Source organism: Amblyomma maculatum, chromosome 10 (genome assembly GCF_055883805.1).
Source record: "Amblyomma maculatum isolate TAMU_Amacu chromosome 10, ASM5588380v1, whole genome shotgun sequence".
In the NCBI taxonomy this organism is placed as follows: domain Eukaryota; kingdom Metazoa; phylum Arthropoda; class Arachnida; order Ixodida; family Ixodidae; genus Amblyomma; species Amblyomma maculatum.
In genome coordinates this window covers 29,036,211-29,108,299 of record NC_139353.1, presented here as the reverse complement: position 1 = coordinate 29,108,299, position 72,089 = coordinate 29,036,211, and the positions used below count along the sequence as shown (strand labels likewise).

At 44.9% G+C, this 72,089-nt stretch overlaps 2 protein-coding genes and 1 pseudogene across 2 annotated transcripts in view; 2 read left to right on the top strand and 1 right to left on the bottom strand.

Moving 5' to 3' along the window:
* Positions 1-13,691, top strand: part of LOC146176004 (uncharacterized) — a 24,675-nt gene extending 10,984 nt beyond the window's left edge. Inside the window, exons 2-4 of the mRNA XM_084581236.1 lie at positions 6,409-6,620; positions 11,337-11,494; positions 13,595-13,691. Coding sequence (XP_084437362.1) covers positions 6,501-6,620; positions 11,337-11,494; positions 13,595-13,691 — 375 coding nt within the window. The 5' untranslated portion in view covers positions 6,409-6,500. The remainder of the gene's footprint in view (positions 1-6,408; positions 6,621-11,336; positions 11,495-13,594) is intronic.
* A 6,394-nt stretch (positions 13,692-20,085) lies between these two features.
* LOC146176002 (uncharacterized) lies at positions 20,086-45,420 on the top strand. Its single transcript, XM_084582353.1, has 4 exons — positions 20,086-20,189; positions 30,127-30,162; positions 34,230-34,310; positions 45,063-45,420. Exons 1-4 carry the CDS (start codon positions 20,105-20,107, stop codon positions 45,272-45,274), a joined length of 414 nt encoding a protein of 137 aa, XP_084438479.1. The 5' UTR covers positions 20,086-20,104; the 3' UTR covers positions 45,275-45,420.
* Positions 23,467-26,098, bottom strand: LOC146176003 (rab GDP dissociation inhibitor alpha pseudogene; annotated as a pseudogene).
* Positions 45,421-72,089: the final 26,669 nt, after the last annotated feature.

Genomic DNA, 72,089 nt, shown 5'->3' with positions numbered 1-72,089 from the left:
AAATGAAGGTGCGAGCGCGAATCTGAGTCGAGTCACATGATGTCATCTCGCCCCTTTACCCAAGCCTGTACGCGCAGATTCAGTGGCTGATATCGCTCATCCGATTGTCGTGACGTTCGCTGATGGGAGAGAAGGTGATGCAAAGGCTTTGTTAGAATCTCGGTGGTGTCGACTGACCCCACGTTTTTCTTTTTTTACCACCTGTTCGTATAAGATCCTCAGTTGTCATGTGAAAGTTATTGACAGTGTTTCTGTCATGTACATAAACATTTATTTGCTCCAGCGTGGTCACTGCACAAGTAAGTTGGGTCAAATGCTGTCCAGGGCAGAGGGAATTTCGATGGTGGCGGAATGAAAACAATCGCATGTGCAGCGCGGAAGTCAATTCACAAGCGCACAAAATTATTTCAGGGCCCTCCACTACGGCGCCTGCCAATTCTCATGAGAGATGATATTGTTCTCATTTTCGTTGCTCTCGCTGCGAAAGCAGTGAATGGCCCCGACTTGTGCGTGCTCATTTCAGGAACCACGTTTGCACATTCAAGGGGCTCATCTCATCGTCCTCATCACAACTCCATTCAGCTCCTTCTGGTTATGTCGTCCTCCAGGTTGGCAACAATAGCCGGGCCTTGGTCAACAACATCGTCGATGATGTGGTCCAGTTTTCGCACCACATCTTCCTCACTGACAACATGGTTCACATAATTCTTCCATTTCTCAGCTGTCACTTGCCTGATACCTTGCCAAACCAGAGGCTCCACGTCTTGGAGCTTAAACGTCTTGTTTAGACTGGCCACGAAGCCCTTGACGTTGCTCTAAACAAGCTCTATCGGGTTCAGTTCGCAGTGGTAGGGCAGCAAGCGCACTGCGAGATCGCTAGCAGCTTTAGTGATGCGGTATACACGGTCTCGGTCCCCAACTGTGTTCACGTTGTTGACATGCTGCATGTGCTCTGCCTTCACCATGTCGCTGCTCCACATGACACCTTTTCCGGACAGCCTAGCCTGCATCTCTTTTTTGAGGCTACTCATCCGCGCCACCTTATCCTATTTAGTGAAGCAGCGCAACGGCACAAGGCCAGAGGAAAAAAGGGACAGACACAGTCTCTGAACTGACAACAAATGTTTATTCCGGATGCTATTAGCATAATATACTTTAGCAAATGAAAAAAAAAACGTAAGAAACAGAGGAGTGGAAAGATTCAACCCAGTCACTATGCGCATGCAACCGCTTCGCGTGTACAATGATTATACGATATCAAACAGTTATGCTCTTTCAACGCGATGGCTATGGAAGGGGTGCTGATACAATTATCACCCAGCTTCATGATTTCAGATGCTTTGATAATCTCTCGTGTAAGTTTATTCTTGTGCTTGGTAACTACTTGGCTGTTTTTGAAAACTGGCAAACATGAACAATCACGACAGTGAATACCTATGTGGCGGGCCGCGTTCTTAACGTTGTTTCCAGGCTCCCTAAGTCTATCATTTACACAACGGCCAGTTTGGCCAATGTATGAACCGCCACACGCCAACGCGACTGAATACACCACGTTTTCTTGGCATGACACATAATTCATCTTGTGGTTTTTCTTGCAATCATGACCAGATTCTGATCTTTTATCTGGGCCATTTACCCTCGCACACAAGCCACTCAGTCTGACAGGTGCCGAAAAAACAACATCAACTCTAGCCTGTTGCTAGCCGGAGGTAACTTTAGCAAGGATACTGGTAAGGGGCGGCGGTCCGATGTTGTTACTGTAACTAGCAGTGGAAATTGAAACTACCTTGCTCAGGTTTCTCTGTCGCCATTTTGACGGGGACGGTTAACTAGCGGTTAGGTCTATCGAGGTCGCATTCTCGCGGAGAAAGAGATGCAGACGATAATATCGCAATAGAATTCCCTTCAGAAGGAAAGAGGTGGCGATTGTAATGTATCCAAGCATCGTTACTAGGGCTAGGGCCGTGTGCATACCACGCGGTGTGTAATCATGAACTCCGACCTTGCGTAAGTGGGGACCTTCCTACGGGGTTATCACTTTTCAGTGTCGTTGTAAGCCGTCCGATAAGGATGGAGTGATCCTCACTTTTGTCGGTTAACGCTCTGTCCTCTTGCGTTTTGACGTGAACAGGGTTGAGAAAAATATTCGTCCTTTACCAGAGCCTCCCGGCGTCAGTGATAGCAATGGCGGCTTGTAATGATTAGTTCCTGAGGCGGCTGAAGCTGTTCGGTGATTTGGCGTCGTTTGAAGATGAAGCAGAGCTATTTGGGTGGCAGCGGAAGCTTTTCGGTAAATATTCTAGCTGTTACAGTATATAGTTTCCTCGAAAAAGACTCATGGACCCACGTCGAGCAGGGTCATAGCGAGGCACTGAGCGTAAAGAGGTATGTCACGAAGATGATCCCGACTGGCGGCGTGGAAAAGATGGTGTAGTAGTGTTGGTGCAAATGTGGTGACCAATATACCCCGCGGCGGTGTTGGACAGGTTCTAGACGAAGACGCTAAAGGCCTGATTGTCTTGTTCGGCGCATAAGGTGCACACTTTCTGTGATCTGCGTGATGGCACGGACTCGTCATTTTTTCGATACTACAGGGCAAAGTTTTGATTCCGAAGTTGGAATCGTGGGTTCAGAACACACCTTGCGCTGTCCTTTATGTCGCTGCCGGCCCAAGTACTGAAGATATGACCTCGGAATGCCTGCCAGGGGGAACGTGTGGCATCATAATTCTCAAAGATTGTCCTTGCAGGGTCCTCAACGCTGATGTACACGTTCCGCATTCACGCAGCATAGTCTTTGCGGCTGAAAATCCACACAAACCGTCCGTCATCCTCACCCTGAAAGATATCACCGTGAAAGGGCATATCAGTACAAAGAGTCGCACAGGTGAGGCAAGCGCGAGCGGTGGAAGAAATACTCGCTGTATAGGCAAGTCGTGTCACTGCCATCAATTCTGGGATGGTTTTCAGAGTAGTTCGGTGAAGTAGGAAGACCTCAGAGTGGAAATCCTCTGAATCTATGGCTTTCACGATGGACAGGGATGGTGACAAGAGGCAGCCTCAGACAGGTGGTTGTGTTGTCCAAGGAAGAAGAAAACATTGCCCGTAGCACTACCCATTTCTCGTTCTTAGGTGCAGTGCAGGTTGACGTAGGATCCTGTAGACATGCAGAGCTCTCATGAATGCGAACGTTGGTCTTTGAACAAGGTTTACCCCGAGCGCTGCTCACACGTCATCAGCCCCTTCGTTGTCCTTGTGGTTCAGCGCGTGATGGTAGGCATTCGGCATCATGGAAAGTCGAGATATTATGAAAAACATGGTCTACTTGTAGTAGCACTCGATAATGCATGATTAGCCTCATAGAACCATAAATGTCACAGACTCTTTCCTCGGCACCTGGTTGATTATTCCTCGATGATCATAAATCCGGTTATTGCGATAAAGCCGTTTGTAGTTACTCTCGAAGCATTTTACCTCCTTACAGCCAAGTAGAGCGGCCTAGGGGATATCTTGTACAAATTAAACCACCAATAGGTAGTCAGTCTCGCTGATTATCACACGACATACTTCTTCTGTTACCACTTGTTTTGATATTGCTGAACGGGCCAGGAACATACACGGAGGGAGAAGTCGATTCAGACTACTTCTTCACGCAACAGTGTTAAACACATTCTGCAGAACATCAGACTTCGGTTTATCAGCGTTATGAGAAAAAGATGAGCGAGGCTCTACCAGGATGTACACGCCCGTCACCTGGCTGATCACTAACCTGTCGCTGGATTTAATCGTTAGAGATACCTCATGCTGTCACAAAGTAGAGATGAACTGGCAACTCCATTTAGTTATTTCAGATCGCAGGATGAGGTTGTAATCAGCTTTCTAACGCTCGAAGCCATGCAGGCACGTCCGCTCGTCTTGGCTAAAGCGTTGTTTTATATCTACGTGAGGTGGTCGCTTACAATCGGGAGATGGAAACGACGTAGCTTCGTACTCACTGCTGATAAAAAAAAGTGTGGGTATTAAAGGCAGTTAAATATCGCTTGCAATAAGGCGAGCAAATCCTACGTGTACGTGAAAGTGTAATCACAAATTAAACCGTAGACGGGAGTCATTACCACCATCTTGTCCTACCTTTAACGATGGAGCTTAGTTGTGTTGTCCATAATTCCCTTGCTTCTAATGCAGTGTACACTTCGTGCTTGTTAGTCTGAATCAAGAATTCTTTTTTAATGTGTCTATTGTGCCGATGTAAAGTGTAAAATACAGGTAACTAATATTACAAGCCAGCATTGTGAATCATGCGATTATGAATGTGCCAGGAAGAGTCTCCATGCGTTTTGCGCCTCTTGTATCCACTTTTGCTGCTAAGCGACTCATTCGCGTCTTTAAATTTGCTGTCACCAAGAGTTTATTTTATTGCGGACGTTTGAGACTTTTGCAATTATCTCGCTTGATGCTGTGTGGAAGCCTGTGGATAGTAGTCGTTTGCTTGTGCGTAGCGGATGGGCATCTACGTCCGTAGTCTGGATAGTGTCCGGAAAATGTGGGCTTCACACGTAAGCGCCAAAGCAAGTAACAAAACCGACGCAGGACATTTTGCGATGAAAAGTTTCCTATTGCGGACGCAGAAAAAAATCCGAAAATTGCCTGCCATATTGCCGATGCTTAATGCCAGTGCTTGCGATAGATTAAAGGCACATGTATCTTCACATGCATGTATGCGTGTTCAGCACTAAAGGCCCAGTTCGAAATTTGGGCGTCCTCGCTGGTGGCATCGGTGTTGTGAGCAGAAAATAATGACATTAACTATAGCAGGTAATAGGTGTCAACTGACATGGAGTTGATATGAACGGGCAGCGGCTCGGTGTGCGGTTGTACAATATCACAATGACACAACATGACACGGCCAAATTTGTAGAACCAGCTAACTCGGGCTTACCCTTGGATATGAGATGGTGAGGGAAATCGAATATTGAAGAATGCCTGCGTTCAGAGTCTGACGTGCTACCCCGAAGCATTGGCTAAGCGAGGCTTTATAACATTGCTTGGCAGTCCTCCACATACTGCGGTAGCATAGCTTTTATGCTAAAAGGTGTATGTGGGAAAGTTGAGACAGAAGTTGAGAGACATGGTGATTTAGCCACCTGCAAACTGGAGTCATTAACGCCCCCTAACAGAGTTATTGATGCCCCTCCGGGGTGGCGCAGTGGTTACGGCGCTCGACTACTGTTCCCAAGGAAGCGGGATCGCATCCCGGCCTCGGCGGCCGCTTTTCGATGGAGGCGCAAAGCAAGGCGTCCGTGTGCTGTGCGATGTCAGTGCACTTTAAATAGCCCTAGGTGGTCGAAATTTTCGAAGTCCTTCACTACGGCGTCTCTTATAGTCTGATTCGATTTGGGGCGTTAAACCCCACAAACCAAACCAACCAGAGTTAGTGCGGAGCCTAAATGCCCCTCGCATTTTTAATACTTCCGCGAACCACTGAAATGTTTGTTGTTTGCAACTGGCGCGAGCATGCAGTCTTATCACTGTGATTGTAGGGAAATGAACAATCTTGAGCTTTCTTTTGTTCATACTCGCTATCGCGAAACGCGGCTTTATCACTTTTTTTTTTGTAGCGCACAGATGCACCAAGATTTTTGCCAAGTCATTGCGGCGCAGCAATACCTTTTCCGCATCGTTCCAATCTTTCCGGTTTCTTTTGGCCGGTTTAACTATATGTTTTTCGCTGACTTTAAATCGAGCGCTGCTTAATGCAGTGGGTATTCGCCAATCATGCTTGGTGTAACCGCCGCCGCTGAAGTTCATTTAGTGTCGTACCACTCTACTGGCTGCTTTCGGCATTGTCACCACCATATCCCAATACTGTTTAACGCTCGAACGTCAAATAGGTCAGAAGTATGTTTCATTTGAATTGCGATTGCAGTGAGCAAACAATGTCTTCTAGATTCTTTTATATTTTCTTTTTTTTTGATATAACACACAGTTGTCACAATATTTATGTTTATCTGTATGGGCACAAGCAGTAACCGCACCCTTTATAACGGCGTTTGCACAACGCTTGTCGGACGCATCTTAACGAGATTTCAGAAATAAGGTCGTACGCCATTCTAGTTCAGCGTACAAGGCTCATCAAAATGACGCCTTAGAATAACGTCCTTCGTGTATTTATATCCTGTGCATCGTACTGCTTCCTACAATCAAAATATATAGGTCATATTATACTTTTCTGTCGGCCACGCTGCGGGTACTGCTGAGAACCTCAAGTATTTTGTATTTTAGTGAGTGCGTACAATCTATGTAAGCATTTCAAATTTCTATGTCCTCTGTTGTGTCTCAGTGAATTCCATGTCTTAGAGAAGAGCTTTGCGCTATTTTTTTATATTAAGCTTACAACAAAATTTTTCAGGGTCCACACACCACTGGAGCGGTATTATCCTCTTTGGTGACCAAAGCTTATACTTCGTACGGATAGTGAGTGCCGTATCAAGGAGTGAAGTCATGGCTTTTATTCAAAGAATTAGTCTGGTCATTGATGTCCTACTAGCAGCAATCATACAGTCACACGCTCAAAGCGACGCGCTCAGTTTGGAACAGCAGAAATCCGTTGACATCGCAGAGGTAAATATTATTCTGCACTTGATTCATAATTTAGGAGAACGTGTTCTCCCATATTCGTCCTCTTCAACCTTCAATTAAATAAACCTTTATAGCTGAATATGTTATGTCATAATTTGAAACGATCATTGTTTTCAAAAAATGTCACGTGCAGGATCCGTGAAACTTGTGACCTCTTCAGGCTGCTCTTTGGAGTTTGAACACTACATGAAACTAATAAAGCTCACTCTGTACAAAATGTTTCAACCACGGCTTGCAGCTTTCGGGATACAAGGAAAAGTTTTATATGCGGTGCTACTGCACCCACCTTGTGCAATTCGCAAAGGATGTGCATTGGTTTTCTAACAGTAAATGCACCTTCTCTTAGCCCTCCAAAGCGCCACGTGGGGTATTAAGAATAGGTGGCGAGATTAATAACAAATATCAGCCTTTAATTAGCATCCAGATGTGTAGTACGCAATAGCAAGTTACAAATGAGAAAAATAATTAAGTAAATAAAGACGTAAAGAAATCACGAAAAAAGCTAGAATGGAGAAGTCTGCAACATTGACATGAATGTGACTGTAGTAGCAACTGCATTCTAGACAAAACATAAAGCATAGACATTATATAACAACACGATTCAACAAAAGGACAGCTGACACATGCATCAAATGGTAAATATAGGAAAAGGAAGCGTTTCACTATAATTCTTCAGGAGTGCTAGAAATATATGCACATATTTATTGTATTGCATTAAGTCACTATGAGTTTTAGGAATTCGTTTTCTGCTGCGCTGGGGGGAGAAAAAAAAGACGACATATAGAAAAGGTTGATGACTCAAGGAATAAGGAATAAGGAAACGCGAAGTGCAGCCTTTCATGGAATGTTTCTGCATTGTGGAAAATAACGATACCTTTCTTGACTGCAATTGCGGAGATTCACGTTAGCGTTCTGGTGGTGAAGTTCGTGGGTTGTATTCATAAAACATAAAGCAAGGTGGATAAATCCTAATGCCTTTCAAAGTACTACGTATATACCTGACGGAGTTTGAGACTGCGCGGCATTTCTGTTCAGCAAGGCTGACAATTCGGAAGGAAAAGTTAGTAATATAGGATGACATAGTGGGGCCACGTAAGCTCCTCGGTCCCGCCCTTAACCTTTGTTATTAATCTCCTAAGCTTTCCTGCACTAGCGCAAGCACATTCAAGGCTTGGACACCACCGAGCACCGAAAACACTCGTGCCCGGCCCACGCTGCTGTACCTCTGGGAGTTTGCACTTAAGGCAAGCATTGACGCCAAAATGTGACCCCCCTTACCCTACTACACCTCTCTCTTGAATATGCCTTCGTGCCAGCTCCTTTTTTTATTGAGGATTACTCACTCGCTCACTAGCGCTGTAGTGTCCCTCATCTCATGCCCCTCAAAATCTGGCACCACCGTAGTGAGTCATTAATCACGGGAACGGCTCTGGCAGGTTGTAGTTGGCAAGTGGCATAGGTGTGCACTGCCTGGTCAGCGGATTGCAGGTTTTACGAGACTTCATGAGATGGTATAGATATCATGCGCTATCAATGCGGGCTTCGCCTTTGAGCTGAGCGGATTAGAACAACATTAAGCGTCTTAAGATCCTCTGGCATGTTGGTTCTAGCTACTTGATCGCCGTATTTTTAATATACTACAAAAACGTCTCCAGTTTAGTGAGAACATCAACCCTTTCTATCATTGCGTAGTATTTTGCTGCGGTTGTGTAGTTTTTCTGTAGTACGTTCCTTTACTACATATTTCTCTAGTACTTTTGCATGGTATCTACGGCTATTTCTGCAGTTGCTACAGAGTTGTCTGCTGTTACTACACCTCCGCTGTCAAAAAACTTTAAGATGTATTGTGAAAACAGAATAGTTTCCGTATATTTTTCGAGTGGGCGCAACGTAAGACTGTTAACTTGAGACAAATTATAGAAATCACTATGTGTAGATTAAAGGAGGCACAACTGAAAGATTAATCATTAGCACGGCAGCAAAATGCTCGTATGCTACCAAAGAAATGCAAGGGTAGCGGACAAACGAGAGCAAATAGCATTGCCACGTCATACCCTTAGAACAGAAAGTAAGTGTCCCGTTAATTTCTTTTCTCACAGATACTTGTAAAAACTCCGACGTATATGTAAAGCCTTCTTTATCTAAGTATGTTACGAACCTGAATGCTTGGCGTGGGAGAAGCAAGTCTGACTAGGTGCTCAAGAATCCCGATGGTTTCGAATTCCAGCTAACTCTCGCATTTATAAAGAAGACCCTGATGGGTGTTTCTGCCCCTCAGACGTTTCATAATGCCTCGTGGGTTCCGCCAGTCATTACCTTGCTTTGTTTTCAGCTAACTACCAGCTTCCACATTCATGCCCGTGTTTTTTCTCTGACGACGCCGGGCTGAAAACGCAGACGGCAGATTTTATGAAGAAGATGGTTTTTAACACTAGAGCGTTGAAGTAAAAAGTTGCTGTGGAAACGTTTCAGCTACTAATCAGTAGCGATAAATTTAGGAACGTGCGGTTTGTTGCTGTGAGTTAAGCCGCGGTGCTGGTAAAATAACACTATTGAAAAGAATGCATATGTAGCTTAAACTCTACGGGTAGACGGAGGTTCGTGCTTTCGTTGTATAGGCATAAACTCATATCTTATCTTGTCACAATGCTTAATCCTGAACAGCACGATTCTTAGACAGGACATTTTGGAGAAAGTCTTCGGAAGGAATATTTGATGTGGCTTGGGCGGTCTAGTGTTCTCAGGATGTCACCTTGTTGTTTTTTAGAAGTCTATTACATGTCTCTGCTAGCACGAATTTATATTTTCATTATCTTCCCATAAGTTAGCTAGTTCTAGGAGACGATTCTTAGAGAGATTTCGCTTAATACAAAAAACAAAATAGAGAATGTTTTTCACGAAACTTCGTTGTACATGCCACGGGAGTGATTAATTGAATACAATTAATTTGGAGCACTTACAACTTAAGCATTTAAATGAATTTTACCGAGTGAGCGACGCACAAGTAAGAGGGTCACATAACTTTAGCCCAACGAAAACGTTGGGGAGCTGAAAATAAATTTTTGCAGTCTTCTTTTCATGGTGATGACGATCACGCTGGTATAAGCTCAGCTTGTTTTGGTGAGCTGTGGTGCACTGACCGCCTTTCGTGCTGAGCTAAAAACAAAATAGAAAAAAAAGCAGTTCGTAATCTTTCCGCACGAACAGTGTGCGGATAAAGCATATATTTTCATAACAGAAAACAATTACTGTATTTCTAACTATCTGAACATATATGTTTTATTAAAATACTAGCTGGGTTAGAAAATCGAACTCCGACTTACCCAACAAGAATCAAGAGCCATAGGACGGTAGCTATCAGACTTTCTGTGGTTTACATACGATAGGAAGTAGCCTGCCACGAATACTCAACGAACGTCTAGAACCGAAAATAAGTATGAAAGCTATCGAAAAGTCAACTATTTTTGACAAGTGAGCAGTGACCCTAGATTTTTTCAACCGTTAAGCGGAGCTATTGCTGTCGCATACAAGATTTTATTTTTTTGCTCTTATCTTCTTATTTATTGTTTAGTCTTAGTTGCTAATGCGTCATTAAACCTTTTATCATTTTAAAATGCATATTCTGTGATATTGCTATTTCTTTTGTTTTGCTCACTCACTTGTCCCATAATCTAAAGATGTCAGAAACTGCCATTCCGACATACTTGATTTTTTTTTAATCTTTTCTTTCTTTTCGATGGTATACTCCTCATTTCGAAGGGCTACTGCGTGACCACTGGTGCTGCCAGTGCTCACTTTGACGTTCCTTGATGCTGCCGAAAAGCGTAGCGGGTCCAAAGCATTACTGGAAATAAATTTTTGTTAATTTTTTTTTTTCAAGCTGTCAACGGACAGCTTTTACTCCAGGCCCCTGTGCTCATGTACGACATCATGTTCGACTAAACATTATTATTATTGTTATATATTTAATATATTGGGTATGTTGCTTAGAGGGGAAATAACAAAGCAAAATCTGTAAAATAAGCTTGATCCGCCAATATTCAAATCAGAATTTCTTAACTTGTTCTGGGGCTTCCTGTTTCAGGCAACTTTTTTTTTAATGGCGACACTGCTGCTGGCATTTAGCATGCGTCATGGTTTGCAGGCACGAAGATAACATGAATTAAAAGCAGAGGTGGCAGATGCTAATCTTTTTTCCGATATGAATGGAATCCGGGGCCTTGGATCCTAGTCCGACAAGAGTTACTCCTACCCTGCATATGCAAGCAGGGCGTCTTCGTTGGAGTAGGGCTTGATGCCAACATCTCAATGTCAGTCGAAGCAGTCATGCGTACGAAACCCGAGTAGATGTAACGGCTTGGATGTATGTACCTACGTACGTTTGTGCCAGTGTGTGTTTGCATATGAGTGTCGTAATCTTCAGCACATCGCTAAACCAAAAAAACCAAAACTCAAATTTCATATCAACGATTTCAATAATCAGACACACTTGCCACCTTAAATTGCACAAAAATATTTGTTGTCTTTATTTATTTCTCAATTATTGTTTCACTAACTACCTAAGCAGCAGTTTTCTTGTCTGTGTACAGCAGTATATAATAGAAACTCGTTGCTCAATAAACTTCCCACTCCTTGACTTCATTAGTAACACAAACAGTAAGATGCCCTCTTACCGTGCATTCTTATTTCTGCTTGCAGTTCCTTAAAACGGAAGGTGAAAATCCGTTATTTGTTATCAGTTTCACCTTGGGGACAACAAATAAAGGCCCTTGCAAAGTGGACATTGTTTGGGAAACAAACGAAAATGGAACTCGATTCGACAGATACTATCGGGGATACAATATACAAGGAGGAAGGTATTGTCACTATATTTTTTGTGATAGTATCTTGCACAACGGCGATATATACCTATTCGGTATAAAGGTTGCCATATTGAAGTTTTTTCGACCCTATCTTTATATTCTTCTACATTGTTCAACCATGTGAACAGGATCAAAAGTGCTATACTTCCTGTCACGCCTTCTACCCTGCAGTGCACATGCTACTAGAAAGCCGCACTGGGAAACCAACTCATGCATCACAGATTACATTAGCGAAATCTTTCCAAAAAAAATTTAAAGATGGTTACGTCAGTTCACTTCCTAATGCGAAATTTGAGCGCAGCTCATCAGCTGTTTTACCTTTTTTATAGATTGAGGTAAATATTTCGAGCAAGACATGCATGCACAACTACGGACAATTTTTTATTTTTTCTTACCTATTCCTTGAAGAAACACTCTACTAACATTTTTTGGACTGTCATTAAGGAAGCTTTGTGGTCGTCCGAAGCCTTCCACTACCGTCACCTATTTCTCTTTTTTTGTCACTGTCACCTTTCTCCTTTTCTTTACAGCTCGCTTAAGGTGTCCGCGGAGAATTGTGACAGATACCGCCCCTTTTCTTTGATGTCAACCAATTATAAACGCCGCTGGTGCTTGCTGTACGGCGTCTGTTTCTATATGCTCAGTGGTGCGGCGTTCGAGCAAGCGCCAAATGAAGGGTGCCGCACGGTCGCCTGGATTGAACGCCCGGCGTGGTCACTTTCGTATATGTTGTTGTTGTTTTGACTGAAGGAAGAAGGAAAAGAAAATGCACAGGCCGGCTACTGGCTCTGTAGCTGAGCCACGTGACATGGTATACTTCAAAAATTTTCTTTGCAATCCATTTCTTGGCCGATCATCATCTGTGGATAGGTGCCATATGTTATTTGCGGACAGGAGAGAAAATAGAGAAGAAATAAAAAGATGAGGGAGAGAAAAATGCGAGTCGCAACAGCCGTCGTCCACCACCCAAATGATAGTGGGTGCAATGACGGCTTAGAACGGATAAAAATGGGGTGACAGGCTAGCCCCCACCGCAAGCGGGAGTGACCTACCAGTCCCAGCACCGTAGGGCCAGGAGCAACCACTCCGTTCTTCGTATATGCGTGGATGAATGGACGACAACCTTTATTGTCCACCTTAAATAGAGGCCCCTTATTCCTCACCCCCGGCACGCAAGCCTAGGGGATGGGGGCTGGAGCCTCCGCGACTAAAGGCTAACAAAGAGATTTTGTCTCTTCGCGGCCTCGGCCCCCAGGCGGACAGCTTGTTGCTGCCGAGCGAGGCTTTCGCTCCGCCGCAGGGCTTCCGAGCTCTCTCTGCTATTGATATTTTGCTTGACTCCAGGGGAGTCGGCGCATTCCCATATAATGTGGTCGAAAGTACCCCTCTCCCGCCATGCTTTATAAAGATAATTTTCCTGTTCCCCTGGTAGTATGTGAAAGGCCAATACTGGATTACCGAAATTTCCAGCTTGCAGTCGCCGCCATGCGGTCGCCTCTCTATTACTTAGTGTCATATCCGGTGGTTGCAGTAGTTTTCTGTTTAATCTATAATTCTCAACGATCCCACAATATGTTTGCGCGTGTTCGTCTTGGTTCTGGCAATCAGGTGGTTCTACGGTTATCCGGAAGTAGATAGCTCGGGCTAACTCGTGTGCCGCTTCATTGCCAGGAACAGACTCGTGCGCTGGGGTCCACATTAGGTTCACTTTGCGGGTCAACTCTTTGCCGGCCAGGATACTCGCCGCTTCCGGCGAGATTCTGCCTTTCATGAAAATTCAGATAGCAGTTTTATTATCGCTGACTACAAATTTTGCTTCTGTTCCAACGCAAGCGAGCGCTATAGCAACTTCTTCGGCCGTATCTATGTTGCGGCTGCGAATAGTGGCTACCGACTTCTAGTCCGTTGACTACTGAGGCAACCGCCGCGCCAGAGTTCTCACTAGCTGCGCGTCCACGTAGGCAACCTCTTCGGGATCCATTTTTCCGAATCGTTTTGTTAGCGCTTCGGCTCTCTTATTCCTCCTCTCGGTATTATGCTCCGGATGCATATTCCTCGGGTGTGGGGGTATCACTATTTTCTCCCTACATTTAGGGGGGATGTTATTTTTAGGGTGCAGCCCGTGGTCAGACTGCAAGCCTGCCATCTGCAAGATGGCTCTGCCAGTGGTGGTGCTGCTAAGTCTCTCTAGCTGAGACATGCGAAATGCTACTTCGTATTCTTCCCAGTTATAATGCACCCCTATAGAGAGGAGGTTCTCCGTAGAGGTGCACATCGGCAGTCCTAGGGCTCTATTGATACATCTTCGGATATGAGAGTCAATTTCCCCTTTTCATCGGCTCTAAGATTTAGGAAGGGTGTAGCGTAGCACACTCGGCTAAAGATGTAAGCCTGTACTAGCTTCAGTAGGCTTCTCTCTTTAAGGCCTCTGCCCTTAAGGGAGCCTCTCCTAAAGATGCCTAGAAATGCGACACGTAATCGTCTAGCTTTTTTCTGACGCCGTCATTGTATCCGTTTTCCTAGATAAAGAAGCCCAGGACTTTGATTTGTTCTACTTTAGGAACGGTTCGACCCTCGACTTTCAAATTTTGAGTCTGTATTTCTCCTAAGGGTCTAGGAGTGCAGACGAATAGTTCCGATTTTTTGCGGTGAGCACGAGAGGCCCCTATCGGCGGCGTAGGCACCCACCGTGTTCACTGCCTCGTGCAAACGCTCTTCTATGCTCGTGTCGTTCCCCTGGTTAATCCAGAGGTTTACGTCATCCGCGTATATTCTGAAATTCAGACCCTTAATTTTCTTGAGCGCCGTGGGGAGTTCTCTCAGGGCCACATAGAAGAGAAAAGGCGATAGGAGTGGAGCCTTGCGGCGTGCCCTTGCTCCCTATCTCCACTGTGGGGGACTCGATGTCTTGGAATTTTATACAGACGTTTCTGTCTGGCAGAAAGTCATTTACGTAATTGTACGTTTTCTTGCCTACACCTATGTCGATTAAGCCCTGAAGTATAGCCTCGTGCTTGACTGTATTGGACGCCTTTGTCAAGTCTAGCCCCGAGATCAATTTAGAATCTTTTGACAGTGCGTCCAAGATATCGTGTTGAAATCTTAACATCACGTGCTGTGTGCTCAGTACAGGTCGGACGCCGATCATTTCATGAGGCCACAAGTCATTTTGCCCCATGTACTTTGTAGCATAGCCTGCACAACTCGCTCCATGAGTTTCCCTACATATGTAGTTAGGGAGATTGGTCTCAGATTTTCAAGCTTAGGGGGCTTGCCTGGCTTTGGGATTAGTGCAACGTTCGCCTGCTTCCATTGCTGGTGTAGTTTCCCGTCGGTAAAAACTTCCTTCGTGTACTCTGCAAGAGCGATGATGGAGTCATCGCCTAAGTTCCTGAGGATCTTGTTTGTGATACCATCAGGGCCCGGGCAGATTTAGTTTTTAGACTGAAAAGTTCTGCCCTTACCTCAGCCTCCGTAATGCGAGTATCCAGTATCTCGTTAGCCGCTCCCGTGTACCCGGGAGGGCGGTGTTTCCAATGTACATTTGCTTTAATTAATCCATAAAATAGGTGTCTGTCCCTTCGTACATGTGTCTAGTTTTAGCAAACCTGATCCGCGATTGGGTTTTAAAACTTTGTTGGATCTAGTAGGTGACGTAGTAAGTCCCATGTCTTGAAAACGCTTATACCCTGTCAATTTAATCGCACCTATCATACCAATTGTCTTCGAATAATTTAATCGCGTATTTCTCGGTTTCTTCGTTGTGTCTAGCTAGCCTTCTGCGAAGGTTTCTGTTCCATTCTTGGTTTCAGCCTACGTTGCATATAGTTTTTCGCCTCCCACTTGTGGTGCAGTTTGCTGTTGGCAATTTCTGGGGCGTCGTCGCCTTCTAGCGTTTTCGTTGCCTCTCCAACGTGTCGCTTGAGAACTTCCGCCCATTCCTCGATATCCGTAATTTTTCATTCGGCCTTCTTTTTGTCTCTAATTTTTTGAAAGCTAACCCATTCCGTAACCTTTGGTTGACGGTTCCGGCGTGACTTTACGCCTTCTCTAAGGGTAGGGGCCAGGATAAAGTGATCGCTTCCGAAGTTCCGTATTTTGCCAGTTTAAATCTACTGCGTGTTTAGAGAAGGTTATGTCTGGGGAGGTGTCTACGCTGATGATATTCCTCACCCTCGACGGGCAGCTGAGGTCCGTGTGAAGGGTTAGTCCTAGCTCATGCGCGTCTTCCCATAACTGTCTGCCTTTCACGTCTTGTTTAGTGTACCCCCACTACTGGTGTGCCGCGTTAAAATCTCCTGATATTAATAGGGGGCTCATTCCAGTCGCCGTGATCGCTAGGCGAAAAAGGGCTCTCAAGCGCACCTTCCACTGCCGCATGGTGGAATATAAATTTAGGAGGAAAATGCTGAGTATCTCCTTGCTCCCGGTTAAAATTTCTGGCAAGATTACCTCTATGTCTTTAGAATTTTACATCGTATTCAATGCTGTAATATCTTTCTTAATTAGCGTAGCGACGCGGGATTTCGCTCCTCTATCACTAATGTATGACTGATACCCCGCTAGTTTAACTTCCTTGCCCGTCTCTTGAAGAGCAATGGCTATCGGTTTTTTATCTATGAGCTGAAGGTATTGCTGCACAAGAGCTCGCTTGCCATGCGTGAATCTCCTGGGGACGTCGTCACCAGCCATGACGGCATGACTGGATGTGACGTCATTATCACTTACAATTAGGTATGACCAGATGAGACATCATGATGACGTCACATCCGGCCATGACGTCGCGGCCGACGACGTCACCAGGTTACGCGGCCGACGGCGATTACGCCGCGAAAATCAGGAACGGGCGCCCAAACAGCTTTGCTTTAAAAACAGTTTCCAACGGCACATGTAAGCTTACAACCCTCAATAAACAGCGCTCTTTGGTTTTGCAGAGAAAGTTACACTAGGCGAGTAGAAGCGCACTTTGCGGAGCCAGGCAGAGGCCACTGCTGGACAAGCGCCGTTACCATGGCAGCCAGCTGCGCTGTTCCAGAGGCGTTCCGCCGCTGCACTCGTTACAACAAGGAGGAGGAGGGTAGTGACATCACAGCAGATGGGCGCGCCGGAGCGGAGAGGAGGAGGGTAGTAGCTGACCGAGTGGAGCAGGGAAGTGTCAGCGGCATCGCATACGCAGGGCAAGAAAGTGGATTCTGTCTAGAACGCCAGTGAACTTAGATCCGTTCACGAAACGCTGGTGGTACAGCAGAATTGAATCCATCTACATTTTTCTGCTAGCTGCCCGAATTAGTGCAACAGGCATGTGAAAGTTGCGTGTCGCATGTGAATCTTGGAAGTTGCGTGTGAAAGGTGATTTAAAATTCTGAGATTTCGAACCTTTACGAGGGCTTTCGAGCCACAGACGAGCAAGATACATCCCGCTTGAGTCCACGTATATTTTTAAATTTTTTTTATTGTAATGGCTGGTACTGCTAAAAGGTTTCAAGGTTTTTGGACGAATATAGTGTTCAGTGTGGTGCAGTTATTATTGGGGTGCATGAATTAGTCACAATGAAATTATAAACCAAATCGGATGCATCAATACACACAAAATCAGGCAAGCTTCAAATTTAACAAAGCGCCTATCGCTTTACGAACCGGTAACGATGGTATATGAGTGAAAGCGTATTACCCGCGTCAATGAGTGCACACATAGCCAGGTGGATTTGGCTTTCGTGTGGCATCGTGGGCCTTCTTCGAAACCAGTGTTAATGAGAAAGCGTACGTCTGTCAGAGTTAGGAAGCCAAATGCATTTGCCAAACGAGAGACCGTGCACGCTTTGCTTGCCTTGTACATTTCCAGCAGCACTTGTCCGATGTCAAAAGGAGAGAGCTGCCAATGTGTTCTGCTTTCGTTCCTTATGTCCCTGTAATAAGTAGTTGAAAGACTCTTCAACCGATAATCTATAGACCCGAGACGCGATTACGTGCTAATGCACGAGCGGATTCAATGACCGTCAAGTCGGTGGTTTATCGAGTCAATGAAAGAGCGCATAACTCTATCCAGATTTAGAATGCCTTTGATCGGGAATAACGTACGCTCGCGGACAAAAGTGGTATACTGCACGCAAATCGCAACGATTGCATTTCTTCAGTATAAAAAAATGTGCCACACAAAATTGCTTGGACTAGATGGAAAGTATATTAAGGAGGGTACCGTTATGTATATCTAAGAAATAACTGCTTTTCTGTTAGAAACGTATTGGGGTAGTTTTCTCACAGCGCGTGGGATATACCACTTTAGTCCGCGAGGGTACGTCTTCCGATGCGGAGCATTAGTATTTAAGTAACTGAAACAAATAGTACAAGGAAAAGGGCATTCTGGCTCAAAAAGTTGCACCATGTATTTTATGTTTTCGAGAAAAAGAACAAAAATTCTACTTTATTGCTACCGTCACAAAACAATATCTTGTTTTGGGAACAAGCACTAATACTCTCACATCCGCGGACCAAGAATCTCGTACGATGCTGTTTGCGCTGCTACTTTGATTGGCTAAGCTGTTCTTTCAGGCCGTGATCACGTGGCTTCGAGCAAATAATTCAAACTAAGTCGGGTATCATGTACGAAACGCGCGTCTCACCGAAGAGTCTTTCAAGTTCGTCAGCCGGTAGAGAGAGTGATAGAACCTTTGATTGAATAATGACCGATGACCGTAATTGTTGCTTTCACTTCAATAAGCAATATTTAAGAGCGCAATAAAGCAAGCCTGATTCGAACCCAGGCTCAGTAGCAGAGCGTCTTAATACTGAGGCACCCCAGCGCGTGCTTTCACACGTTATAGCCAGACATAAGACGTTTGATGCAGCGGCTTGCAGATGGCGACAGAATCCGAAGGTCTTAGTGAACACTAGCACCGAGGCTATGAAGTCGGTCTAGGAGAACACGGTTAAACCTTTCCAATTTGAAGACACGGCTCCAAGAAAGCGCCACATGCAGAATATAGCTTAACTGCTGCTTCAAGCGATTTTGCACTGAAATCGGTGTAGCAGAGATAACCGCTGCCAATGTTTTACTGTTTTTGGTTAAACTTACACGCTCATCATTAGCATGCTTCTGCAATCATTTGCAGTGGTGGTGCCAAAGTACCTTGGTGTGAGATGATGTAGTCTCTCGAAGGTGATCGAGTTTAGCATGTACCAGCGATGCAACCCTTCGGGTTCAACGTAGATGAGAATCTGTAATGTCCTCGACTCAGTAGCATTTCTAAGTTTGGTGTGTCAGGGGTTCAAATACTTCCACTGATGCTTTAAGAGCCCGCAACACTTCTCAGCCACTAACCTTAGGGCTTACCTTAAATACAAATGATGTTACAAGGAGCATGTGATACACTTCGCACAAGGCAGCCGCTGGAACTTTACATCGGGAGGAATTACCGCAGCCGGAATGGCTACCGTTTTCATCTGAAAATGTTGGAAAAAAGGCCCGTACGAAGTAATGTTTCGAACTTCAACATAAGTTATTAAATAGTTTTCTCAGAGCTTACTTATGAACTCATTTTGAAGAGAGCATATTGTCTGTAAATATTTGCTTCAGAAAAAATGACAATAATTTTGCCACGCCTCACGTATTCGTCCAAATTTGAAGCATCGGAAATCAATGTGTATGTCACCGGCCCTGCGTGTTCCTGATTTGCCATAAGATCGATATGGTTGGCTGTACTAAAGTTCGGTATTGTGTCTAGTTTGTTAGAGGCTACTCGTTTTGTATTGCCACTAAGATGGCGCTCTTCGTAGCTGACCAGGGAAGGAAGGTATATTTACAGGGACGGCTTAATGCTGTCGCATGTGGTTTGGTGACGTCGTTGCTTCTCGGCCCTAATTTAGGTCTTACAATGAAAATAGTTCATTAAACATTGTTGTACAGTACTATAAAACAAGAAAGATGTATTTTAACCAATTCTGCAATATTTACCTGCTATTGAACGGAAGATGTTCACATTGTATACCACAGAAAAAAATTTAGGTGCGGTCGATGAAGTTCACTATAATCTGAAATGCCAACGTTTGAAATCCTGTGGCAGCAGGACAGGTTGTTTCGCTTATTTCAATATGCATTTAGGTATTATTTATGTACCTTCAGTAAATAGTTTGGTTTTTTAATGCGCTGCTTATCTTTACCAACACGTTTTAAAATTATTCCAGTTATATGAGGAAGTTGCACTTATAAAGTGCAATTGATAAAATATAAATAATATCAGATTGAGACTGTCTTTGTATATGAAGTAACAAAAGCTGACTACGTTTATTACTGTAATGATGTGTTAGCGTTTCACAAATAAATCTGTTTAAAATGACTACCTGTGATCATTTGAACGTTCTGCAAAACGTAGCTAATGTTTGCTTACTTGGAACCTTACGAATATTTCAGGAACTTTGACCATGATTCCCTATAGCAAATTTTGAGCGTAATAATATATGCAGTCTGGAGCCTAAATCTCTCTTGTAACAAACGGAGCTAATTTGAGACCACAATTCAATTTTTTCAATCGAGCTTGATTTGAACGCCACCATTTCTATTCTTCTTTCACCTCTTCCAGAGGGAATCAGAAAGGATTGCAAAGTACAATGCGACGCATAAGCCTCAGAGGAGAGTTCACACACAGCTCAACACAAGCAGACAACGCCTTTGATACAATGCGTCTCTACCAAGGTACCATCGATCCATTTTCTTTAGTTTTATAATAAGAAAAGCATTTCAGGGCATTCGTGTGCCGAAATGATCAACTTCAAATAAAGCTGCGGTTACAAAAAAAAAGGTTTTCAGCCGAATCACAACACTCGAAGGAGCCCAATTGTCACGCATGTGTGTAATCACTCAAAATACATCTGGGCTCATCTGGCATTGCGAACGGAAAGAATAGTGGGGTCTCCCTGTCATTTTTTGTCCATTATGTACCGTCTTTGGCAAAAGTAACCAGGCTGCTCGTTTCCCTTCTCAGTAGGGTAGTAGATAATTGGTAGCATTTCTGAAGGTGCATATATGTGCAAAGTAATGCCGAGCTTCTATCCTGGCTTCTTAATAAATTCTTACACTGTGGGAATCCGTGTTGGCTTTATAATACAAACGAAAAGCAAAACATGCAGCCTGGTTACTTTTCGCAAAGACGGTACATGTCCAGTACACGACAGAACAGTCTGGCTGTTTTATGCACGTCTTTTTAAGCGGCGGCGATGGCATAACGTTCTAATGCAGGGGCAAGCAATGGGGGGGGGGAGGTCTATGCCCACCTCTTCCTGTTCCAGAAGCGCTTTCAACGAGGCAAAATTAAAGCCATGACAATCTATGACTCATTTTCTAAACCATTCGGCTTGGATATCAGTTTTTCTGCAAAGAATTACAAGCATGATTTTGGTAGATCGGAGGTAGATGTAAGAACCGCTCACATAGCAAAGCAATAATTAGGAGCTACTTTTAGGCTTCTCAGGCACGTTCATATGGCTTGCCTATAGCAGGACCTTTTAAGGCGCAAGCTTTTCTGACCTCATGAGTGGCTTGTACAGAAAATGTGACCAGAAAGTGCATATGCCTAGCTGGTTATAGAATAAAAATAAGAAAAGAAAATTGACGTGTATCTGCGAATCGAACTCGGGCCACTAGCGTGTGAGACTGGAGGATGCCACTTCGCCACGACACTACTCTTATTCCATTCGAAATATGTGACATGTGATAAGCATGAAATAACTCCCGCCTTGTTTGACTAAGGTAACATGACTAAACGTATTTAAATGAGATTTATCTTTCAATGTCCGAGAACCGGCAAAAATGCTGGAATCAAAAGTTCTAAAAATTTACAATACCTAACAATTTCTTCCTTAAAAAATTCTCTTACTCGCCGTGAAACAAGCTTTGCGTCTCGCGCCGCCATCCTACTTCTACATGAACTTCGCCGGCCCAACGCCATTGTAAAATCATATGACGTACTGTCCTTGTTGTCAATCTGGAAATTTCTGATATCATGAAGGTAAGCGAAAAATATTTCCTAATAGTCCTCTGGAGGACGTCCCAGAATAAAACTGCATCAGAGCAGTCTAAGAATTCATGTTCAATAGTTTCAAGCCTTTTGCAAGAAGATAGTGGACTTCCTAAGGTAATAATTAGTTGACAGAAAGAAAGGTACACTTTATTCTGTGGACACCTGAGCCGCGCAGTGATGGAAGGAAAGAAGGTGGGAGTGAAAGTGGAAAGAGAAAAAGGGAAGCCGTAGCGGCTGGCTTCGGAGTAATTTCGACCACATGGGAATCTTTGACGTGCACTGACATCACACAGCACACGGGCGCCTCTTCGTTTCGCCTCCATCGAAACGCAGCTGCTGGCGGTCGGGATCGAACTCGAGTACTCAGGCACAGTAGTCGGGCGTCTTACCACTGCACCACACCGGCGGGCAAAAGCTTTAAGGTACAAGAAGCTTTCTTTTGCAACCGCGCTTTAACGAGCAAAATCCTGCTATGTAATCGCAAAAAGAAAATCCCAAATCGACTGAAGGCTATGGCAGGGAGGCCTTAGTAAAGGGATGCGGAAATGTTGACAATCTAGAGTAAATTAACGTGAACTTTAACGTACACGGGAGTCTTTATTTTCGCCGCAGCGACCGTTGCAGCCGGGATTCGTACTCACATGAAATTTTTTAACTTGTTTTAGAAAATCTTCACCTGGACCTGCACTCTTTATGGTCCATTAAATTGTTGGAGTGGATCGTGAGTTATATATACCATTGCTAAGTTTTTCCTTTTTTCATGACAAAGACAATCCGATGAAAATTATGTTTAAAGAAAACGACAAGCATGTACAGCTTCTTTCAACTATCTACGAATAGTTTATATAATATAAAGGGAGTAACATCAAATTTAGGCACAATTCTGCCTAGTCTCCGCTCAATAACGATATGAAAAAAGGGCCAAGACGCTTCGGCCTTTGCATCTGAGTAAATGCACGTCTAGGGAAGGCAGAGTGTGTGTAAAATTGAGTTGGTGGCTGAAACCACTGTACCGAGTTTATTCAGATTTTGAGCGAAACCCGATGCACAAACGAAAGCAACAGAAGCAGCAGCAGGCCACCAAACAACAAAGCGCACAGGCACGAAACCTTTCCCATTATAGCACCCAAGGATAATAAGTGTCCCTATCTCAATAATTTTTTTTACCTGCATGTGCGCAGTCTTTTGCATATTGCGCTGGCTTACAACTGTGTGCTAATGAGTATGTGTGAGATAAATGAGGAAGAAACTAGACTGCTGAAATACACTGGTGCATGCAGAACTAGAATTCTCGCGTGAAGTTTGAAACGGCAGCCAATAAAGCTGTTGTATCATATTGCTAAACACAAAAGTAATGTATACCTCTGTTATTTTCGGGCATTTGGGTAAAAGTCCTTAAAGGTCATGAATGCGTGGCCAAACCATTATTTTTCTTTTAGCAGGAAAAATTAAGTTAACCATTAGTCTATTAGGTGCATCTTGTTAGGCCCGTCTGTTCATCCTAGGTGAGCTACAACGGGATAGAACCGTTTATCGAAAGCGAGCTAGGGCTTCTTGAAAATAAACTGTGTCGGTGGTAAAGTTCGGACCATTGTTATATGCTTTTGGGGCAGGCACCCATTCATTCAATGACTGCATGCTCTTTTATAGTCATAAAATTATGTCATATATATTACTGCTCCAACTGGTTATAGCACAGGATAATGTGGTTTAGATACGAAGCATGCTAGTGAAACGTGCGACCAGTTGCAATTTTGAGATAGTTGATATTCAAGCAGTGTTGAGTGTTTTAGTGTCATTCACTTCCGCAGCAACTCTATATTTTAAGGCTTCGACTGAATAGTGGTATTACATGGGAGTTACTGTTAATAGCCATATCCTCCAAGGTCGTTACTGCAACAGGATAATCAGGAATGCCATTGAAGATGTAGCTGCAGCTTCTTCGTATTGTTCTTATGTTGAGTCTAAATGACTCTGCACATAAAAAAGAGGGATGAGAGGGACGCGACAGCCATGTTTACCAGAGGATGCATGCTTAGGTTGTAGTATGAGGGAGAGTTTGCAATTAAGGTCACTTATTGGGGAACTTTGGCGGTCACATCGTCAATGGCAGAAGTCTCATTAGGTATAGGGAATTTATCGATGGAAATGTTTCTTCGTTTTGACGAATGGTAGGAGAACGACGCCACATAACAGGCGTATAAGAAGGACGGACACAATGAGATTATGGCAAAAAAGTCCTGTATCATCTTTATTATCTATGTCCTTCGACTATCAGAAAACAGTTTGAAAATCTGACTGCAGATTGGATAGGCGCTCCCTCGACAAAGCCTTTCTATCGACAGTAATGATGCGGTCGTGCACGTATATGACAGTCACTGCATGACACTTGAAGTTTGGAACACCGTCTAGGGATGGTTAGGGTATTCTCTGTGGGGTTGCAGGGTGCAAATATTTTATGTGACTTTTAGCAGCAGTTAGTAGCAGAAGGAATATGGCTAACAAAAAAGCTTTAAACGAAAAATAGGTGTGTTGTGGAAATATTGGGTATGCAATTTAACGGAGCCTCCAGCGGCAGAAGAAATGTGACTCGGTGGCCTAGTCGGCGGGTATAAGCACTGAGTTCCACTGAGAGAACAGATCTATCATCACCTGCTTTGGAGGATCACTATGATTCAGATCATCAATGATATATTTTTTTTAAGCAGGGTTCATATGCATGTAATTGGCCGGGACAGGTATGCACAGTCGTGAGCGAAATTGATAAGCAACAGGCATCCGGTGGAGGAGCTCGGAAAAGCTGCATTGCAACACTATCAAGCAACAGCTATTCAGGATCGTATAAATCTTAATCGTGCCCCAATTTATCAATATGCATGTGTCGCTCTCGTTATCCGTGTCGCTGTAGCTATATGGCGCTTCGATACAATTTTCCCGAACTTCGCACCGGCGTGTTGAATACCACTTTTGCTCCCGACTGTATATCGCTACTCGATGATATATAGCTTTACAATAGGACAAGTCTTGTCTGCCTCGGCAAGTAAAGTTTTAATTTCCGAATATTTGTTATTTCTGATTTATAGCAATTACAATTCTCTTTTAATGACAGATTTACTAAAATTTAGCCAGTGTGAAAGGAAAAACGCCGCTCTGAATATCTCTCTCAGCAGATGAGGCTTAGGCAAGCAATATCAATTGATAATATTTATATAAGCTCTCCTCCATTTGGAAACATGGTCGTGGCCATATATTTCTACAACTTTTCTACGGTAGTCAGAGCGAGGATTTAGGCCCGCGGAATAAAAGAAATCACAAAACAATTTAACTTGGAAGGCATGTCATATACTTCGTGCTGGAGAAAATAAGTACATTCTCCTGAATTTCTACACTTATTAACTCTTCACTGGAATAGAGTGTGGGGCTCCTCAGCCCCTTAAGGTGTTTCAAACCGCGCGCGCGTTTTTCTATTTGTATTGTGTTTGCACGGGCAGCGCGAGTGCGCATGAGCAAGCAGGTAATCTTGGGGGGCGTGATGTTAGCGGCGACAGACGAGGGTAGATAAGCGCGTCAGAAGCGAGGCGCGGGGCTTTTTGCGCCGGCGGAAAGGCCGGCGCGGGGCAACCGGGAGCGTCATGGGCCAGCAGGGTGTGCACGGACGACCGAAAGAAGATCGCCGACTCGAAGATTGAAGCAGTGCCTGCAGGAACAGCCTAGCCGTATTTCTGTGAGTTGCTGTGCCGCGAGGGGCAATCTTTCTCGTGTCGCCGTTAGCGCTCAGCCTGGCAAAGCCCTGGGGTAGCTCGCCAAGGCCATAGAGCGGGTAGAGGTAGGGCGACTTGCCGTACCGGGCCAAGGAGTCGCTGTACAACTTGATCCTCCGGATCAACTCCCCACATGGCCTCTGCAGGTAGTCATCGTCTCGGTACAGAGCCAGCGCATGCCCCGTAAAGTCGGCCGTGTCCTTGTCGAGGCCAAACTTTTCGTACAGTTGGGAGGCAGTTGTGGTCTGGTGGTCCACATCCTTCCACGTCTTGGGGTCGTCGAAGGAGTAGTCCTGAACGGCTACCAGGAAGTTGCGGAAGCGCCGCTTCTCAAACATCCCCATCAGGCTAGACGCCAAGGCCTCCTTCGCGTCTGCGGGCACCTTGTGAATCTTGCCCGCCTTGTACACATAGCTGCCCTCAACAGACTTGAACTCCAGGTAGCGCGTCACCCCCGTGTGGATCAGCAGCTTGACCAGCTGCCCATTGGCCATGAGGAACTTGGGGACGAGGTCCACGTTCCAGTCACGTGAGCGCCCATACTCGTCCAGCTGGCTGGCCGGCAGGTTGAACTTGGTGAACAGCTCCTCCAGGGGTGTGATGGAAGCCGACTCCCCCCCATAGTACTTGTTGCAGTCCATGTGCAACACCTTCTTGCCACTCACAGACAGCATGCCGCTGAGGATGCATTCCTTGAGCCCGGTGCCTAGCACGATGGCGTCGTACTCTTCATCCATGGCTGTTACTCAGGGCCGACAGCAGGCGCTGGATGAACGGTGAAATAAAATTAACCGAGCACTCAACTAACCGAACAGCAGGCCCTCAGACGCCTCATCTCGAAGGCAGGGATCATTGTCGACCTACATTCAGGCAGCTACCGATACGGCAACAATGCACAACCACTAAAGTTCATTACAAAGATTACAGAGCGTCACTCAAATCTTCTGGTCGCGGATCCCCCCTCAGTCGGAGTGGCAGAAAGTGGTGTTCTCACTGTCCTGCAGTCTTTCACAGGGTCACAAACGGAAAGATCCAGAATCGAGGCGACACTTGAGCCCTTCGCTACTATGTTCACGGAGGCTCCTGGAAAAGCTAACGTGCTGACGCACAGGATTGACACCGGCAGCTCCCGCCCGATCCGTTTCAACCCCAGGCCACTGAGCGTCCACAAGCGAGGACTCCTGGATGCCGCTCTGGATGAAATGGTGGCTACCGGTGCAGTAAGACCCTCAAAGAGCCCTTGGGCTTTTCCCGTTGTTCTTGCGCCTAAGAAAGACGGCACAGCACGCTTATGTGTCGATTATCGGCGGCTGAACGCTGTAACAGTCAGAGATTCGTACCCTTTTCCATCAGTCGACTCTGTTATGTATACACTTGGATCAGCGAAATTCTTCACTACTCTAGACTGTAGCAGGGGTTTTCTGCAGATACCGATTGCCCAGAGTGACATCGAAAAAACTGCATTCACTTGCCATCGGGGCTTATTCGAGTTTGTTCGACTGCCTTTCGGTTTATGCAATTCACCTGCTACCTTTCAGCGCGTGATGGATATAGTGCTCGGAGACGCGAAATTCAACTATGCAATGGCATACATGGACGACGTCGTGGTGTTTTCAGAAAGCCTAGATGAGCATCTGATCCATTTAACCACTGTTTTGCAACGAATGAAGGACGCAGGCATCACCATTAATCCACGCAAAGTGCAGTTGGTTTCGCGCAGAATCAACCTGCTTGGTTTCATTGTTGAACAGGGCACAGTCCGGCCTGACGAGGAGAAACTGCAGGCCATATTGCAGCTGCCATCACCAACAAACGTCAAGAGCCTGCAGCGATTCTTGGGCATGGTCGGTTTCTACCGCCACTTTATTCCAAACTGTGCGGACCTGGCGAGGCCACTTCATCAACTTCTCCGGAAAGGCGCCCTTTGGTCCTGGACGGACACGGAGCAGGAATCGTTTCGGGCGCTGTCAACAGCTATCGCCGACACTGCTCGTCTGCGGCTCCCGGACCTAAACCGGCCCTTTACAGTGCAGACTGATGCGAGTGAGTATGGAATAGGTGCTGTTTTACTTCAGGATCACGAAGGGAAGCTTTGCCCCTTGGCATTTTCAAGTCGCACTCTCTCATCGCCGGAGCGAAATTACACGGTAACAGGGAAAGAGTGCTTGGCAATTGTATTTGCGCTAAAAAAGTTTGACATGTATTTGGATGGGGCTGAGTTTACAATCCAGACCGATCATCAGGCACTGTCTTGGTTGTCAAAGCTGCAGAACCCAGCCGGCCGTCTAGTCCGCTGGGCGCTCGCTCTTCAGAAATATAATTACAGGGTGGAGTACAAGAAAGGCACCTTCAACAAGGCAGCCGACGCCCGGTCCCGAGCTCCGTTACCTGCAGATGGCGAGCAAGCACCCCAAGTCCTGGTGATCGCAGAAGCGGCTGATGCCTGGGGAACGCTGTTTTCTCGTCAACAGCTGCTCCAAGCTCAGCTAAGCGATCCTCAGTGCATCCAAATACGAAAGGGCCTGGACAGCGCCAACCCTGCAGGAAGCACAGCGCCTACCGGCAGCTATGACTGCTACCTGGAAGCAGGGGATGGACTTCTCCTGAGATATATACCCGCTGCCGACACAGATGGGGGTGAGTCCCCAATTCGTGCTGTCGTACCAAAGAGCCTGCGCAAGCTCTTTTTAGAGTATTTTCACGACACACGCCTTGCAGGCCACAGCGATGGCAAGAAAACATATGAAAAGTTGGGTCGCATCGTGACTTGGCCCCGCATGAGAAAGGATGTCGTAGCATACGTCCGTACTTGTCTTACATGCCAGACAGCGAAGGCAAGGGGAGGTAAACCACCGGGCTTCTTGCAACCTGTGGAGAGTCGTTACCCGTGGGAAATTGTTGCCTGCGACGTAATGGAGCCTTATCCTAGATCTGTGAAAGGAAATCGCTACTTGCTAGTGGTCACTGATCATTTTTCTAAATGGGTTGAATTATACCCGCTGCGCAAACTGGACTCAAAAGTAGTCTGGGATAAACTCCTAGACTCATTCACTCGGTTCGGCTTCCCGGCGCAGCTAATCACTGATAATGCGACGTATTTCACGGGCAGGATATTTGCTGACACCTGCAAAGCTCTTGGCGTGCAGCACAAAAAGACTACACCCTACCATCCTCAGGCCAACATCACAGAGCGGGTAAACAGAAACCTGAAAAACATGCTCGTGGCTTTCACGGAATGTCACAAAGACTGGGATTTGCGAGTGCAGGAGATGGCTTTCGCCACAAGAACCACAGTAAACCGGTCGACTGGTTTTACGCCGGCAGCTATTCTTCTTGGCCGTGAGCTTCGATTTCCCATTGAACATGCCCTTACCCATGACTCTGATTTACAGGCTCCCAGTTATTCCAGGTTCACCCAGGACCTCTCCAGTCGTCTCGCCGGAACTCTAAAGGAGGCCAGGGAGAACTTGGACCTCGCCCGCCTGGAGCACTGCGGCCAGTACAAGGGCAGGCGTCCTTTGCAGTTCGACGTTGGGGATAAAGTACTCCGCCGCTCGCACCCGCTAAGTGATGCTACAAAAGGATTTGCCGCCTCTCTCGCTCCTCGATGGACTGGTCCTTTTGTAGTAATAAAGCGTCTTTCGCGTCTGGCTTACATGCTTCGTCATGTGCAGGGCGGCCGGGAGATCGGACCAGTCAACGTCGCCGACCTGAGAAAGTACTACGAGCGGCCAGAAAGTACGTAACGGCACTCGGGTCTACCAGATGTGAACCACCTGGACCATCGTCTGATGAATGCCACCAATCCAGCGGATTCCTTCAAGCGGGCAGCTCGTCGGAACCAGCACTGTTTTTGTACTCCTCCCAGTGTCCTTCTTTGTTTCGTTCTTAGAAATCTCGGGAGGTGTCCCGTCTTGAGAGGGGGGGAGTGTGGGGCTCCGCAGCCCCTTAAGGTGTTTCAAACCGCGCGCGCGTTTTTCTATTTGTATTGTGTTTGCACGGGCAGCGCGAGTGCGCATGAGCAAGCAGGTAATCTTGGGGGGCGTGATGTTAGCGGCGACAGACGAGGGTAGATAAGCGCGTCAGAAGCGAGGCGCGGGGCTTTTTGCGCCGGCGGAAAGGCCGGCGCGGGGCAACCGGGAGCGTCATGGGCCAGCAGGGTGTGCACGGACGACCGAAAGAAGATCGCCGACTCGAAGATTGAAGCAGTGCCTGCAGGAACAGCCTAGCCGTATTTCTGTGAGTTGCTGTGCCGCGAGGGGCAATCTTTCTCGTGTCGCCGTTAGCGCTTTGGCCCCATTGCTCGTTTTATTCGCTCCGCAGTGTGTGTTGTTTCGCCGCGGTAAGGCCCTGACATTCTTGCCGCTTTCCGTTGTTCTATTGTCGCGCGCATGAACAGCCTGTTCTCAGCTCAGTAGCGCCTTATGTTTCTCTGTTTTGCCTTTTTTTGTTTATCCGGAATAAACCGGTGTTTTTTAAGAGACTGGATTTGTCACTCGTCGGGCGAGACCATGGCTCGCGGACCCGTTTTTTGAAGGCGAGGCCTTCAAGTCATACTTTCTTTCAGTTTGCATTAACTTCACAATCTGAAAGATATCTCCATGCATTTGACAAGTATTTAATGGTATTAGGTTCAGAATACAATCATATTAACGAGCAATTGTGAGTAGCAGTATTGGTTGGAAGTTTATTCTTCAATAAGGGATTACAATGCCCATAATGGTCACATTTCAATACCAATCGTATTGATCTTGCTGTGCACAAACTATTTCTCATTACATGTGTATGTTTATATAGAGAAAATCTTTATTGATTAATTACATGACTGACCCTAATTTGCTTCATTCCACAGTAATGTCCCAGCGGCAGAGACAACGAAACGGTGAAGGTAAATATTTTTCACTTCTTGCCAATATTTGCTTTCCATTTGTTTCCAGTTTCTGCTTGCAGCATAAAGTTTCACATTCTTTCTATACCTTTCATTCTATACTGTCATTATACGCAAAACATCCTAAGGGGACACTGCAGGGAAATAAATCTTCAATGACACACTACGCGTCATAATGCATGAAGTGCACATGTGGTAAAAGTTATGAACAACACCTGTTTTCTCACTCTGTGCGTTTCGTCAAAATGCTTCTACACTCTCGACGCTCGGGGGAAAACACAGGTCTCTAGCAGTAAAATAGCCATAATGCGGTGGAATTAACCCTACGATAGAGGAATAAGGAAGTAATTATACATTGGATCCACCCAAGCGCAGCCATATGGCTACAAAGGAAAGCTGTACAGTTTTCTCAGAAACTTCGTAGTAAAAGAAAATTTCGTCCTGGTTCGGCTCGGCGCTATATAAAGATGGACTTAACAAGAACTTACGTCGATAGTGGGGGGCGTCTGGAGGTAAAACCGAGTAGACGGTTATCGTGCGGTGTAAATATACTTTCGTACGACGTTAACATCAAAAGTCAGCCCTTTAACGGACGAAGCGGCCCTTGAGGCAATATTCCGTAGTTGAGCATGCTGATTTCTATAGGGACTTTATATGGGGCAGTGTACTGGTGAATTTGTTTTCAGCACGGTACGGAATGGGGTCCGCCAGAGGCAGGAAGCTTCCATAGAAGCCCATTGTCCTATACTGAGGCGCTAGCGCCAGTTAACTTTATGAGGATTGCAGAAAAGCCTATCGGGGCGTTATAAAACACTTCATCCTTGGGCGGGATTCGAACCATCACCGCCGAAGTAGGAACATTTTTTTTTTATGCCGGCGCTTTTGATAACTCGCTACCGCTGGGTCTTATCGCACCACATGCGTGCCCACATTCTTTTATCAACGTCAGTTTCCTTCAATCACTAGGTGAGCTGAAGTAAACGAAACAGAACTTAGCCGGAGTGTCTTATTCCTGGCTCTGCACCTGGGTTTGCTCTTCGTACCTATGCAGGAGGCCTGTGCATGATGCACGAGCTGATCAGCCCCGGAAACAGTAAATATAACAATATTAGGCAAAATCGTTCCTCTAAATAGACCTGATTTTGCGACCGCGGAAAGATGAAATGGGGTGAAGTGCATCGAGTCTACTGGTGGAATATTATACGCGAAGGTTGTTTACTGAAATATTATATTCCAGTTCTAACAGTGTTTATCGGCATACTTCTAAATCAAGTCAGAGATCATTCTGTTAAACCTTTCAGTCAGAAACCTGATTGACAGACCATAAGCAGCTATTTCACATTCCGTTGCGTCACTGAGAAGCATGATAGATTATGGGACTGCCAAGATAAAATTCATTTCCCTCTCTGAACAACCATTGGTGCAACATGACGCTTCAGTAGGTCCTGCATGACGAAAGTAGCAATTTCTGCTGTGGTTTCACGCCGAAGTTCTGTTGTCAAACTGTCGCATGAGATAACCGGCAGTGACCACTATTTGCCGGTTAGTCAACGATGACTTCCAAATTAAGCCGAGTAAAACGATGTCAAATTAGTGGAACAAGTATTGTGGCGGAGCAGAAGGGTGCAGTAGTAAGTCAATTTATAGTGCTGCGTCGTGCGATGTTAACACTTGCGGCAGGCTCTGATATACAGCTCCACACCTGCAAGATCCGAGGTCAGTGATAGTTTTTAGCTTATTCGTGCTAACTTTCAGAAAAGGCCCCAAAGACCAGAAGAATCTACATCGTGGAGCGCTTGCAGAATATTGCCACGAATGAGCTTAGGTATAACGAGGTTTCTTCAGCCGCCCTTTGTACAGGATGTTGCATCATAAAGCTTCATGAAATACGCAATTGACTTCGGACTCGGGGCTGTTGTCTGAAATAGGAGTTTGGCACAAACTGACAGCTCTACTGTGCTTCATCTCTGATCTATAGCCGACGATGGAAACATTCTCCCAAATGAAGGCTGCAGCGAGCAAGCCAGCTTGAAGGATGGTTATGTCTTATGGTTTGCAAACACAGGGAATAAGTATCTCTCGCTACTAGTAAAAGGTAGCAATACAATTGTGCGAAAGTTCATGACTGCCTACAAAACACCTGAGCAATCGACCTTTTGCCTCGCCAGAGTAAATTATGTAGGATCGTGACCAGCTAAGACTTCCTTATGCAATTACTCTCTAGGCACCATCTATACCACTGAGCAGCACAAGATCGAGTACGAAACTAATTGATTTTTTGTGTAATGTTTTGTCATCATGCTCATAATCCCCAAAATTACGCATACCTTCGCGGGTTGTTTCTCCCAGTCCAAGAAAAACAACTTTTTATTTTAGTGAGGCGGGTGCTTAGCTATTCAGGAGAAGCTTTTTCATAAAATACCAAAACCTGGCACAGTGGCACAGAAAACGACGAAGTGTATTCTTCATTTGTCTGTGTGAACAAAAAAATAGCCAAGGCAGCTCTAGTATCAGTTTCCAGAAATATTCTAAGCTTTCACAACATAGTTCATAATCTTCAGATGTTGGAATGGGAACAAAACGTTCCTAAAATAACATGCAGAGCGGGTGAAGAAATTACGTCGAAAATATCACGCAACCATCTATGTATTCATCGTAGACGTAGCATAAAAATCACAACGAATATGAGGCACATCAGGCAAGGGCTATCACTCAAGGTTTGGTGTGTATTATTTTTTGAATGGTTGCAGCGACGGATAAAGCTGCCGAAAAGGAGCACCCTGAATTCTTTTACAAAGTCTCTAATATTAAATCCGGTCTTTTGATGGTGGTTTTCAAAGTGTAAATCAAGCCATACAGAGTGTTCAGTTGTTCCCATCAGTTTTGCCGTGTTAATTAATCCGAATAACAGTTGAAGTGAAATGCACATTTCCCAGCACGCAGGCCAGGATTTCTCATGCGGCATTTTCGCGACAGTATCTGGGACGCAGGCACGATTAGGTAACCGGTAGAAGAAGCTCGTAGCAAGGAGAGGATATATAACAATTGGTGTATTCAAATTGCAATTATTAATGTTTTGCGAATTGCCTGCCTCTATCCCTATCATTTGCCGCTAAGTCCGCCTATTATATTTAGGACGCAGTGACAAACCCCTAGTAGCCAGCAGTGGTGTGTAACTTCACCAACTATAGTCTCTATCGGGTAAACTTAAGTCCCATCGTCCCGGGTAGGAAATCTGTTGGTGGCCCTCGTCCTCGGTCTCCATGGTGTCACCGATCACGTCTTCGCTCAATGGCGCCCAGCTCGAAACCTCTGTTTAAACCAATATATTCTTTCCTCTCTTTCAGGGATGTTTTACCAAATAATATTTCTATATATGTTGCCGATAAAGCGCTGGCTGCATGCGTCATGGCTGCTTAGTTAGTTTTATATCCTATTTTGGCGCATTAGCAACGGTCGCTCTCATGCGTCAAACGTAAAAAGGTCCATTTCTAACGCAAGCTTCGTTACCTATGGCATAGTCAGCGATGGAGCCGTTTCGATGCCATGTCAAGAACCTGCAGTATCGTCTTTCAGAAGCCTTCATTCTCGTTGAAGTGCTTTATGCCCGGCATCTTAGTTACGTCTCGCATAATGATATACGGGGATCATGTTGCAGGATTGGATAGGGCCTGGTAAAATGTATGCTTCACAGCTAAGAATGACTGCTCATGTGCGAAATTTTGTCGTCAGTCTAGGAAAAAAATATAGCCTTTTCTCTGCTTATAGTAAACAACCCCCCCCCCCCCCCCCCCCATTGTTGCTTACGTGAAGATATTCTCAATTTATCGTCTCCTTACTGCACAGGCCACAATGCCTGAACGTGATCAATTCTAGACCTTCAGAACACATCAATATTTCTAAGGCATTAATGAAAGCCTTTTAAGAATAACTGTCGTCTTCTAGGCCTTTCGTTTGCGTGCCTTTTTGAAATTACAGCTGGTAATCCCTGAAATGAGAAAAGTGAGCATATTGTGTTTCCTATACCACAATTTTTACACTACACTCTTATTTGTTCACATATGCAGTGCCCACTGAGTACGGCGTCGAGAAATTAATTCTCGTAAGCCCCAACGGCAATTGCAGCATCTTTAGGAGCAGGCTGACGGGTAAGAACAAAATCGGATTTCGTACTTCTTTTTTTGCAATAGAAGTAAGATGTAATTGTGGTTAAATGCATAAAGCAGTTGAGAAGTTTTTGGTAGCCTGGAATTGCCTGCTGTTCCTTAGAATGTGAATGATGATAGCCATGTACGTTTCTAGGGCATGCTGCAACAAGCGTAAATAGCAATCGATAGCAAGCATCCTCCTCTACTGAACGCAACAAGAATATGTTAGAAAAATATGGGTGAGACAATGTATTAGAACCTGTGCCGCCAGACAGTTTCTTTTGGGCTTCTGAATTCACAAAAGCATTAAGAGGCGTATCAAGTGCCCATTACATAAGCATCTTGGGCTAGAATAAAGTGGCTATATTAGTAGCAAATTCGTTTTGCTCTAAGCCTTTTTAGACGCAAGAACGTAATATCTTGATGAGAAGTGACAAAAAGAGGTGCCCTGTAAAAAAATTGTCTGCAAGTTTTCAGGATTGGGGAATATAAAGAAAACCTTTTCCTACCAAAATGTCCTTCAGGACTTGTACATCATCAAAATTTCGACCAGTAAGCGTTCAGCGATCAGGTCAGATGGCCACGACACCTGAGTATTTAGCGTTGATTGTTCGATTGTCCGCGGGATGTGCCGTGTTCAGACGGTGTGACAAATATGAAATTTTTGTGCCCGAATCAGCAGCCACTCTAGGTAGTTGCAGTGGGCAGGTAATGTTCATAAGCGGTATTTGTCGGCCAATTACCTTACACAACGCGACAGGGACCTGAGCTGGGCGCCGACCTTGGATTGGTACTGGAGATACAACACGTAATGGGACCACGTGGTGTAGCCAAGCACGTTGATCATGTAAGACTGCCAAAAGAAGACACAGAAGGATGAACTCGGGCCTCCAAAGGGTAAAAAGGAACAAAAAGAAAAAGAACCATGTCGAGCCTCTAAAAGAAAAAACATACCCCAGCAATTTTGCTTCATCATGGTATCAAATTCTGCTATTGAAGCAACTGGAGTGCCGCCATATTTTTTCTTTCCCATTCTTCCATCGGCGACGATAATTCATATACCATGCGCAGATATTTTTATATGAATGTGCTTAAAAAAAGATGGCCTAAACGAGCGCACACTAGCAAAATACTAACGTGATATGAGAATCACACCTTATAAAGTCCATTTAAAAACGTTCACTTAAATTGAAGAGTGGGAAACATGTGCTAAGAAATGTTTTATATGAGACCTGCAAATGAGTCATCGAACAAATAGCGTACATGTCAAGATGACAAGTGTCAAAACATTTGGCAGATTTTACATGCGGCCAAGGAATTTCATAATAATAGTATTACACATGAGATTTCATTGTCATCAGTAATGTCTTAAAGTTAATAGAGCCACGCACAACGCTTTGCAGAAGCTGCTAGTCACACATGAGTCTGCAGTCATAAAAGAAGCCATGAAAAGAGCGAATTCTAGTTGTAGAAACTACGGCGGTCAATTTGTTTTTAATAAAGAATGCATATCAACTTGCGCTGAACATTCTCAAGTCTCTTACAATAGCTAACAGAGACTCTAAGGGGGACTGAAGAGTCGTAGCGTGGTGCTTTGGGCGCCATGAACAGCGCCCTCTCCGAGCGGCTCCACGTAATTGACCGGGCAGGCTGGCTCGCTCTCGTGCTGCCTTGCGTATTTCTGCTGCATTTCCACATGAAAGAAACTTCTGCGCACGTGCACTAGCTTTCTCGCTTTCGTTGTGAGGCCTTCATGAAAGAGTTAGTTGGTGCGCGCTTCTGTGAAGAATAGGCATAAAAACAGAGCGATAACAAGGACGTGAGGACGCAGCACAGGCGCTGACTAGCAACTGAGGTTTATTGAGGGACAGAAATAGCTTATAGACACTGAAATCAAAGAGCATGACTTGGGTTGCTATATGTCTGATGAAAAGTAAGAAAAGGACTCTCTTTAAAGCAGAATGAGCGCGTATCATATACATTTGAAACTACCATCTGTTACGAAAAAAAGTGAAAAAAAAAAGACCCGCCCGTCAGAGTGAGCGTCATTGTTACGAAAGGTATGGAAACAAACTCGAAATTTACGGATCAAAACGGTCCTCAGGGGAGCGTGACAGATGGTGTGCTGACAAATTCATCAACGATGTATCTATGCACAAGGCCTTGAATATCTCGCGTGAGCGTTTTTGTGGTACCTTTTAATGATGATGCACTTGCTTAAGGCTGGATGGCAGCCGCGGCCTGTGGCACAACGCACTGTCATACTGTTCTGAGTTCCAGTCCAAAGGATTTTCCTGTGTACTAATAACCGGTCGATAATGCAAGGAATGGTCTGGCCCACGTAACATCTGCCCTATGAGAGCGAAATCTTATAGGTGATACCAGACTAGCGTAGAACAAAAGGGTCCTAGAGTGCTTCTCAGAGCACTGCGCCATGTTGACCTTGCGGCAAAGTTATAGAAATTTGCTTCTGCGTTTTAGAGAACAGATATTTGACGCTCATCTTGTTAGCCATATTCCTGGGGTTCTTTAGCGTGCACTGCCATCGCACACCACACGGGCACTGGCCTCGGCCTTCAACTTTATTACCGCTCCTCAGCGAAGGGTCAGCGACAGCTCACGTGTCATTTTCAGTGAGCCGGAGAAAACAAATTGTGGCTATACTCAAATGCATGCACCACTCATAAGTTCGCATCACCTTTGACCTCTGACCATTGAGTGGAAATGTGGTTCCACCATGGTGACGAAGAAAAATAATCATCCCCACTGGAAATCTGACCCCTACCTCTTCGATCACTGGCCGAAACGCAGACCACTATTCCAGTTTTTTTTTTTGTTTGTTTGTTGAGACCACTACTCCACGTCACGATGGGAATAGTGTTACCAATGCCGATGCATTTAGTAGATAATGATGATAGTAGCGGAAGGAATACTGATGATGACTAACACGAACTGTAATCACGCCTAACGAAGCTTTCTCTTTGTTTCGGATTATCAGGGATAAACAACAGCATTTTCATAATTTATTCAAAGTTAGTTTTATAATGAATACTCAGCCAAGAAATCATGCCTTTCATTACAATAAGTATTGATTAGCCAGCACTTAATGGCAAGCTACATAACTCCATTTTTCATGCCACTTCTCGGACAATTCCGATAACTCCGGAGAACACCGGAGCCGAAATATGGATAGTGCGGCGTAATGTCGGCAGAACGAGTAGTATAAGGCTTCGCGTTACATAAGGCATATCTATGTATGCTGATTCCATAATGTACTGCGGTCGTCAAAAATTAAAGAATATTCGCCACTTCACTAGGCAAAAGAAGCGTGCGGTGTTCCAAACTTATCTGACATTTTTGCAAGATACGGTTGAAGGCGAGGAATTTCTAGATAACATGAATTATCGACACACTGCGCTACCAAGTACCGGTTTGCTTTAACGCCTCGTCTGCTTATTATTTAACATCAACATAGTGCGCACGTTTTCTACTCCTTGCATCTGCATGTTTCGTCGAGGTGCCGAAGGGGGGGGGGGGGGGGAGGGGAGTATAAAGCACAAAATTAAGTAAAATACTCGATCAAATGTTTCGTTGTGATCAAGTGCTGTGTACTGGAACGAACGTAATTTGAATGGTACTGGAGGCTACCTATAGCTCATATATTTTACACGCCGTTTGGGGAGAGTATTGTGGATTTACAAGCTCTTATGTTCAACTTTACAAGGGATAATTTTAATAAGTGCTAACTCCTACACATCGTTTCAGTGGGAAAGCCGTCGGCATTGTCGCAGTTGTCAACACCTCTTGTCAAAAATCATTAGCGGCTGCGCGAAAGAATGTGCATCTGGGTTAATAATGGTTGTAGGGATTGATGACTGAATGGTCAGTAATAAAGAATTACTAATTAATGACATAATTTCAATTATGTGGTGAAATATAAAATATTTAAAAAATAAAAAATGGGTTTAGAACTGCAGAAAGCAGAGAATGAACAGCAATGCATGCTGATGATAATTAAAAATTTGTTATGTCTAAAGAGAGAGAGAGAGAGAAAGAATAGAAAGGCAGAGAGGTTACCTAGTCGATGTCCAGTTGGCTACCCTACACGTGGAGAGGGGAACAAAGGGAGAAAAAGGAAAGAAAAAACTCCAAGAAAGGAGTATGTCATATGTCCTGAGATTTATAGAAAAGGGGGTAGAGTGCGTACACTTAGTCTTGAACTCAACCCCGAGTCCTTTAAAAACTTAAAGAGCACCTTAACTGCTTTTCTTGATTACAATAGTGTCGTCCAAGGGCCCAGAATCTTGGCTTGTGTAAAAGGGGAAGAGTCCAAGTGGCGAATTGTGGCAGCCAGGAAGACACGCTCACACTCAAATTGAGGTCAATCACAAAGTATGTGCGCGATCGTTTGAATACACCCGAACTGCTCACACATTGAAGAGTCTACCATTCCGATGACATTGGAAGAGGCGTTTGTACACCAAATTTCTAGCCACAGGCGATACAACATAATAGCATCACAGCGGGTGAAGCCGAATGGCACCTGCAGTTGAAGTAACTGGTCAAAATGGTGCGAGCGGGAAGTCCAGTATCCAGGCGTAGACATGATTGTTTAGTCACATTTCGTGAGGTCAGTCGAAGGCACATTGCTGCGTCGACTTTTGTCAATGGTATCTCGACAATGCTGGCGGTATCGTGAGCCGATCGAGCCGCATCGTCAGCTAATTTGTTGTCAACATTTCTACTATGGCCTGGTATCCACTGGTAGATTATTTCGCTACCCTATTGTAATGCCTAGTGGTGCAGATGTCGAACCTGCGATACAAGTTGCTCATGGTCGCCATGGCTCAAGATCGATTGAAAAGATTTTAAGGCATGCTTAGAATCACAGAACACAGCCAATTTTTCAGGAGTTTTTTCACAGACATTTTGTACAGCAGGCCGAACTGCGGCTAAGTCTGCTCCAATAGAGGTAAGCATCAATTAATGAGCCGATGTGCTTAAAAAAATGAGAAATGCGTTCTAAGATGTCGAACTGCACATAATCAAAATCCAGTGTTGGCTAATGCGAAGTACCGACGTGCAAAATAAAACATTAAAGAGCAAAATTCACGAAAATAAATAGAAAGTTACAAAAACTGGAACATCTCCCGTGTGTACGAAAGGCTATCGCGTAATAACCATACCGGCCGAGCTTAATTGGCCCTCTAGTGTTTCTTTAACGGAGGAAACACTGAATGTCTTCATTTACTTTTCTTTGTCCGTTGGGTCTACCGCGACGAAACAACGGTCGCTACTCGGTCAATATTACGGCCGCGTACTAGCAAACGGGAACTGAAATAAGAATAAGCAGGAGCCCAGCTTCATTTAAAAGCGACAAAGACGTTTAGAAGCAGTGTTTCTCATAACATTCCTTGGTTGTTAAGCATAAAGACGGACGCAAACTTTGGCAAAGTGTGCCGTCTATTCCTGAAAAAGAGATCCAGATGGTTGGGATGTTAGGTCGTCGGTCCGACTTCTCCTTGCACTCCTACACGCACAAGTAATGGCATACAATTGGATATATCTTTGTGGTCGCTTTCAATTCATATTGCTAAGTAGCCTCCAACTTGACCAGCCAGTGGATACCAAATATGGAACGAAATGGCATGACACTACCTTGAACGGTCCACAAAAAACGGTTGCGTCTCTCCTTTGGTACCTAATCAGGCAGTATGTATCTGCTGCCGCTTCTAAGGACACATTCATCGAATGCCACTCATGAGCCACGTAACCAATCACCACAAAATAACTTATTTTGAAAGAAAGGACAATTATACCAAGTGCGTTACAGCAATATATTTGCCGCGTGAAATACTGTGGTGCACTGGAATAAATACTAAAAGAAAAAAAAACGAAAATTGAAAAAAAAAGGTGCGTGTCTAGCGGCAAATCGGAGTTAAAATGGCGGCTATAAGCACGTATGCTGAAAGTTGATGAGGTCCTGAATAACATAAAGGCAATAAAGTCTGCTAAAAAAACAACTCCGAAAAACGTTTTTTCTGATGATCTATGCAGAAAAATTTTTCTCAGAGAGTCCGATGCACTGCTGGGTAGACTAAAAAAGGACGAGAGTCCAGAAGCGAAGTCAAAGGCATGTTGTCGGCTGGCGTATGTTTAGTTCTTCTTGAACTGGGACAGAGAGTTGAGTGCCGGGGATCTTGACGCGCTATGTCCATTCTCGTGGGAGATACTATGGGGGGAGGTGGGGTGAATTTGGAGAGAATGGTGTCCAAGGGCAAACGTGTGTCGGAGGTAACTTCATCGAGAATGATAAAAAGCTGAAAGCGGTTGCAGAATCGGTACATAAGAGGATTTCATTTAGGTGACGGAATTAATCATTCCCGTGTTTTTGTTCATAAATCTGATGAAATTTGAAATGGCGCAATTATATGTTTTTATATTTCACGCGCTCTGGACTAAGTCAGCTAAATTTTATTGTCATCATCATCATCAGCCTGATTACACCCACTGCAGGGCGAAGGCCTCTCCCATATTTCTCCACTTAACCCGGTTCTGTGCTAGCTGCATCCACTTGACCCCTGCGAACTTCTTAATCTCATCCGCCCACCTAACTTTCTGCCGCGCCGTGCTACGCTTTCCTTCCCTTGGAATCCAGTTTGTTACCCTCAGCTACCATCGGTTATCCTCTCTTCGCACTACATGCCCTGCCCATGTCCATTTCTTCTTCTTAATTTCCACTAGAATGTCGGTATCTAGAGTTATTTCTCTGACCCACTCTGCACGCTTTCTACCTTTTAATGTTACCCCTACCATTTTTGTTCCATAGTCCTCCAGGTTGTCCTCAACTTAAGTAGAACTGTTGGTTAGCCTCCACGTTTCAGCCCCATAGGTGAGTACAGGCAAGATGCAACTGTTGTATACTTTCCTCTTGAGCGATACCGGTAAGCTGCTAGTCATAATCTGCGAGTGCTTGCCAAATGCGCTCCATCCCAATCTTATTCTTCTTGTTATTTCCTTTTCATGGTCCGGGTCTGCGGTTATTACCTATCCTAAGTAGACATATTCGCCTACTACCGCCAGTATTTCGCTACCTAATGTAAACTGCTGTTCCTTCCCGAGGCTGTTGAACATTACCTTAGTCTTCTGCATATTGATTTTCAAGCCTACCTTTCTACTTTTCCTGTCTAGGTCTAGGTCTAGGTCATTGTCTAAGTCAGCCAAATAGTATTATGGGAAAGACATCCATCCTGGTGCAGATGACAAGTTTTGTATGGCCCTTTTGTACGGCTGGGTTCCAACCTAGTCTCGAACTTGGGTCACACGGTTCACTGCTCAAGCGCACAAGACTAAGTGACTGCAGCGGGTTAGCGGTATAAATTAAACGATTCAGAGTATTTTCTCATTTTGATTTGCAATTGTTGTTAAATGCTGGCAAAAATATTTCATTTGTATTTAGAACATGACGATTTTGGGGATATGCTTTTTAGTTGAACAAATAAAGATAACTTAAAATATATATGCGTAATAATAAGTAATATTATGTTATTATTGTTAGCGGTGGCGTAGAGGTAGAAATTCCGCCTCGCATGCAGGAGGATCGTGTTTCGAATCCCGGTGCAGGGAAATTTGCCACAGGATAAAAAAAAAACGCATGTTGACGGAATTTCGTAACAGATTTGGCGTGCGGCCTGATGCCGGTGAACACTTCCGGTAAAGGACTCTCTCACCACAACACTAGTTGGCCATCCTAGTGCAGTAATTGGCCACAACCTCCTTTGATTAGTCCTAAAAATCCCTAGCCTTCAGTCATCAGCGGCTGCAGAGCAGCTGACCACAGCGGCGGTAAGAGCTGTGATGCTGCGAGGGGTGCTAAGAATTTCTGGCTCCGAGGGCAGGCCGCCATTGGAAAATTGACCCTGTGACGTTTAATGCTAAAACCCTAGCTCGTGAGGCTAGCTTAGCACTGCTGTTAGAAGAAATTAGGATATGCAATGGGATATCATAGGGCGTAGTGAGGTTAGGAGGCCAAATGAGGCATATACTGTACTGAAGGGTGGGCATGTAGTGTTTATTTGAGGTTTACATGAGATACAAGAACTAGGAGAAGGTTTGTTGTCAATAAGGATATTGGTGGTAAGATAGATGAATCCCACAGCATTAATGAGAATAATGAGAATGTAGCCGGTATTGCAATTAAGCTAAATAAGCGGTATAAGCTGAAGGCTGTACAAGCATGCGCACCTACGTGTATTCATGATAACCAGGTAGTTTACAGCTTCTACGAAGATCTAGAATCAGCAATGAGGAAAGTAAGAAGACCTTCTACTGTACTCATGGGCGACTTCAATGCCAAGGTAGGTAGAAAGTAAGCTGGATACCACGCAGTGGGCAACTATGGCACTAGGATAAGAATTAGCAGGGGGGAGTTACTAGTAGAGTTTGCTGAGCGAAATAGCTTAATAATCATGAATTCCTTCTTCAGCAAATGAAAGAACCGGATATGGACATAAAAAAGACCTAATGGGCAGACTAGAAATGAAATTTATTTCTTAATGTAGTCCATCTGCGGCATTATGAAGGATGTAGAGGTAATCGGAAATATGCGATGCAGTGACCACAGGATGGTAAGGTCTCGAAATTAATCTGAATTTGAAGAGGAAGCGAAATAGATTAGTGAGGAAGAAGTCCATCGATGAATTAGCGGTAAGGGGAGAGGTGGAGTAATCGAGGCTCTCGCTGCGGAATTGGAGAATAGATGCCCAGTGTTAACCGAGGAAGCCGATCTTAGCTTAGAAACAGTGAACAATAATTTCACTGATATCATTACTGAGTGCGCTGTACAAGTAGGCAGTAGGATAGTTAGGGTAATACCGGTAAGCTGTCAAAGGGGACGAAAGTTTTGATTAAGAAATGCCTAAGTATGAAAGCTTACAATCCACCAGATAAGATAGAATTGACAGAGATATCAAAGTTAATCAATAAACGCAAAGTGGCCGATATAAGGAAATGCAATATGGAGGAAATTGAGCATGCTCTTCTCAACGGGGGCAGCCTTAAAGTGGTTGAAGAGGAAATTGAGCAAAAGCGCAAACCAGATGAAAGCGCTAAAGGGCAAAGCGGGAAACATCATCACGAATATGAAGAAGATAGTCAAAGTAGCAGAGGATTTCTCTACTCATCTCTACAGTAGCCAAAGTAGCCAGGACAATATTCAGATTAGTGGTATGGAAAAAGCAGTTAGACGTTCTGCCCGTGATGAATTACGAGGATAAGAAAGCGTTAGAAACTACGAAAAGAGAGAAAGCAGCTGGAGAGAAGCAGGTAACCAGGAAAACTGGCCACCCTGTATATGCAGCGTCTGGTGTCATCGACGGTACCGGAACCGTGGAAGAAAGCAAACTTTATCTTAAGAATGGTGACGCTAATGACCTGAGAAGTTACAGACCATTCAGATTACTGTTTGTCGCCTATAAAGTATTTTCTAAGGTAATCGCTAATAGAATCAGCACAAACTTAGACTGGAATCAAGGAGGTTTTCGAAAAGGGTGCTCTACTATCGATCGTATCAATACCGTATACCAGGTGATTGAAAAATGCTCCGAAAATAACCAGTCCTTATACATAACATTAATTGATTACTAAAAGAATTTGATTTAGTAGAAACCACTGCGATCATGCAGGCATTACGAAACTAGGGTGTAGACGAGCCGGACGGGAAAGTACTGGAAGACATATATAGTGGCTGCAAAGCAGCTATTGCTCTGCATAATGCAAGTAAGAAAATCCCTATGAAGAAAGGTGCTAGGAAAGAGCAATGATCACCCCAGTGCTATTCACAGCTTGTTTAGAGGAAGTATTCAGAGACTTGGAATGGGAGCAGTCAGGGATAAGGATAGATTGAAAATATCTCAGTAATCTGCGATTTGCTGATAACATTGCCTTGCTAAGTAGCTCTGGGGATGAACTGCAAAGAATGATTGATTGCCTATACAGGAAAAGTGCGAAGGTAGGCTTGAAAATCAATATGCAGAAGAATAAGGTAATGATCAACTGCCTAGGGAAAGAACAGCAGTTTTCGTTAGGTAGCGACGAACTGGACGTAGTAGGCGAATATGTCTACTTAAGACAGGGAGTAACCGCAGATCCAGACCATGAAAGGCAAATAATAAGGAAAATAAGATTGGGATGGAGCGCATTTAGCAAAACACTCGCAGATTATGACTAACAGTTTACCGGTATCGCTCAAGAGGAAAGTATACAAGAGTTGCATGTTACCTGTACTCACCTATGGGGCGGAAACGTGGAGGCTAACAAAGAGGGTTCTGATTTAAGATAAGGACAACGCAGAGGGCTAGGGAACGAAAAATTGTAGGAGTAACATTAAACGATAGAAAGCTTGCATAGTGGGCTATAGAAATAACACGAGTTAATGACATTCTAGTGAAAACAACGAAGAGAAACGGGCATGGGCAGGACATGTAGTGCGAAGAGAGGACAACCGATGGTAACTTAGTGTAATAAAGGTGATTCCACGGGAAGGGAAGCGTAGCAGCGGGCGGCAAAAGTTAGGTGGGCGGATGAGGTTAAGAAGTTCGCAGGTGTCAAGTGGATGCAGCTAGCACAGGATCGGGTTAATTGGAGGAATATAAGAGAGGCCTTCGCGCTGCAGTGGTTATAGTCAGACTAATGATGATAATAATGGTATATTTAACACCGTGGTTATTTGACATACATTACTTTTATTTTCAGGTCAAGAGAGCCATTTCGACTTTCGAGTGAAGGTTGATCGTTTGACGGAGGACTATGGCATAAACTGTTTGGAAACCTTTCAGCCAATTTTTACAAATAGCGGACTGTTCGACAGCAGCGTTACGCTGCCGACAAAGGAACAAATTGACGAATGTCGAGTAGAGTGTGTCCAGCACAGCGCATGTAACCCGACGCATTTGCCTAAGGCTTAGTGCCTGAGAGACGAATTACGACGTAGACCACGCCTGCAGTAAAGAGAGTTCGTAACCTTGTTCAGTTGCAATAAAGAATAAGACTGCTACCAAGCAGTGTTGAAGTTGTTATTAAGAAAAATTAAACAATTCTCTAAGCTCGTAAAATTAAAGCCTATGCGCACAAATAGAGCGCAAGCATTTAGTATTCATTTCTCTTTACATGCACCGACTGGGAATTCTGCTTCGTTCCCTGTAATGCTCAATTAAAGTGCCGATGTGCGGATATTGTAACTGTTGCGAGGTTTCTTGTAGCGACGAAGGCTGGACAGAGAGAGAGTGATTGCTACAGCGACCGTTCTAGAGTTCGATGCCAACAACTCGGTCTCGCGCCATGCCCTCGCGGTGCGGCCCCTCTCGAAGCTCATCTTCCTCTTTACAATTACCGCCGGAAAAAGTCTAGCAATATTTGCGGCTCAGAGCGATAACAACACACAGGGGTCAGTGTATGGCTTCAGGCGGCACACATGGACAGTTTCTCGGCTACATCGGCAGGAATCAGCGGGCGACTGTTCCACGGTATCAGCGGGCGACTGTTCCACGGTATAGTTGACGAGGGAAGTGCGCTCGAGGATGTGATAGGGTCCATGATATTTGGGCAAAAGTTTGGAGGAGAGACCAGGAGGTGCAGATGACACGCCTATGTATCCGAGAGGAAGCTAATAAGGTGAGCAATCAAAGAATCCGGTTGTTGCTCGCCGGTAATTTTGCACAAAAGATGTGTCAACGAATAGCATTCGACGAGGTCGCGACAGGCGCTGAGAAATGGTAAGGGAGAGCGGGATAATGCGTCGGCGTAGTTGTGCTTCCGGCCGGAGTAATGCCGCGAATATCGCACTCTTGGAGACGGGGAGCCCATCAGGCTAGCCGGCCGATAGGGTCTTTCAAAGAGGCAACCAACAAAAGGAATGGTGGTACGTGACGATATCGAAAAGGCGACCGTACACGTATGGGCAAAACGTAAAGACCGCCCAAATGATGGCTAGGCATTCCTTGACGGAATAAATAGATTCTGCATTGAACAAGGAACGGCTCGCGTAGGCAACGACGAATTCTTCAAAATCGGGTTTGCGTAGTGGAAGAACAGCGGCGAGTTCAAAGCTACTGGCATCGATATGAATTTCAATGTGAACAGTTGGACCAATGTGCCGTAAAATTGGAGGTGAGACGAGGAGATGGCACAGTGTTGTGAATGCGATGTCACAGGTGTTTGACCAACCGCTCAGGTCATTGTCACCACGCAGGAGGTTCGTCAGAGGCGCGGTGATAGTGACGAAATTTTGGACAAAGCGTCGGAAATAAGAGCATAGGCCAGTAAAGCTGAGTAGTTCCTTCTTAGTTGAGGGCATCGGGAACTCAGCAATGGCGCGAAGCTTGGCAGAATCAGGAATTACGCCGTCGTAAGACGTCATGTCCTAGAATCGTGATTTCGTGAGTGCCAAAGCGACACTTCTTCATATTAAGTTAGAGCCCGTCTTGGGTTAAACAGTTTAACACGCACTTTAAAAAGAGAAGGCGACTGTCGAAATCAGAAGAAAAGATGATAATGTAATCTAAATAGCTGAGAGAAGTTTTCCACTTCAAGCAATGGAACATCGAATCCATCATGCGCTCAAAAGTGGCAGGCGCATTACAAAGTCCGAAGGGCATGACACTGAATTCGTCTAGGCCAGGACGTCAAATGTGACAACAGTGGCCCTGGGGCGTGCGGCATTCGCTAGATGGACTTGCCAATACTTTGAGCGCAGGTCTACAGACGAAAATAATTCAGCTTCTTGTAAGCAGTCGATGGCATCATTTACGAGGCAGCAGGTAGACGTCTTTTCGTGCGATATTGTTAAGGCGCCGATAATCGACGCAAAATTATATAGTGGGTAGGTAGGTATAACTTTAATGACATGTCTTCAAATGACGGTTTACTACGTCGTGACACTGGCAAGTGTCGACCTGTGGTTATGCCCTACTCTGCATTACCCCATTTCGGCACGTTTATGGTGGGTCGTGAGGCTTGTGCTTTTTGAGCGAACCCCGGTCTTGCTGGACGGCCCATAATTGACTGTCCTTGTCTGTAATCTGCACAGCAATTTGAAGTTCGGGCGGGTATGTCCTAGAAGTAGCTTCAGTCGGAAAAAAATGGCATATTCCCACATGATGTGTCATTGGTCCGCTGGACCCACTTCATACACTGCATACACCACTCATCGAGATGTCTGGGTGAAGAGCGTGTATCAATTCCGAGGCCAGGACTGACCTGGTCTGTATTTGCCTTAGGATGACGGTCTCCTCCCGACTGAGTGCTGAGTGAGGAGGGGGCATTGTCCGGCGAGCTAGGCAGGAACACTTCGTAACTTCCTCGTAACGTGTCACTAAATCCTTGGTTTCGAACCACCACTCGGAACGGTCACTTTTGAGAGCGCGGAAGGTAAGCGCTCGCGCCGCTGATTGGGCTAACTCTTTGGGATTCGGTGATGCACACTCGCCCGCGTGCGCCGAGAACCGCTTGATGCGGATGATGTCGCGGTCTTGGAGGTGGATCGTTTCGATAATGGCGGCCGCCGGCGCGCACACTGGCCCCTTGGCAAAGTTTCTCATGGCGTTCGTTGAGTCGCTGAGCACTTTGCGACAGCCGACCTCGGAAATTTCCAGAGCGATAGCAACCTCCGCCGCATCTATGGCGTCCATGCACTGCACTATCGCTGCCGTTGTCTTGATGCCGGTAGCCGCCTCAACGGCCACTGCCGCAAATCCTTCTGGCTTGCGTTCCACTTCGTCCAAGTACCGGGCGTGCGGATCTTGAGCGTGTTGCTCGACGAGGACCTTGGCCCCGCTGCTGCCGCCATTATTGGTTGTACTCGGGGTGCACGTTCTTCAGGATGAGGTTCCGTGGATGAGGGCCCGCGCATCATATATGATCTCGCATGATTGCCGGCTGGAAGCTCGAGGGTTGTAACCCAGGGACGTCAGTATACTGCGGTCTGTCTTGGTGGTAGAGAGGCGCTCCATTAGCGCAGTGAGCTGTGCCTCGGCTATTTCTTTTAAGGTGTTATGTGCGCCAAGCTGCAAAAGCCGAGCCCTACTCGTGGTCTCCATTAATCCCAGCGCCGTCTTTTAAACCCGTCTGGTCAGTGTGTTTATGATTGTCTTGTCAGTGACTTGCCAGTTGAGGTAGACTGCAACGTAAGCAATATCACTCATCACGAACGAGTGGACGAGGCGCACAAGACTGCCTTAACACATGCCTGCCCGTCTTGCCGAGACTTGGTGTGTGAGCCGGATGGCGTCCATTGCCTTGTTGGTGATCTTGCTGATAGTCTCGTCTTTGCGGCCGTTCTTATTGAGAAACAGGCCCAGGACCCTGATCTTGGGAGCGTAGGGGATGCGTTGTCTCGACGCAGTCACGATCATGATGTGATCGAACTCTGAGGGGGAATGTGTTTCGTCTAGGTCGTAAGAGTGTGAGGACGAACGGCTCGCATTTAGGGGGCAGCACACTAGAAAGGTGCTATCAATGTGGTGTTCGATGACGGTAATCACCGCTTGGAGCTGTTGCTCAATGCTGGAGTCAGTGATGGTAGCTACCCACGCAGGGTGATGTCGTCGGCGTAGATCGTATGCAAGACAGCAGTCCCCTCTACTTCCCTCGCTACCCGCATCATGACGAGGTTGAAGAGCAATGTCGAGATGACCGAACACTGCGGGATACCCGTGCTGCCGAGCTTGCGTTCGGGGAGTCAATGTCTCCGGCGTGGAGTACCACCGTGCGATTGGTCTAAAGATCTTGGATGTAATCGTAGCTCGTCACCCCTATGTTAAGTCTTGATACGTGCGCTAATATGACTGAGTGTTTGACTTTTCGAATGGACTGTAAATCGAGCCCCAGAATTACGTTGCTGTTTTTGTCTTATCGATGATTTCTTGTTTCAGTTGTAGCATGGCGTCTTGTGGGCTGAGTCTGCGCTGGAAGCCGATCGTCTTACCTGGATATAGGCCCTCCTTCTACTCACCGCGGAGAAAACAGCAGGTGCCCAGGAAAGGGTTAGAGAGCTGAATCAGGTTACACCCGTCTTGTGGAGTGAGCACAGTGGAAGGTAGAAGCAGGCATGAAGAGATGCGAACCTTGCGAACGAGGTGAAATTGACGGCGCCGTCAAGAGCGGGGAGGGAGGAAAAGGGAATGGTGATAAATGAGCGTGGAGGGACCGCGATCTCCCAAGCCACAGTCAGTTTTCAGGGCGCAGGAGACAAATCGGTATCTGAAGGGGCACTGCACGGAAGTAGTTCTAGTTCTGCGTAAGCGCATTGATGATGGCGTGATGGTAGCAGAAAAAGTCTCAGCCTAAAATTAGGTCATGTGAGCCCGACGACAGAACGACTAATTCTATGGTATATGATGAGTCGCGAATGACAACCCTGGCTGTAGAAACCACCAAAGGCAAGACAAGCTGCGCATTGGTGGTGTGAAGCGAAAAGTCAGGTAAAGGTGTTGTTACCTTGCGTAGCTTACGGCAGTTTTCGGCTCATCACAGACACAGCAGCGCCAGCATACATAAGGGCCAAGGCAGTCAAACCCTCCACAACAACATCAAGCACAGTCGCAGGGACAAGACGAGGCCTTATTTTGTTCGACTTACTCGGAATTCTTATCTCGCGAACTGCGCTAATTAGTGTTTCGGAGGCGCGTTGTTGTATCGACGCAGCGGTAATGGAGATGGAGAACGGCAGCGAGCAGGAGGTTGGTCGACAGCGGAATCAATATAGGCGGAGCAGGAGGGACGTGACGTGTGTTCAGCGACAGGTAGGCATATGATCGAGCAGGTGGCATGACGCGGCGACGACAGTACTGCATAATATATCCAGGGACACCACAATCTCAACAAATCGGGAGATTGTCCCGAGTACCACAAGGGTTCGAACGAAGAGGTGTCGGCAGAGGGAGAGTGAATGCTGCTGACGGCAGTAGAGGAACTGGATATCCGAGTCTGTGCGGGGCGCCTGATGACGTCGACGTATGTGGCTGGTGGTGTGACAGGAGCGTGCTGAGAAACAGTTGGTAGTACCTCTGCCACTTGATCCGGAATCACAGTCTGAAGGGTTGGGGCCAGGTTAGATGGAGTGCCCTAACACTATGAAGGGACAGTTGTCGTGCGACCTCCGCACGCACAAAATCCTTAATCTCTCAAGCAGAGAGTGAATCGATTGCATTGGTAGTGGTTGGGCTGGTAGGCGCTGTTTGCGGAGCTCATCATAGGTCTGGCAGAGCGTGAAGATCTCTGCAACGGTGTTGGGGTTGCGGGCGACAAGCATCTGCAATGCGTCTGGCCCGATGCCTTTTAAAATGTGTCTGATACGATTCGCTTCCGTCATAGACGTCTCTGCACGGGTGCACAGACTCACAGCATCTTTGATATAGCTTGTGAATGATTTACCATGCAGCTGGCTTCTAGATTTCAGCCGCTGCTCGACGCGCAGCTTTCGGTAAGCAGGGTGGCCGAAGATATTAGACAAGGCCCGCTTGAAGGCAGACCAGGTGATACAATTTGCTTCATGGTTGTGGTACCACAGGCGTGCAACATCTGTGAGGTAAAATAAGAAGTTGTTCAGCTTCATGACCTCGTCCCAGGGGTTATGGCCGTTTACCCGCTCGTAAGAGGCAAGCCAATCCTCAACATCGTGATCGTCAGTCCAGCTGAAAATGGCCAGGTCCCTCTGTCGGAGCACGCTGTCAGAGCACGATAGGGGTAGGCGAAGAAGCAGGGGGGGCGGCTCACTTCACTCGTCATTGTAGGTGGTAGGCTTTGGTGCCAACTACTAGATCTCACGCCATGCTTTCGCGGTGCGGCTGCTCCCGAAACTCATCATCCTATTTTCAACACAAATAAGGGCATCGCTCAGAATTCACAATGATTCACAAGCTTCATCATCAAGGTGCACCGAAAAATAAGTCCACCTTCTCATATTTCTTAGCTAGCAGCGCCTTCAGCATGGCTAAACACATCCAGTCCACTGAGGTCTGACGGGATTGCAGTCTTCCGGAAGGGCACATTCAGCTCCTCATCTGTGCCGCAAATATTCGCAAACGGGTACATTTAACAGTTCCTGGAGTGACTACCTTACTATACCAATTTCTAAGTCAGGAAAGCCACCAATCAACTCGCAGTTTGTGGCTGATATCGATACCAGCCAACTGTGCAATATGTTTGAATGCTTGGTCCTGAAGCGCCTTGTTTGGGTTTTGAAAGAGGGAAAAGTATAATATTCCATTCAAGGAGGCAACAAAAACCGGTAGGAGGGGCTGTAACCTATACTTGCTTACAGACCTGAGTAAAAGAGCATGCGGCGGCCATCTAGAGAGGTGCAAGAAGAGGCCTGGCTAAAGCTAATGAGCGCTGCTTGCCGGCTTTGTTAGTGTATTTGAAGTGTAAGATCTTCAGGTTCTCACGCATTACAATGGGTTATGAAGTTAGTCATACTGGAATTGCCCGAATCGAGTTGAACAAGCTGAATCTTGAAAACCTCAACAATATACATATTTTGCCTTTTCTATATATCTACTCAGTGCAAGAGTCGCAACTCAACCTCAATGTCAAACCTTTGAGCCAAGCCAATGCAACGCAAGTGTTATATAGTAGTACAACTTATGTCGATTGTAATATACGTGCATTAATTGCAGGCCTGAATTGAAACCTACCTAATTAGTTAGCTGCCATTCTAATATGAACCTTATGCGACATGATTTTGTCAGATATCATTAGATAGCTTATATCCCATATAATAGCATTGCGCTAATTGTACTGCCTACTTTATCACTACTAATGAGCTAATTGTGAATAAAAAATAAAATTTTGCACTAGTTTCAAGCTGTATGTCTAGGATAGTTTATATATACTATAGTTGATGTGTCATAATTACTGTTAATTGTTTTTATTGCGAATAAATGGAAAATTACGCTCTACATTAAAGTCATATATCGCTGCGTAGCCTATGTTGAGTACGATTGCACAAAACTAATATCATTTCACTAGAATAAAGTCCTAACTTATGATGGTTAGTAATTGTTATTTAAATTGAACTTCATCCTACAACTTCAAGTCGTACATTGTTTAAATGGTCTTTACGAGTAGAATCCTAAACAACGCACAAGCATGTAAAAAAGAGTTAATACTCGTCTAACTTGGTTCCGCAAATTTAGACGGCCACCCTTTTTTTTTTCAATTTAGTGGCACCAGTGTGCAGCCTCCTCTATCGGGGTCGGGCCCATTACCTGAAGATTAGCAGGTGATGGCTTCACAAAGGCCCACTGTGGCTTCCTTTTTCAAGCTCCCTCTAAAGCTTAAAATACACCTAGCCCCGGCCTAAAAGAAAATAGTATGCAGACCATCTTGCATTTGTTGGTATGCATTAAGGCATACTCTGTATATGTAGATACCAACGCTCATGTAGGTTTCCAATATTAAATAATTTCAAGCCATCAGAAATAACAATCTATGCAAAAATCAAAGTAACAATTTAATTGAGCATTTAGAAAAAGACAAGAGGAAAAATATAACTTGCGATGCTTCAAAAAAGACTCACATTCTGCTCTAAATAATAAACTAGATTATCATACTGATATAGGCACCTTTATTAAGCTTAAATGCTTGTATATTGCGCATAATACAGTTGGAAACATGCTACAAAACTAGTGAACACGTCAATTATTGCGCCCTATTTTACGATCCATATTTACGCTCTCACTGCATATATATATGCTCTTATTGCACTCTATGATTCGCTGAGACTATGCAATTGTCAGCTTGATACGAGCTACGTTTTTTGTGTGCGTTACAGTCAATTGTCGGCATATTCTTACAATTTCATTTACAGCTTGCTCAACAGCGTCGTAAAGCAAATCCAGTTAAACAAACAACAGCAGAAGATATTTTAATACACTATTTCACCTAGCCCACTGCCGTATTCTTCGAGTATAAACACAACTCGTCAACGTCCTACCAAATTTGAAGTGCTGATGTATTTTTAATTTAATAAACCTTTTATATACCTGCCTAGTAACGCACAGCTGATTTTATTGTCATTGAAATTAGCGGTTAGCTCCATAAATGGTACAGGATTGAATGGAATCGTCCTGATGGCATTTGGGACTAATTCCTTATGTCTCTGCTAGGCAAATTGTTTTTGGTTTGAGCTTTTTCTTTTTGCAGGTAAATAATCATGTTACCTTTTCACAAACTACACCCCCTTCTAATATAATTTGCTAAATATAAAAAATACAAGACATTTTAATCGCATCCTATTGGTAACCTATTTCCTCTCTACAATTTCTAGGACAGAAATAACTCAATTTCAGGTTTTTGCCCAAGCATATAGCATTCAAATGAAAAGTTTGTTTATCCGTCTGTGCGCTTACAATCACACTTAGCCAAATTAATCCGGAAATATAGATGTATGATTCACACATAATCGAATATTAAGAATTGGTATGAAATATATGTGTTTTAATATATAAATCTAAGAGGCTTAATGATACTTTTGCGATTTTTCAGAGTATCGCCAAAAGTCAGCAAAATATTGCCTTTAACAAAGTTTGAACAATTTTCAGAACGTTTGAATTTTGAATTTTGAGGACATCGCAATGAATTTGAATTAAATATAGAGAAAATGAGTTCGGGAAAATGGAAAAACTTACCAGGCAGAGCGGCTAGTGAAACACCCGATTTTTAATCATTTTGTTTCTCAAAGCCTTCATTGCCTAGCACCCAGCCGCAAACTCTAATAGGGCTAAAATGAAAACCAATGTCACTTTGAAGATCCCTGGCAGCAAACTGATCTTTCTATAATATACAAGACCGTGAATAATTTCAGAACCTCCTGCCATCGTTCCCAAAAACGATTCCTCCGTGGGCTAAGTACGCAGGGCGTGGTCATCATGCTGCGGCATCAGGTTCTTGAAATGCTCTCGTCGGCGAAACCAAGAGCTGTAAATCCCGTACAAGTCCAAAAGCATATGGTTCCGAACCAAATATAGCCATCATTGAGAGCGTCAAAATAACGTATATTATGGGTTCCTAACTTCGCTAATTTAGCACTTTTCCGCCCACCGAATGTACCATCGAAGAAAGCGACCACATTTGCAATGACAGGCTCAACAATGACGGCATACCACTTAAGCGCTTCTTTCCCTCACATTTCTTCTGTGATGAAACTGAAAATAAACTTCATTCTTCAGCATTATTCAATGCTGTAATGAAGAGATTTCGACAGATCCTTGCTGCTATTCCGTCCATGGATTATGCTTTATAAGCAGACGACATCTCCGTGTGAAAAAGACAGGCTCTTAGGGTATATATGAAACGACTCTCTATCCTAGCCTAGGTCGCGAGGTCTTCTAAGCACAGTGGGCATGTGCGAATTCCCAGAGAATACAGAATGCGTTGAAAGTCTTAATAGCTCGCTCTTGCAGGCGGAAGTAGCCCGAGGACTATATAAACTGTAAATGGCCGGCCACCTTATTCGACGCCAATCAAGCATATAAATTCGGGGGGCGTATCTTCACCAAAATGAAAAAGGTGCGACATGGGTCTGTAAAGTAAAGCCTTTGAAGACGCTCTTATACCTTATAGATACAGTGACTCGTCCTCAGTTGGGTGCAAAGGGGAAAGAGGCCCGCTAGCGAATTTCTCAATTCATGCATTATTTATGGGTATTATTCCCTCATTCTGACAATAAGACGCCTGACTATCACCGGTCTGTCGAAAAACGTTTCAAGAGAGGTAGTTGCATACAGTGGCATGCACATGGTTTTGAAGGTTCACGAACGCGCAAATTTCACCAAAACCAACCGGAAAGCTCTGCTCCTGGCCGTTACATCCTTGAGGAACTTTATATTTCGCCAATGTTAACCATTCAAATGATTACGGCCATCCCCGACGGGCCCGGAAAATTTCAATCACTTTTTGCAGACCATTGTCCGGAAATATTTCATTCTTTTCGCCGTGGCACATCGGAGTCATATAACCGCGTTGCTAAGGTGCACAGCCGCAACATAGCGAACCAACCAGCGGTTAGCATTGTAGTCATGTATACTGATACAGCAAAGACAATACTTACCGCAACCTGTGGTAATGAAACAAGTGAGAGGGAAGTTTCCAAGTGACGGTGGCGTGGCTTGATGACACCTATCGCGCGATGAATACGGCCACACTGCACATCTTCGACGATATCTACACTGCGGAAGTAGACCATGTAGCCTCTTGAAACGTTCACAGCAGGACCCGCAAACAATTTCTAAATATGACCCTACGTACAGACCTATTTTCCTAGACTTTGCGAAAGCGCTCGACGAGGTACCACACAAACATTACCGAGTATAATTTTCATATCTGAAATTGTGTGCCAATATTTTAAAGTGGATAGAAGAATTCCTGACAAATCTCTCACATTTTGCCACTGTTAACAACCACAATTCTAACTCTATTATACTGGCGTTCATCAAGGGTCTGTACTCGGTCGATTGTGTTTTTAATTTGTATGAATGAGGGAGCAGTCAACGTACGTTCTAATATTCACATGTTTGCAGACGGCGGCGTCATTCACCTCTGAGTTGCTATAAACATCGATGAAAATTGAAGCCCATTCTGTTCCATAGGTTAGTTTGTAAAAATTATTTTAACTACTCAGCTAATACTTCTTTTTTTTTCATACTCAGAACATCTAGTATATACCTTGATACCGTATGAAATGACTTATTCGGCTACTGCATTGTATATAGTTATTCGAATAGTGGCAGAACGGTTTCCTTGTAGGGAATACTTTATAGCCGTTCTAGCCCGCAACTTCCTCAAACGTACGTGAGATCATTTCTCTAGGAAATATGCTCATCAAACATGATTCCTAAGTACTTAAAAACTGGCTTGAATTGTAATGGATGGTAAAGCATATGTTACATTTAGAAGTACGCGAATATATGTTCCTATTGAACAAAACGCCATCGAGAATTCCGGAAGCACATTAGTTTTGTTTCTTAGACATGAGCCATACCCTGGTGGTCAATGAAGGATGCAATGTACATTAGCGGAGCAAGTATCAAAGCTAAGATGAGGGTAGGAATGGTAAATTTTCTTGGGTGAATCATAAGGAAACATTTACGACTAAGTGGAATGTTATTAAAGTATGTTTGACTTCATTAGGTACGCTTGCAGCGTAATGTTAGTCAGGGAAGTGTGAAAAGAGCAGCACGATTTTATCTGATTTTAAATATGAATTATCACGTTCGAGAGAGAGTTTTATACTAATGACGCGGATCTGAGTTTTTATCCGGCTAGTCTTTCCTAAACAGTAAGTTTCAATTCAGTTGGCACTATAATTAACATGTGTCCTAAGTATTCATAGCCGATGATTAGCATTATATTTTACTCGGCATACGTCAGCTAGGGAGAAATATTATCACATTTATGCACAACAGGTTATTTGAACGAAGGAACCTGGATGAAAAGAGTATGAGGAAACGAATAATTATAATGTTTTATTAACGAAGATATGCTTATAGGTAACTAGACTATGGAGGTAAGAAAAGCAAACACCGTAGCACTGCTCCCAGTAGAACACTAGGGGTTACATCAAAGAGATGTCAGCTAATCGCCGGTAGTAGACACAAGTAGAGAGCAGGGTAGAACGAGGTGGCAAAATGGAAACAAACAGTCAAATAAATCGAAAATAAGTTGGAAGGAAGTCTTAGACTCCCAGCTAAAGTTTAGTCAATGGACTTGCCTGCTGGGTAGCGCATCAAGCGTTTATACGTTTATGAAGATGTGCTTCGGTAGGTGGCTGTCGACCGACCGACTTTCTAATTTCGCGAGAAATTGCCTGAATTCTGTGTGGTTCCGCGCCGAAAGGAAACATTGCTCTAAATGCTGTGAAAATTAATACGCTTCTATTGTGCCTGCTACAAATGTCTCCATTCCACACGTATATGAACCTGGGAGCAGCGTTGAATACCGAATCGTGGGCGCAGCTATAGAGAAAATTGAATAACACGCGCGCTGCAGAGTTACCCAGAGAGTGATTTTTGAAGCGCGCCAAAATTGAGCAAACTCGAGTGAGCCAAAGCGAAAAGCGTATGGGTGTATATGTTGTAAACCTTCTACACCTATTACACTGTTCAACTTTCTGTGGCACTGACTAGTTCGAAATACCTTAGAAAACCAATCAAGAACGTCTCTAGATGGCGAGAAGTAATAGAAAAAGAAACGAGTCCTTTTGAGAGCTCATAGTTAAGGTGTTGAATTATATTAGAATTTAACGATATGTGCAAATATCTTTCATAATCAACTCACTATTTTAGAGCAGTTCTACTTCAAACGTTCTTCAAGGTCACGTTATCGACAAACTTAGCCTTCAGACGTAGATTGCATACCATTAAGCATGTAGCTCGTGAAGGAAAAGCGCTTAGTCTGTCATACTTCAAAGTGGGCCACTGAACCGTGCCATGAGGAAATGGAGGAAACCGATAATTAAGAAGAAAAACGTGCAGTAGTTGAGCCCTATACTGTACTTTTGACGACCTGGGGATCCTTGGGGGGCATAGTGCAAGGACGCCTGCATTTCTCTATTGATACGCGGCCGCAGCGGTAAGTGTCTACCACGGGTTCTGATCATGTGATGTCAGTGGAGGTTAAAGATCCTGAGATGGTCGAAATGATTTTTTAGCCTTTCCCTATGGCGCCTCATTTCTTCCTACATTCACTTCCGCCTTTTTCCCTTTCCTTATAGCGCAGTCAGGTGGCCATACAGAAGTGTGACAGATAAAGCGCTTTTCCTTTCCTCTACACCATTGCTTCTCAGCCATGGCTCCATTGAGAATCACTTGTATACCAGTGGACGTGGTGCCAATCCTTTTAGACGGGGGCGAAGAGAGGATATTGTGCGGCAATGTTGCTCACACTGCTGTCGCAGGTCTGGGAGCAGGTCATTGAATAGGAATTGTGTCAAATTTTAGCCTGGCCTGCAAAACAAAACACCCCTAGATAAGCCAGCGCGCCATGGTCTGCAGAGGACGTAGGGAAGAAGCATCACGTCGGCCCTGGTATGCATAGCGCTAGAAGGAATTCGACTCTTCTCAACACAGCGGTGCTCGCTCATCGGACACCTGAGACGCTTTGCATTGCAGCCCCATCCAGTAGTTCAGCCAGAGCTTCAGTTTCGCGATGCTGGCATGTACAAACGCTGTAGTCGATGTCATTCACGTACGCTTTCTGTTTCCGCACTTATCTTGGATTTATTTGCTTTGGGAAGCTAAAGTCCGCTTTTAACCTCAATGCGTTGAACCCGGAAAATCTCTATCTAGCCAGGCCAGAGTTTTTGCGCGATGTTTTTTTTTTTTTTTTTTTTTTTTTTTTTTTGCGGCCTTCGGTGTCGCAGACCCCAGAAAGTCACTTTTTAGAACCAATGAGCTCCATGAACGCCCTTTCCAGAAACAGAGGTCTACACCAAATTCCTTTTTTATCAATAAGCGTAAAAACCACTGCAGTTAAAAAAAAAAAGCACAGTTGGGCTACTGAATGTTAAAGCCTGAAAGAAATCATTACCATAAATATTGAAAATACCACTTTGTTTTGTATCAACAGATATGGCTCGACAAATGGTTCAGCTGCTTTGATCCCTCTAACTTTTCTATTGCCGTGCAAAATGTTAACGAAAACAATATAGAGATATGTATACCTAATAGACCAAACACTTAGGTTAAAACTTTGCTTTCTGAAGTCCGCAGACAACCTCGAAGCCTGACTACTTGACTTTTTTGCAGGCAGGATCAAATCAAAAACTAGGGTTTTCTGGAAAACAACGATGACTAACGTAACGCCTTCCCACAATCGTTAGACTTCTTTTCGTGAAAAATGCTGCAAAATACTGAACAAACCGCCAAAGAAAAGACAGTGATGACGTTATTCTCCGGTCGATAAAATGTCAAGTGGGACGGTGGGCTTCTAATGAGATACAGCTGCATCGGTTTAAACGACAACATAATCTACTTTTGGTGAATCGTTTTTAACTTGCGATTGATCGAGTTATTTTTCCTCTTCGTTACTACTCCTTTCAAACTACCGATTATTGCTCTCTGTAAGACGTGTTGCTGTGAGAGGAATGATGTATCTTTTTCAGAAATGTCACAAATATTTTTAGTTTTAATTCCGTGGTGATCATGAAGAAGCAGAACAGATTTCTAGAGTCGAATATGTACAGAGCTCTGATGTGAAAACTCAGAAACGCATTCTAGACTCTGCTTCAGGAGATGTACGCTTCTCTCCCCTCAACACTAAATAGACCTCAGTGCACAGTAAATGAGACGTCTGCCTTACAAAGAAACACTACCCAACGTTGTATACCTACCTCCAATCCAATTTCCTGCTGCTCTCTATGACGTACCTACATTTCGACAGTCATGCGCAAGATCATCGTTTCTTACCAACTTGTGCTCTTTCTGCCAGCGCACACTGTTCAGGCTTTACAAAAACCAGATATTGCCACACTGCTGTCCATCTTCTGGCACTAGAAGATGGAGAGCGGTGTGGCATATGATTTCTATGTATGTAGACGACGATCATGGGAACTGGGACCGAATCCTGCCGTACATCACGTTCGCATACAACACTGCGCTCTACGAAACTACACGCTTCACTCCATTTCATTTGGTTCATGGCCGCGAACCCTTGACTATGCTGGATGCCATGCTTCTTCCGGATTCCGCTCCCTCCACTTCTGGGGGGGCTGACCAATTTATTCCTGTCAGAGAATCCGCACGCTAGCTTGCCCGACCGCGAATTCGGCACCAGCAAGAACACGACGCCCAGCGCTACAACCTGCGGCACCGAGAGGTGACATACACGCCCGGCGATTAAGTCTGGGTATGAGCCCAATACGATTGCGAGGGCGCTCTGAAAAGCTTCTGCGGCGTTACGTTGGACCCTACGAGGTGCTCCGTCTCCTCAGCGCAGTGAACTACGAGGTCCTACCACAAGACACTGTCCGCTCCTCTCGACAGCAGAAGTCTGAAATAGTTCACGTTGCCAGAATGAAGCCATATTATATTCGTTAAACCGTGTGTGGGGTTCAAACCAGAGCCAGAGCCTCTCCTGTATAATTTTTCCCGCCTATATATCGTTCCCCTACGTTTGCCGCATCGAGTCGATGCCTCTTGGAAGGGGAGCAATGGAACACCGCTGTCCATTTTTGGCGCCACCAAGTGGCCGAACCATGTCTTGGCATGTGGGTGAGCGTCTTCTTCGTCTCTCAAGCTTCGATTCAATAAAAGGGCCAGCTCGGTTGTTCTGCTGCTATACGAATAGCGGCGGAACTATAGTACCAATCCCAGGTTCAAGCGAAATGAACAGTGCAACATATAAGATCCACCAGATATTTGCAGTGCGAAAGGCGTCTTAGTTATGTGTGATTCCCACGCACTCTGATTACGTTCCTATAAGCGAAATGACAACAAAGACTGAAGTGATGGAAACACCAACCGACAACCGCGGTGTGATGTTCGCTGCAGACAAGCACCGTTTCCGAAGCCGGACTGAAGAATGCTGCCCCTCACGGCGGTTACACCTTTCATTTATCCCCTCAGAAATTCGCCGGATCCCTATAAGTCTGTTAAAGTGACAATGCGGGCTTGTTTGTAACACATCTCAACAAAAACAGCGCAGGGACAGAACAAGGACAATCAAGGACAGACGCGAGTGCTAACATTCAACAGTTTATCATGAAATGCAGGGTAGTAAATATGCACGGCGTGACTATGCATTGCGCAGGTGCAGAACAAACGATTTTCAATCATTTGTGAGATCATTTAGTTCTTTTTGAGACAGACCAACCTAAATCCCCAGAAGGAGCCGCTAATGCTTTTGGAACTCACCTGAAGCGGTCTAATTTTAAGCTGAAGTCTAAAGTAAAAGAGCTTTATAACAGGCTGCAGCTACAAAGAGTATTAAGTGGCATTAAATTGTCCGAACGAGATCACCTTAGCATCTACTTCAGCGATAAAATGACGCTCCTTTCAGGGCGATTGTCTCCAAGAGTCACACGTGGAAAGTGTATTGCCTTTTTCCTTCAAGAAAATCTAAGCCTGTTACAAATCAACGATCCGTTTCTTGTAAAGAACTCCAATGCTGTCATAACTTAAGTCTCCATTGCTCCAGAGCTTAAAAGCTTTCTCTATAAGTTTTTGAAGCAAGGGAGTTGTCCTGCAATGCGTCTTGGCTTGCAGGACACCGGAGGTCCTATGGTGATAATGTGATGGTTAACTGTGTGTTGCTCTGGTACTTTCAGCTTCCAAGGCTTGTTAAGTTTGGAAAACACTTTGGATCGAGGCAAACCATGACGTTTGCAAAGGTGCAGCGGTTTGCACATGGAAGGATGCAGTTGTGAGAATGCCTTGCGCTGCAGGTAGGTCGTATAATCCACTAGTCGACTGGAGCGGAGGTTTATGCTCAACTCAAAATTGGTGATAAAAACTCGCACCTAATATAACGAAGCGCATGTTGGCGCCGATGAAAATCCTTCCAAATATGCGGCGCAGGCCTACGTTGACGGTCAGCGAGCGCTGGCCATAAATTGCTATTTTGGATGTGTTAAAAGCGTTGAAAGGCGCAGTCTTCAGACAGCGTTGTCGGTCGAGATGCAAGGCAGGAAGACGCTAACATCAGCATAAGTCTCCACCAGAAACAGATGCCCAGAAAATATGACTGCGATGTAGAAGAGGCGACTTGGCGTAGCGGTTGATTCACGCGCTGCTATTACCGACTCGTCTGTGATATCCCTGCCAGCAACCAGGCTCCCGACATTTTGCAGGGCTGGCGCCTAACCTGGTGGCCTTTGGAGCGGAGTCATGAACCGGACTGGGAACATGAGCGTGTACCACCACGAACAGATCAAATGCGGCGAGGCGTGGAAGTCTGCATTGCTGCCAGGGAGCCCGCAAGTCGGTCAATGTTCTCATCTAGCCGAGACTTCCCGTTGTCGAGATCATAGTGTCACAGCGGTTAAAGAAACCACGGAGCCTGCACCGTAATAGTCGTTGACGCGGTCTGTACGTTTTGCCAGTTTGTCGAAGTGCATATCATCCGCAGCAGCCAAAACCACTGCAAGCGTCACAGGCAAATGCTGTACGAAAAGCTCACGCAGCCGTGGACTCTGCGTATTGATCGCGGTCGCTGAGCGACGATCTCCAAGTTGCTCTGCATTGAAGAGTTGCTACAGGCGGTTTCTCTCCGACTCTGTTCTGCGCATCAGCACAGTGGTCTTCAAATGGTTTTAGGGTGTGGTCGTATGAGGGGCTCTCGTCGTCAAATTCGTCAGCTGCGTCTGAAGAAATTGTTAAGATGACGTGGAAATTCGTCACCCATGGCGATGTTATTCAGCGTAGATCGAAACGGGCGTCGACTTGCATAAACTACACGGCGGGGTTATTTGCTAAAATTGCGGAAGGCTTATTGAAAAGTTCGTAACAGCGTCCATAGTCACGCTAGGATCTGGAACATCTTATGCGTCCATCGAGTGAGGCTGTGATAACGAGACGTCGTTGCTGGTCGTTGAAGCATCTGTTTTGTTCTCGATCGCATTCGACGTCCGTGTGTCACTAAACTATAGGAACGCGAGGTGTGCTCGCAAGGAGAGGAGCGAGACCTCAGTGCAACCACTAAGCAGTATAGGGCAGCCTTGAAACCGAGTTTTATTCCTGACGGGTGCGCAGCGCGCGCCGAGGAAGAAGGTGGTGCTAACATCCGCTGTCTACGGAGAGGTAAACAGCGGTGCCGGCAGTGGAGCATCCAGTGAGCTTATCTTTCCAACGTGAGTTATTTTTCGATAAACGTGGAATACCTTTACTGCTCGCTTCCGCAGAACATAATATACAGAGAAGATGAAGAATGCGTGGACCAACACGGAGTAAAAAATCTCTAGTCTAGTAGCCTATCGAAAGCCCATTTCATGAAATTACTGACGAGATATTTGCCTTGCACCTTCATCAGCTATTGAGCGAGTCTATACATTAAGTGGGCTGAGATATTTATCATAGCTTTACTAGTCGCAATTGAGGTGATTTGCTTTCTTTGAGCGTTCAACAGACATCTGACGACTGTTATTCATGCGATATTCATCATTACGGTGTTGCGTTATGTGGACAACTACTTAATATTCTACAAAAGAGACAAGACAGAATGATAGCAACGCGTTGGCCATATTATTGACATTTGCAGAGGAAAAGTAAAAGAACTAGTTATAAATACCGAGCTCTCAAAAAAGTACATTCTGCGATTTCTCGATTTGTCGCTCTCGTTTAGATAGTGCCGTATGCTGGAGGTATGGATTGCGAAGAAAAAAGATACTCCCATAGACCTCAGCCCACTCGAAGATCGTGAATCTGGGTAAAATAAATTCAGCAATGACGCCCGCATTGACAAGGTCCTGACACCATGAAGTTCAAGCCAGTTCTGAAGCCGGGAACTGTCGGCTGAAAGCAGCACGTTACCCAACGCGGTTAGTAACCAGTGTCGCAGAAAGGGCTAGTGCGAGAACGTAGAGGCAGGAAAGAAATTGCACCTGCACTGTAGGAAAGGATTCTGTTTGCTCTTTACATGCATTCAGGGCATTTCCCATAACCACAGGACGATGAGTGCTACTGTTGGCGTAAAAGTGCTCACTTCAAAATGTACAAGTTGAGGAGCCAGTGCGCCGAGTAGAACAGTGAGAAACAAAAATCGCTGCAAAAAGAAGCATCCGAACAAGAATGAGAAAACATGAAAAATTGTGGTGTATGGGTCACCTGTGTCAAGTGGGCGCATTAAAATCGGAAAAACAGAGTGCTATTTCAAAAGAACAATTCCAACGGCACAAATCATGAAAGTGCGCCATACGCAGTGAATTAGCAAAACACTGTCGAATGCATGTATGTGTTCACCAGCTTGGTACTACCATACTCATCTGGGCACTTATAGATGAACGAACCCGAGAAATAGAAGTAGCCATGAAACATTTGGCAAAAAAGCGACCTTTGCGCCACCGTACCTTGGATAGGACTACGCACCAGCGAAATTGATTAGCCACATGGGAGGTCATAATCTCCTACTACGTTTGGCCAATGTGTGCTTTTCACGTGTGTGCATAGTTCGTTCTCCTTTCTTGTACTAACGAGATCTATATAACTGACAAACATGCAATAAAATATGATTCTTTGGTTTGGTTTCGTTTATGACGTTTATTGTCCTTATGCAACTCAGGCTCCGAGAGATGCCGTAGAGTGAAGGGCTCCAGAAGTTTCGAGAAGCTGCGGTTCGCACAGCACACTGGCGCTTTGTTTTTCGCCTCCAATGAAACGTGGCTGCCGAAAATAAGCTTGTTAAAAAATGTCGTGACCCTTCTCTACTTTCTATGTTGTGTAAGCTCTCTTTTACGCCAAAAGATCATGCAACAATCAGCCCAAATTTTTTTCTTGGTACTCTGCTCAACAAATCAAGGGGAGCACTGTACTAGGCTCGCTTCTCTCATGTCAAAAGTTTACCGATGAAATGGTGTAAACAAAGGAAAATATTAAATATTTCACAAAACTCACAAATAAAACCGATATCTGCACTTACCGCAGTAAGCATTAGGCAAGTAAAATCAGCTATTTCGTGATTTCGTGTACATGGCTCCTTGTTATAATGTGTCCGCTCGATAACGAATGCCAGTACTGATATCCTTTGTGGGATAGATTTTCCAGATTCCCCCCCCCTCCCCCCCCCCTCCCCCCCCTTCCACCAAAAAAAAAAGTCACGTGGTAATTGGAAATGGCAGACATTAAAGAGAAGGCATGGTGTTCAAACGAAGAGTGAGAGCGAGCTAAACTTTTATTGAGAGAATCCGTGACATATTCGCTCCAGGTGGGCAGCCTCCTCAGTCCAGGAAGCCGTATACGCGAGCCATATCCCTAGTCCGGTAAACAAGACTGTGCTGGTCATGACTGGGACATGGCAGCTGGGATTCCCTTCCGTCCCTGGGGGTATCGTACCCTGAAGTCTGTAGTATCCCCACCCATATGTTTTAGGCTGTTTGCACGTCACCGAGTGTGCATTCATGTGTGTACGTGGTGGGCGATATCCTGTGTAGTAAGATAACGGGGACGTTACTATTGGGTTGTACTGCTCAGAGGGTGACTGCTTCTCTGATTAATTTCGGCTGAGGAGGGAAATATTTTCTACTGTCAAGACTATAATTCAGTTGGGTGTCAGTATATTTCTCGAGTACATCCTGCGCTCTGCAAAATCCCTATGGAAGTGGCACCCGATTTACGTATCTTCGGGCTGAGGCGTTAGCTGCCTTATTTATTTCCAGGTGACGTGTCACGGAGTTTATATGACGTAAGCGTCTGGGAAGGGGGGAGATCTGTTGCGACGAAGGATTTAAAGTGCCATTCTGGTAAGTCTTCCCGTTTGTTAATTCCTGCGTATACAGACCGCTAAATACCAAGTATACTATGCCATGTTCATTCCAAGTTAAAAAGGATGAGGAAATTTCTGCCTTTTTTGCAGCGTCGGTGTCATTGTTTGAATATTTGCAGTGAAATATTTTTAGCAGGCAACATTACAAGTGTGAACTCGTTTATTCTTAATTTGAGTAGAATCGTCGCCAAAAATGCAATAAATTGAAAGCGAGAACGCAAGATGAAGGTTTCCAGGTTTCAGAAACTGCATATCTATGTGCGAGTTTTAAAGGACAAGATGTTTCAGGAAGCTTTGATGTATTTCATCAATGAAAATTAGCGGAGCAAATTACCTGAATCAACACGCAGGGACCAACTAAAGAAGCGGTTACTGCGTAAATAGCCAACATCGAATGAGAGGCGCACGTCTAATGCAGGGTTTCTGGCATTATAACGTACGCTCATGACCTTGTGCAGCCAAGAAGCCTGCAGGTGTGCTTTGTCAGGTAAACGCTGCTTGCAGATACTATTAACCAACAGCCATCGAATATAGGCAGGCGAGCAACTATTCTCATATACAGTCACCCGAGTAATAGTAAAAACATTACACAATAATTGCGGCCACTTGGGGTCCAGTTGGCTTCTATGTTTATTTCAAGTGTCTCCAGGCTAAGTTAATAATGCAGTGTCTGTCTTGGGGTCCTCTTTAAAATACGGCACGCACACAGCCCCCATTTGTCATAATAAAGCAGCTTAAGCATTGAAAATTTACGAAAACTATAAATCTTGCAAGTAGGCATAACTGGCATTGCTTACAAAATTGCTAGAGTGGCTGCAGCAAAGGAACAAACAAAATGAAACTGAAGGCAGCATAGCGCTCATCCTTCATTTGCTTCAGTCTACTTACGCCCTTACGCTACTGTAGCTGCGTACTAACAGCTCAGATGCAACCAGTCTAAAGAAATACACTACGTCAACTTAATCTATATACGTCAATCGTGCGCTAACTTCCCACACCAACCAAAGGGTTACGTGACCTTTTCGTCGGGTCTGTATGATTAATACTTTTTCAGGAAAATGAAACCTTTAGATCAATATTATTTTCAGCGTTAAATATATGATGATAGAAAAAGCCATCTCGCCGTGACCTATCAGCGAAAAAGCAGCGGACTGTTGGCGCTGTCAGCTTTATATAAATTAAGCACCGCCTGCGAAAAGAACCGCACTGCGGCAGTTAACGCCGTGACCATGGAAGCGAAGAAAGAAAGCACTCCGATGGTTCTCTTTACTTTTCTGGTTATGACAATTCAGTCATTTGCTGCAGGTATCAGGCCGCCAATTGGTCAAGGAAGTTCTGTCGACTTTGTTCAGGTAATTGCACTAACATTATTTGTGTATGCAATTTTTTTATAATTGTGTAGCGCATGTTTTAAAATCATCCATTTTGTGCTACTTTCCAATAGAACACGTAAAAAAAATGACTATTTTCTTTCTGTAAAGCGCAGGCATTGATTCATTCCTACAAGGTCCCACTTTGTCAAGAAAACAAGGCACACTCTACCGAAGAGTTGGTTAGGAAGTGTTTCTTGAGGCTCGGGTGCGGAGAGAAAGCGCTACACAGCTCATAGTCTTTTCTTTAAAAAATGACGCTTGCGCATTTGAACAAATACCTATTAGACGCTATGGAAGGTTTCGAGGAATTGGTGAAGCGGCGATAAAAACTTGAAAAAGAAACATCTTTTATTTAGAAATGAAACTTGCAAATAGCAATTTACCTTACTTCGCACATTTGTAGGTGATTCGCCGTTGTTAGAGTGTCACAACCCTGTGGAAAGATATTGATATATGCCTTGGACGTGAGGAACGGCATCGACACATTGTTCTCTTAATACCTGCACAATTGCAAAATAAAATTATCGAGTAGTATTGCTGGGGCCTAATCATCAATTAGCATGCCTTCAGTTCAGTTCAGGCGTTCAGTCGTGTCCGACTCTTCGTGACCCTATGGACCGTGTCACGCCACGCTTTCCGGTCTCTCACTATCTTCTTAACATCACATAGCTTCATCTGCAATGCCTCGAGAATGCCATCTAACCATCGCGTTCGCTGCCTACCCCTTCTCCGGCGACCCTCAACCTTTCCCAACATCAAATTTTGCTCCAGCGACTCCTCTCTTCTCATCAGATGACCAAAGTAGCTGAGCTTTAACTTTAGAATTTGACCCTCCAATGAGCAGTCAGGGTTTATGGTCGACAATATCGACTGATTTGATCTTCTGGCAGTCCAAGGAACTCTTAAGAGTCTTCGCCAGCACCACAATTCAAACGCGTCAATTCTTCGGCGGTCAGCCTTTTTCACAGTCCAACTCTCGCATCCATACATCACAAGTGGAAAGACCATAGCACGGGTTATACGGATCTTGGTTGGCAGACTAATGTCTCTGCTTTTTACTAGGCGGTCAAGGCTAACCATTGCTCTCTTTCCCAGAAGCAGGCGTCTCCTAATTTCATGGCTGCAGTCTCCTTCCGAGGTAATCTTGGCGCCCAAGAAGAGAAAATCTGTCACAGCTTCCACTTCTTGTCCATTGATGCTCCAGGACTTGATAGGGCAAGACGCCATGATCTTCGTCTTTTTAATGTTCAGTTTAAGCCCAAACTTCTCACTCTCTTCTTGTACGCGCATCAGAAGTCTCTTGAGTTCCACTTCACTTTCTGCCATTAAAGTGGTATCATCCGCATATCTAAGGTTGTTGATACGTTTTCCAGCAATCTTCACTCCAGCTGAAGACTCGTTCAGACCGGCCTTCTTCATGATGCACTCTGCATATAGGTTAAATAGGCAGGGCGACAGTATGCAGCCTTGCCTCACTCCTTTCTCAATCAGAAACCAATCAGTAAGACCATGCCCAGTTCTGACTGTGGCCTCTTGCCCTTCATAAAGGTTCCTGAGGAGACAGATGAGGTGAATTGGAACTCCCATCTCTTGGAGAGCTTGCCACAATCTGCTGTGATCTACGCAGTCAAACGCTTTCGCATAATCAATAAAGCAGAAGTGAATTGGTTTCTGGAACTCTCTTGCTTTTTCCATGATCCAGCGAAGGTTGGCAGTTTGGTCTCTAGTTCCTCTGCCCTTGCGAAACCCAGCTTGCACGTCCGGAAGCTCCCGATCCACATACTGCTGCAGCCTACCTTGCAGGATTTTTAACATCACCTTGCTAGCATGCGAAATAAGCGCGATCGTGCGGTAGTTGGAACAATCTTTGGCACTGCCTTTCTTTGGAATGGGGATGTAAACTGACCTCCTCCAATCCTGTGGCCACTGCAGGGTTGTCCAAATCTTTTGACATAATGTATGCAGTGTGTTAACAGCGTCGTGGTTGAGGTTTTGAAGCAACTCAGCTGGAATACCATCAATTCCGCTAGCTTTGTTCTTAGCAAGGCTGGCTAAGGCCCATTCAACTTCACTCTTCAGGATGCCCGGCTCGATATCAGTAATCACAACCGTCCTATGTTCGGTTTGCACATCCGGGTCCTTCTTGTACAGTTCTTCTGTGTATTCCTGCCACCTCTTCTTTATCTCTGAGGCTTCAGTGAGGTCCTTGCCTCGTTTGTCCTTTATCACTCCCAGCTTAGCACAGAAGCTTCCTTTGATATCTTTGATTGTCTTATACAGAGCTCTTGTGTTCCTTAATTGGCTGTTGTCCTCAACTGCTTGACACTGTGTGTTCAGGAAGGCATTCTTATCTCTCCTTGCTATTTTCTGAAAATCCGCATTGAGAACCTTGTATCTTTCTCGTTCCCCCATACCTTTTGCCATCCTCCTTTCCTCAGCTATTTGCAAAGCCTCTTCAGATAACCAGTTTGCTTTTTTGCATTTCTTTTGCTTTGGAACTACCTTAGTAGCAACTTCTTGTATTATATCACGAACATCAGTCCACATCTCTTCGGGCTCTTTGTCTTCTAGATCTAATTCTTGAAATCGATTCCTCACTTCCACAGCATATTCTGATGGAATCTGATCCAGATCATACCTTTAAGGCCTTCTAGTTTTCTGCGTTTTCCACAATCGAAGCTTAATTTTGGCAACAAGAAGCTGATGATCGGTGCCACAATCGGCCCCAGGCCTTGTTTTTACTGCTTGTATAGCGCTTCTCCATCTCTGCCGGCAAAGAATATAATCGATCTGATTCCTGTACAGACCGTCCGGTGAAATCCATGTGTACAGGCGCCTCTTGTGCTGTTGAAAATGAGTATTCGCTATGGTCAGGTTGTTTTCTTGACAGAACTCTACTAGCCTCTGCCCAGCTTCATTCGGCTCACCAAGACCGAACTTGCCTGTAATTCCGGATATTTCTTCACTCCCGACCTTAGCATTCCAGTCTCCTATGAGAAAAACGACGTCTGATGATGGGGTGCGGTCTAAAAGGCATTGTAGGTCCGCATAAAATCTCTCAACGTCAGCTTCTTCAGCAGCAGTGGTCGGTGCATAGACTTGGATAACTGTTATGTTGAAAGGGTGACCTTGGATCCGAAGTGAAATTATTCGGTCGTTTTTGGGGTTGTACCCTAGCACTGCTTTGCCCATTCTTCTGTTTACTATGAGAGCGAACCCATTCCTTCTCTTGGATTCGTGCCCACAATAAAAGACATAATGGTCGCCGGAGTTAAATTCTCCCATTCCGGTCCACTTGAGCTCGCTGATACCCAAGATATCAATGTTCAATCTGTCCATTTCTCGCTTGACGATATCCAGTTTACCTTGCGTCATAGATCTTACATTCCATGTTGCTATGTGATATATCTCCTTGCAACATCGGACTTTCCGGTCGCTTCCCGACACATCCACAACTGAGCGTCCTTTTGGCTTTAGCCCAGCCGCTTCATTCGTCCTGGAGCTACTAGGAATCGCCCTTTGTTCATCCCCAGTAACATGTGGGACGCCTTCCAACCTGGGGGACTCATCTTCCGGCGCCATATCGATAATGGTATTGTGACTGGCCATAGGGTTTTCTTGGCAGGAAATACTGGAGTGGGTTGCCATTACCTTCTCCAGTGAATCACATTTTGTCAGAACTCTCTGCCGTGACCTGTCTATCTTGGGTGGCCCTACACAGCAGAGCTCACGACTTCATCGAGTTTCGCAAGCCCCTCCGCCACGACAAGGCAGTGATCCATGAAGGGGTAGCATGCCTTAGCACTGTTAATTACAGTTTTGTGAGTTCATCTTGAGTATTTCTGGCTCCGCTTCATTTCATCTGGCTAATTACCTCGGTTTAAATGCCATACAATGCATGCCACCCATCTTGGCAGGAGCAACAGGGAGAAAATGTTCATCTATAAACAAAGTGTACTATTGTGCTTTAATCACCAAAGGAGTAGTCCTTCTGTCTCATGGCTCCACGAGTCCCGGCGGGTTGACTGTATCGGCCAAATAGCTTCGAAAGCAGTTAGCTTCTGCCAATGTGGCCGTCACATGTGCCTCGTGATGCATTGGGCGTGAACAATAAACCAGTGTGGGAATGCCACCTGCCAACATACGCCTACCACAGGCATGATAGTAATGAGGACCGGGCGACAAAAAGCAGCTTTAGGCAGATAGAAAGAAGTAGAATGATTGCAATAAAAACAAATTTGGTGCTGCTTCCCCGTAGAGCACAGGTAAGAAATAGTGCTGAAGCGCTGTAAGTTTCTGTTGCATACCAAAGGGAAGTAAAACTAAACATGAAGACCTGGAGAAAGTGTGGGTGTCCCAGGATGCCAGAAAATTGAGAATTTTTCTATTCACTTTAAAGCGATATATCTGTTCCAGACACTACTACTTCGAGCAAAATCTTATCTTCGTTGCTGAGCTATGACAGTGCTAGAGCTATGCCAGTATTCTAGTCAGAGCTGCATAGCAATGCTAAAATATTCAGCCGAGCACATTTATTAGATTTTGCCTATACATGATAGGACTGATTAGGGTCAGTGAGGATTTTACCTTCAACTGAACCCAACCTTATTACCTTGAACTTGGCAGAATGAAAGCGTCTACGATGCTAGCGTCTATGTCGAGACAACAGGAAGAACCACAATATGGTCTTGCCGTCGAGCAGCTAAATAGCACGAGCAGACATTTACTAAGGGACATCGTCTCATTTGCGTTAGCTGCATACACTTAGGTGAGACAAAAGAAGAACGTGCACTGCACTGATCTTGCGACATATTAAGTTTGCTGCAATTATATTTACTTTTAATACAGAAAGATTTCTCTGGGCGTATCCTTTTGATTGGTGGTATTGTAGCTTACCACCTATCGGCGAATATTGTTGGGTGCCTTTAGATGCATAATC

What these genes read in the sequence shown, in the direction of transcription:
- LOC146176002 (XM_084582353.1), top strand. Translation starts at nt 20,105, where the DNA reads ATGCGACGCATAAGCCTCAGAGGAGAGTTCACACACAGCTCAACACAA. An exon ending in TACAATGCGTCTCTACCAAG is followed by an intron (nt 20,190 to 30,126) that starts GTACCATCGATC and finishes TTCATTCCACAG; the next exon opens with TAATGTCCCAGCGGCAGAGA. An exon ending in CTTTAGGAGCAGGCTGACGG is followed by an intron (nt 34,311 to 45,062) that starts GTAAGAACAAAA and finishes TTTTATTTTCAG; the next exon opens with GTCAAGAGAGCCATTTCGAC.